This window comes from Pezoporus wallicus, unplaced genomic scaffold, assembly GCF_028554395.1.
Source record: "Pezoporus wallicus isolate ANWC-B61680 ecotype Strahan unplaced genomic scaffold, APGP_CSIRO_Pwel_v1 contig_13614, whole genome shotgun sequence".
Classification (NCBI taxonomy): Eukaryota; Metazoa; Chordata; class Aves; order Psittaciformes; family Psittacidae; genus Pezoporus; species Pezoporus wallicus.
In genome coordinates this window covers 11,817-68,296 of record NW_026642178.1, presented here as the reverse complement: position 1 = coordinate 68,296, position 56,480 = coordinate 11,817, and the positions used below count along the sequence as shown (strand labels likewise).

General features: G+C 45.1%; 2 protein-coding genes across 4 annotated transcripts; one reads left to right on the top strand and one right to left on the bottom strand.

Annotated features, from left to right (window-relative positions):
• Window positions 1–5,966: 5,966 nt before the first annotated feature.
• LARS1 (leucyl-tRNA synthetase 1) lies at window positions 5,967–25,923 on the bottom strand. 3 transcript variants are annotated; one of them, XM_057427826.1, is made up of 31 exons: window positions 25,765–25,923; window positions 25,113–25,200; window positions 24,414–24,494; window positions 23,849–23,986; window positions 23,239–23,400; window positions 22,427–22,539; window positions 21,974–22,037; window positions 21,378–21,445; window positions 20,827–21,052; window positions 20,343–20,430; window positions 20,166–20,242; window positions 19,670–19,723; window positions 19,066–19,206; window positions 18,334–18,411; window positions 17,670–17,755; window positions 17,520–17,585; window positions 17,341–17,423; window positions 16,573–16,711; window positions 15,056–15,268; window positions 14,809–14,866; window positions 13,906–13,969; window positions 13,104–13,287; window positions 12,799–12,889; window positions 11,815–11,955; window positions 11,122–11,262; window positions 10,918–11,028; window positions 10,677–10,787; window positions 8,192–8,296; window positions 7,885–7,980; window positions 7,127–7,259; window positions 5,967–6,314 (listed from the first exon to the last, which is right to left on the bottom strand). In XM_057427826.1, the coding sequence occupies exons 2-31, from the start codon at window positions 25,161–25,163 to the stop codon at window positions 6,109–6,111; spliced, it is 3,369 nt and encodes a 1,122-aa protein (XP_057283809.1). In that variant the 5' UTR covers window positions 25,164–25,200; window positions 25,765–25,923; the 3' UTR covers window positions 5,967–6,108. The 3 variants fall into 3 exon arrangements, with proteins under 3 accessions (XP_057283809.1, XP_057283810.1, XP_057283811.1); XM_057427827.1 differs by lacking the exon at window positions 25,765–25,923 and adding an exon at window positions 25,577–25,713; XM_057427828.1 differs by lacking the exons at window positions 21,378–21,445; window positions 23,239–23,400; window positions 23,849–23,986; ... (1 more) ...; window positions 25,113–25,200; window positions 25,765–25,923 and having other exon boundaries at window positions 22,427–22,541.
• Window positions 25,924–28,843: 2,920 nt separating this feature from the next.
• RBM27 (RNA binding motif protein 27) lies at window positions 28,844–47,546 on the top strand. The gene is made up of 21 exons (XM_057427805.1): window positions 28,844–28,853; window positions 29,011–29,160; window positions 29,961–30,085; window positions 31,052–31,158; window positions 31,735–31,928; window positions 32,701–32,958; window positions 33,496–33,732; window positions 34,926–35,060; window positions 37,056–37,205; window positions 39,042–39,189; window positions 39,472–39,625; window positions 40,298–40,552; window positions 40,677–40,805; window positions 41,647–41,769; window positions 42,295–42,369; window positions 42,478–42,642; window positions 43,066–43,170; window positions 43,272–43,463; window positions 44,644–44,730; window positions 45,607–45,717; window positions 46,346–47,546. Exons 1-21 carry the CDS (start codon window positions 28,844–28,846, stop codon window positions 46,430–46,432), a joined length of 2,997 nt encoding a protein of 998 aa, XP_057283788.1. The 3' UTR covers window positions 46,433–47,546.
• The last annotated feature ends 8,934 nt before the right edge of the window (window positions 47,547–56,480 follow it).

Here is a 56,480-nt window from a genome sequence, read left to right as displayed (position 1 = left end):
CCAACGGCTCCATCCCCAAACCTGCAGCTGTGCTTCATCCTAACCTGCTGAGAACCACATCCGCAGAGGACAGCGCACAATTAACTCCACTGGTCAACAGGAATGCTCCAAGCCACTGGCACAGCCCTGGAACTGTCTTCTGGCACTGAGAAAAAGGAACACACAAAATCAGTTCCTGGTGTACAGCCCTTTTCTGCCTGTGGAGCAGGACACTGGCATCTGCTGGCAGGGATTTTCAGTGGCACAGAAGCCACCAGAGGCACAAATGAGCTCTTACCTTGTACTCCCGACAAACTGAGAATGCGCAGCTTGCCCAGGTACAAAAGGTGGTGCCAGCTGCAAATCAGAGCGAACAGGGCTCTCAGCAAGGCCACCTCAGGGACAGCTGAGCATCTCAGAGAAGACACCAGTTCTTTGCTGAAGACACTTCCCATCTCTTTAAAACTAACCCAGAGCACCTCATCAGCTGCTTCTGTAACCAAGATCATCCGCTTCCCCCAAGCACATTCAGAAACAAAGAGGATTGCATTGGGTATGTCCAGGACCAGCTCAGGAGGTAATTTCTGGTTTGAAGGGGGCAGAGTGGCTGCCTGCTCACGCCTGCTCCAGATGTGATCACTGGATGTGAACACAGTGTGCTAACGAGAGGGTGAACAGCTCCATGGCCCTGGAGAGCCGGGAACGAGGCGAGCAGCCAGGGACTGGCTCCGACCAGAGAGCTCCCCATGTTGATGTCCGTTAACCCTGCCCTGCAGGACCCCAGTGTCCGACCCATCAGGAGTTCAGGAGGAGATTCCTCCAGACCAGGGAGCAACAAGGGACTGTTGAGCCCCAGGGGGAGCTCAGCGCAGTCTGCACACAGCGGGCAGCTGAAGACAAGGGGCAGGAAGGAAACAATGCCCCATCACTCACCTGGGTCAGAGGGATGTGACTGAAGGAAGTCCCCTTGGGAAGGTACCCACCAGTGTGGCAGGGTTTCCCATGGGAAGCAGGCTCGCGGGGCCAGCAGGGAGGAAGGATTTGAAGCTCAGCTTGGATCTGCAAAAGGAAAGTCTCAGAGTAGCAGAGGTGGCTGCAGCTCTGTTTCTCACACCTCGGTCCTGCCAAAGCCCAAATACAAGGAGAAACAGCAGCTTCTTCAGCTCCATTTACCAAATGGATGCAGTAAGCACCAGGGGACACCAGGAGCACCAGGAAAAGCTAAAGGTGCTCAGCATGCCTTAAGGCTTAGCAAGCCTTAGCGTCTTTCTGCACATCTCTCTGGGTTCCAGCAGCCAGATTTTGCTCACATGATGGGTCAGAACATTGCTTCCATGGAACAAAGCCACTCTCTATCATCTCATAGCAAGATAAACAGCAATAATGCTTCACAGTGCCCATGCAGAACCTCTCAGCCCACCACACGATACTGAAGTCTTAAGGCAAATGCATCACAAAGCATCACAAATCTCTCCTGGAGTTGGCCCCTGACCCACTGCTATGACAAGTGACAGCGCTGGGCTGATGGAGACAGGGAAAGCTCCAGCACTCATGTGCACACACAGCCATGGGCAATGGCAGGGAAAGGGAGCACTGAGAGTGAAACCAGTGCTTTGGTAAAAGAGCAGGCAGCTATTTTGGGACAGATGTCTCAGTTCCTTGCACAGGATATTTCAGTGCTTTGATGCTATGGTGATAAGTGCCCTAAATATATTCAAAATATGTAGGGAGAGAGAACTGAAAACAAGGCATATTTTAAAGCAACAGCTCTAATAAGCATCTGGTTCCCATAGTCATACCTGCCCACGGGTTTCATACTGCAGCCCCCTGAGCAAAACTGCCAAGTCCTCCTCACCTCCTCCCCTGGAAACACTTAGGAGGAAGCATCTGGACCCTGTTACTTCACCAGGAACATCCCAAGGAAGAGGGACGAGAACTCAGACCTTCTGCTTCCAAAAGCACAGGCTAAAGCAGGACCTCCTGGAACTACCCCGGAGCTTCGGCACAGAGCAAGGCAGTGGCCCTTGTCCTCATTGGAGAAACCAACATCAGCTGGGTCTGTCAGGAGCAGCTCTCCAAGTGCACCAGGCTAAACCCCTCTGCTCCAGAACAGTCAGCTCCAAGCACCTTGATTCTGCAAGCATCATCAGCCCACCGGCTCCCTGGAGCATGAGCAAATGTCGCATGCTTGGTTCAGCTCTGGGCTGCATCTTCGCTGGGGATCTGCTCCAAACCCCTCATCCTGTTTTCATTTTTGTTAGCTGGGCAGCAGTGGAACGGGAGGTATTACATGTTGGCAGGAGGTGGCAGCTTCACATGGAGGCGGGCGAGCGCTTCAAGGGTTTCTGTTCTTTTTATATACACATCTATTTAACTTCCCTCCTGCCTTCCCACCCTCCAGACTCTCTTCAGCCCATTTCCCCAGTGAAGAGAAGTTAGGCATTGGCATAGGGACCCTGTTTATCATTCCCAGTTGGCCAGGAGGGAACACAGGAAAGGACGTCCCGTTCCCCTCGGGACGTCTCCCCTCCGCACTCTCAGTGGTGGGGAGAGGCTGTTCCAAGCCCTGGCCCTGTGGATCCACCAAGTCTGCAGACTCGTGTGGTCCACAGACCATCACCTGGAGCACAGAGTGCGAAGAAACAGCGTTAGGAAAGGCAAAACACAACAAGAGTGCACTGTGTATGAGACACATCGTCCAGCTGGAGGCACAGGCCAGTGGGGATCTCTCACCCGGAGCAGTGGGCTCACCAGCAGCATGCAGGAGAAAAACACTGGAAAAGCTCTGGAAAAGCACATAAAGCAGCACCCAGAACAGAGGGACCAGTAATGAACCTCTACAGGCTCTTCAATGGGCTTCTTTTTAATCTGCTCGTTTCTTATGATCAGTAATGAATTGGAGCCTGGACCAGACCATCCCTCACAGCTCAGCTCCAACCGCCTGCCCAGCCTGGCAGAACCCTTGGAGTGCTTCAGTAACCAAGCACCCCTGTGCATGAGCAGCTGCCGTGCTTCCTGATGAACGACGAGCAGAGATAGGAACAGAACCTTGACCGATGCCTCCACATCCCCCCTGCCCCAGCCAGAAGCCACTCGCCCCAGGCAGAGAAGAATGAAGAGGAGCTCCCAGACCAGCCCCTTCAGGAGCACAGGGCCCCAGGGGATGATGGTCACTGTTAAAGAAACACCCTTAAGGCTGTTATGCATCCTGATTTCCAATTCACACCACGTTCTTGGTCACCAGGTGTGTTCATGAACGCTGATGTTTTATTTCCTGGCTTCATCCTGGTGAATTTTCCATAAGCCAAAGCAAAACAGGAACTGCTGAAGCACTGAGCACCTCCTCCAGATCCAGCACACCCAAGAAATGAGCTTGAAGAGAAAAATCTGGGAGAATAAAGCATGAAACAACCCCAAGCCTGAAGAGCTGGTCCCGCCTCCACCAGCTCCAGGAAAGGGGAATGCATACAGTGCTGGAGCAGCTCAGGAACGTGGAAGCTCAGGTGTACATTGACCACTGGTTTAGGACGTTTTCTCACTGCCACACAGTTACTGCAGCTCATTTGTGCAGCTCCGTGTTTTAAGTGCAATAACAGCTCTGACTTCATGTTTTTCAGGGGTTTTGCCTTAAGTCTCAGTATCTCCCCCATTTGAAAAGTCACACTTCAAAATACCCAGTCAGTGTCAGAACCCAAACCTGCACAGGTGAAGCGATGGGGACGTACCCATGCAAGCCCATGGCTTTGTACCTGCTCCAAAGGGGAGGCTGTGGAGGGATCAGAGAGCTCCGTGGCACGCACAGCTCCGTGCAGTGGTGGGGCTGGTGAGCACTGTCCATGGACAAAAGTGGAGGAAGGGCCCTGTTATACCAAAGTCCCAACTGAAATAAGCCCTGGAGGCAGCAGGGATCAGCAGGCGGTGCTCACCTGGAGACCCTGCGGAGCAGAGCAGGGAATTCTGTTGTCTTCTTTCGGCACTGAGCCAGGGAATCGTTATCAGAAATGTTACAGCCGTGTGACTACAGGAGAAAACAGGAACGCCTATTTTCACATGTATATGCTTAGGAACAGTAGGGTATATAATCATCTATTTGGTGATGGGTAGGAGGAATCAATAAGATACGTACATTTAGTTGCTGGTTCAGAGACACTTGTACAAACTCTGTGATGCTTAAGACTTTTTCCATGATGCGAAGTTCATTTTTTAACGAGGCTTTTTCAATTTCATGCGCCCTGGGGAGAAGAGAGAAGCCGATGAGCAAAGGATTCCCTTTGTTTTGTATTAATCTTCAAGATATTTATTTTGTATTTCTGCACCTGAGGAACAACCGGTTAAAACCATTTTAAGCTTTCGGACATTTCTTGCTGTCAGTTTCGAGCAGCACTGCTCAGAGCTGGAGCCTGCAGATGGAGCGAAGGGATCGCAGCCCCTCCTGCAGCGGCAGCGCAGACACTCAGGATGGAGGGGGGGAACGGGGGACCTGGCCCTGGCACTGCTCCTGCTGCAGCCTCCCATCCCCTGGAAGCTCCGTGTTACCATTAAAACCTTTTGCATGAAAAACCAGGCTAGTTTCATCTCTTTCCTGTTTTGGGTGGCTCCTTCACCAACAGCCAGCAGCAAATGGCAAGGAAGAGGAGGGTTGGCCCCCCCAACCTGGGGCTGGGACAAGGGCTCGGTTCCCGATTCCTATTTCTGACACACCAAACCCCTCATGAACGCAGACACACACGGGAACTGGCACTGGGCCCATGCTGGAGGTTATTCGTCCAGTTTGGAAGGGATTTGCTCAGAGTACACAGAGGCAAACCTTTCGCAAAGGAACAATCCCTGCTGCCGCGGGGAAGGGATGGGACCAGCGCCCCCCCTGCAGCCTGCTCCCCACAGCTCTGCACTCCCCATGGCTGTGCTGAGAAGGCCCCACGAGCTGCCCACAAGCTCCCCTGAACCTCTGCCATTCCTCCTGCCCACTGGTATCCAGCAGCCTGACAGACCCATCAGGGCTTGGGCTGGCAGAGGTTTTCCCCCAGCAGTGCTCAGCCTCAACCCTTCCCCTGCTGACCCAGGCACCCAGGGACCTCCCACGGCCACTGCATCACCTTTTTCTCTTGACGAGCAAACGTGTTCAGAACCATCGAGTAGTTGCTTAGTGGGACTGGAGAGAAGCAGCAGGAAAGGGAAGCCCTGGTTGTGTCTGCATAACTACAGACAAAACCTGCCTTTTCAAAGGGATGGCAAAGGGAAGGCAGGGCACACTCCACAGCTCTGGGTACAGCAGCCTTGGGCTCTGGCACGTTCCTTCCTCCCACACCACTACGTACTTAGAGGATGTTGAACTGTTGAGCCTTATGGAGCATTGAGAGCTGTGAAGCTGCTGAGGAGCAATGGTACAGAACAAAGGATGCTGTTTGGCACCAGGCACCTTCCTGACTCTGCAGACACAAACCCTGGAGCTGGGCGTGATGATTCATAATCCAAAAAAAGGGGAAAGCAGCCTGATAGTCCCGAGATTACCAAGATCCATCACAATGCAAAATCTATGACAAGAACACTTCACCTTTCTACTTAAAATAGATTCATGCACAGTTTTATGAAAGAATAAGAAAGGAAAAGTCAATCTGTAACAGCGTGTGCTACAGGCACTCCTGTTTTAAGAGCTAGGAAGCAGGGAAGCTTTCCTATTTAACTCTTGCTTAAGAGTTCTTCAGCATCAAATTACTTCTGAACTGCTGGTCTGTGTAAAAGTGCCCTGATGCTGTTCAGTCACCTGGGTTGTTGCAAAGCAAAATACACACGTGCAAGCAACTTGTTCCCTTCTATTACATGAGATTTACAACCAACTTTTCTACCCAGGTCTTTGCCTATTTGGAGGGAGAGGAATTCCGAGTGTGGTACTCTAGTTTGCTCCTGAAACCACTGGCCACAGCTGAAAAGGAAGATTGGCCACATTAACATTGAGGATAACTGCTCCTTTCAAGAAAAGCCAAAGGGCCAGAGGAAAAGAGTTTTATTTTATCCATGTTTAAAAGAGATGGGGTGAGCCTGCATGCAGAGGGAGGCTTTGTTTTCTACAGAACAAATTCCCATCTCTGCTCATTAAAGATGCTCAGAGTCACCCCAGGACATGCCAGTTCAGTGGACGAGGTAAACGATGGTGTCCCCAATGTCCTTCATGAGGCCGTTCTCGGAGAGGTGAACACGGTGCTCGCCCAGGTCGATGTGGAAGATTGCCTGCTCCAGAATAGGTGTTTTGTCTGCTTCCTCCTTGCCAAGGACTGGAACACGCCGGGGGCCAAGCACAGGATCATCAAACCTCATCAGCTTCACTTTAGAGAGATCTGCAGTGAAGAGAGAGGCTGGTTAGGCTCCAGGATATGCACACAGGCTGCAGTGTCAACTGAACTGATCAAAACAATACCCAGTACGTCTACATCTGCTCCAAGGAAATACACTCTTGGGAATAACATTCATGCATAGATTTACACCCACCACAAAGATGCCACTCAGCGGTTACACCATGTTACCAGCAGAAATAGGGATAAACCACACAGCTCCCAATACCACACTCTAAGCACTAGATTTGCTTTATCTGCTGCTTGGACAGCCATGAGTAACTGAGCAATTATGGTATCATTTTCTGAGCAATGAATTTCACAGACCGGGAGAAAGAGGCAGGTAAGTGTTGTTTTAAGTACAATTCCCTATTCACACACGAACTAAGCAGACCTAGAACAAAGCTCAGAAAGCCTGTTGTCTTGCAGCCAAGCCAAGTACAACCTTCTGCCCTGGTCACCAACAGAACAGTGACACCTTCTGGAAAAGAAGGAGTGAGAAAGTCGCTGCTTAACCTCACCTGTTTTCCAGCATCAAAAAGTACCCACCTAGCATACCACCAGTAGATACACACACACACACATCTACCGTGTACACAGTGCCCTTCCCCTGCTCCTCTGGGCACCGTCACCGGTAGGTAGCTGTCTTTGTTCTACAGATAAACATTAATATAAACACAAGCTGTTTAAAGATTTGGAAAGAAAAGATTACTCTGCTGTCACCAGATCTTGGATGAGGTCCAGTTTTCCTTTCATACCCATCTCAGTGCTTCAGATGTATTTGATTCTTAAGCCACAGAGCTGTGCTAGCACCTTACCTTTGATCCCTCTGTCCATCTTCATCAGGCGCCTGATCACTGTCTCCCTGTTGTCCCCTTGCCTGATTTCAATTTTTGTAGAGAAGTGGCCGTTTGATGGCTGAGGGTTCACCAGGAACACAGACACACTGGGCTGTAAGGAAGTTAATACAAACATTAAAGGAGATCTGCGCAAGTGATCCAAGCCTCAAAGGAAACACAAAAACAAACCAAACATCTGCTGTCAGCAAGCATTCTGGGTGGAAAAACTTCATTTAGAAGCACACTTGCCAGTGGCATAATGTGAGCACTGCCCCAACTCTTTAAAACACACAGCAGAGTAAGCACAAATCTTGAGGATGTATTTAGGGAATGCCACTGTTGTGAAGGGTCACTGATCTTACATATGACTTGCCTAGGATCCACAACAGAGCTGTAGGAATCCTTTTGAAAGGTTTTCTGCCACTGAAGGGAATCTCTTAGCCACTATAAATGGACGAACTAAGAGTTTTCATATCAGATAACTAAGTGGTGCTGACTGGAAGAACCTCAGTCTAAGGTACAGCCACAGACATTTAGGGCTCTATACAGAGGAAGGAAAACAAAAAACAATACAATTGCTTCGGGAAATGTTTCTTGTTTTGAAGGAGTGCTGGGTGAAAGGCAAAATGAATCCAGTGTCCATGTCTGATCCAAGTTTTGACATGGCATGTTTGCTTTTGTCTGGCTTTTTTTAAATGAGGTTCTCAGGCTTCCAATATGTGAATTTCTGATCTTACCTCAGTTCTGAATACGGAAAATGGTTTTCCAGGACAGCAGTCTTCTTTTATTTTATCTTCTGCTTCAGAAGCAAACTTCACTTCAATGTGATCGAGCTGTGACAAAGAAGGGAGAAAGGGGAATAAACAGTTTAATCCAGTTGGAGGGAACAGGAGATACCAGACCTATTTAGTTGATAATAAAAACCACTGCTTGAGCAGCATACACCCAGAAGTTAATGCAACCATGCTTAGAGCCTTAGGAAAGGCTGGTCCTCCACCTCTGCCAGTAAAACCCAAGCAATAAATATGCCAGGTCTGTACCAACCTCCAGGGAATTTGTCAGATAGACAATATTCTCCATGAGCACTGCCTGCTCATCGAACTCTAGCTCCAGATCAAGAACCCGGGAGCCGTTCTTCTCCAGGTTTTCCTGTCAGAGGGGAAAAAAGGAAAAGAATCAAAGGATTAAAACTGTAAATGCTGCAGTAAAATGATGCTTCAAAACAGCAAACTATCTCCATTAGTCATGAACAGAATGGGACTTTAACCATGAGAGCTCTCTGCTGGCACAACATGCTAACGTAGGAGCAATATTTTTCTTGTAACAGGGCTTCTTCTATAGCAAGTTAGCGACACTGATGGGAGGAGCAAGAGCAATTAGAACACATTTTTAATATAGAATTGAAAAGGTGTTTGACATTCAGTTAGGTATGATCCCTACTTAATGTGCAGATTGAGAATTCACAAAGTAAGTCAGCATTTCGGTGGTATTTCACAGCAGGAAATGCAGTCTTATGACCTAGTTTGAAATAAAGGCCAAGCTTACAACAACTGGACATGTTCACAGCAGTCGTAAAACAAGTTCTCTGCAGGGAAATAACAACTACTTTATATGTTAACATAAAAGTAACTTAATTAGTTGAGAAAGCCAACAGCAACACTCACAAGAGACAAAGTATTAAAGGCAATAGAAAAACCACATGATTTTTTTTTTAAACACTAAAACAGAACTTCCTCTTTGGAATTCAATCTGCCCTTTTCTTGCTTTTACATGCTGAGCCAGCTGTCTCCTTTGAAGCTCTGCTTTGTCAGACTCAGCATGGCTGTGGTTTCCTGGTTTCCTTGTCAGTTTAATGTGAAAGATTCCCTGCATTCACACTGAATTGCTCCCCTTTGTAAATTACAAAGTTTCTCATCCATTTAAGCCCTCCTTTGACAAATAGGAAGCACAAGAAGTAATGTTCCTTGTGCACTGGAATTGCTGAATAATTGGTTTTCCGAGAAAAACACACTGATGTAGGGAGCCTGAGCTCAGATGTTTCTATGTCTTCATGTGAAATTGCTCCCTGCTCTTCAGAAGAGGATCGATGCTGGGGTAGCTCAGTATGCCAGCCCCTTCCCAGCTGCACCAGGATCACTGACTTCTGCCAGAATAAGGACATCAAGCCCAGGACATTTCAGACCTAATACACTTGTAGGACTGAAAGTTTCTCTGACCTTTTCCAACTACAGCAGCTGATCTAATACATCACTACATCTCTTTACACACTTCTACAGGAAGCTTTGTAGCTGTTTTGTGCTCTCTGTTCCTCTGAAGGCGTCTCAGCTACCATGAGGAGTCACTAGAATAACCCTAGAGAGAGGGCAAAAGAGCACCTCCATTTATAAATTATAAGACCAACAGAACATATTATTGCAGGAATTTTAAAAATTAAGCTAAAACTTAAGGTAAAGAAGTATTTCACACTCATTAGGATTTTTCCTGTTACCAATCCCTCTCAGTTTCTCCAGACCACAAGAAGTCTAAAAGATTTTAAATCCTATTCTGGCCACCCCCTCCCCTGTTTATTTTTAAAGTTTTTGCTTATTCTTTGCATGGTACACAAATAATACACAAAATTCATAATCCCACTCAGGGCTCAGAACAGACCCTTTTAGAGAATCATAGAATAGTTAGGGTTGGAAAGGACCTTAAGATCATCTAGTTCCAACCTCCCTGCCATGGGCAGGGACACCTCACGCTAAACCATATCACCCAAGGCCTCGTCCAACCTGGCCTTGAACACTGCCAGGGATGGAGCATTCACAACCTCCCTGGGCAACCCATTCCAGTGCCTCAGCACCCTAACAGGAAAGAATTTCCTCCTTATATCCAATCTAAACTTCCCCTGTTTAAGTTTTAACCCGTTACCCCTTGTCCTATCACTACAGTCCCTAATGAAGAGTCCCTCCCCAGCATCCCTATAGCCCCCCTTCAGATACTGGAAGGCTGCTATGAGGTCTCCACGCAGCCTTCTCTTCTCCAGGCTGAGCAGCCCCAACTTTCTCCCTTAAGTGTGATGCAATCACTTATCTCTAACCTTGTTCATAGCTTTCAAGTGTTAAGCACTTTTATGTCCCCAGAGCAACACCTTATTCTCATTTCAGCATAAAAAACTCAAGAGTGAAATCTGATGCATTTCAAACACAGAGGAATTCACATGTATTTGAAGCACAGATTATAACCTGCAAAATACAGAAACTACTGAGCCCCAGCCAGACCATTCATTCACATGGGCTAATTCATGTACAGACATTTTTACCGTATCTTTCTTCCACAGATGTCAAAACAGTTTATAAACAAACCATGAAGATGCCAAACAAGCAAGGGGAGGAAAGCGACTGAAGTCAAATGTTAGTAGGAGATCCAGGAACGAAATAAAGGAAACAACAATACCCATGCACCAAGTTACAGATTATCATTGCCTTTGTCCAACAAGTTTCCTTCACAAAAGCTTTTTCCATACAAGAACTGTCCCTGTGGCACTTACCTTAATCATGGCAACAAAAGGCATAACCTTCTTCATGTACTTCTTCAGCTCTGGCAAGGTGTTCAACTCACTGGCAATTACTTTATTATCTGGCAGTTGACCTCCACTGACCTAAACATCGATGAACACCCATTATAAAGGATAAGTAACAAATTACAGCTTAGAAACTTTCTACAGATAGAGAAAAAGAGTCGCCAGAGCAGCAGGTAAGCAGCCCAAAGAAACATGGAACGACGATGACCTGGTAGTGCTTGCGCAGAACTGACAAGGTGGTGTGCTGCCAGGGCGGGTAGTTCTTTGCCACGTAGATGGTGCAGTGAGAAGGCTTCTGGGAAGGTTCTTTAGCACTTTTCTAAGGAAACAAGCAAAAAAGTTAGGAAGGACTCCCGAAGCAATACAGAATTATCAGGCAGCACACTTAAAAAGATGACCTAACACACTTCACCTTTCCTTTCACAGGTGCCATATAGTTCTTGAGGCGAAGTCGCAGGTCATGAGCTGCTTCCATCAGGTACTGGGATGAGCGAATCAATACCTCATCAACAGGACCTGCTGTCGGCCACAGGGCTCTCATGATGGAATCAGGCTTTGAAGAAAGGGAGAAGTAACATGTACAGAGATGAAAACACATTAGTATCTGGTGGGGTTTCAACCCCAGCTTGACTGGAAACAGTTTAGACAGTTGGAACCTCAGTGAACACCCACCTGTAATCAGGCTGTAAAGGAGTAAGGGTACAGCCAACAAACATTTATTTGCAAGAATGTTAAGGACTACACATACAATTACACCTGCCATACACCTACATAACATCACCTACAAGAATAAGGCAGTAAAGAATCCCCAAAGTTTCATGTTTAAGTGTAGGAATATTACATTATCTGGGTCAATTTTAGATCACCTCTTTGTGAGTAGATAATCAAAGTGACTTGTATTAGAGTTGCATATGTCATCCCAGTAACAGGCTAACCCAATATGTTCACTGTCCTATGGACAATGAGCTATTATGGCTCTTTACATCTTAAGACATTTCTTCTATTTGCATGCAAAAGACATCCATAAGCCTGACAGGAGCCTCACTAAAAGTCAGGAAAAGCTGAGATCTGAATCACGTGACAAAACCCAAACGTCAGTGAGTACCTTTCCCAGCAGCAACCAGATGTGCTCACACAAGTGGGGACAAATAGGAGCCAACAGCAGCGTCTGAACCTCAATAAACTGAAACACCAACTCTCTGTGCATCCCTTCTATCGCCAGCTCACGGTATTTATCCTTTGCTGCCTGAAACACAGCCAATGCAACCAGCATTAGCACACCCCACCTGCCATGGAAAAACATCAAGAAGAAAACACACAACTCCTTGCTCTAATATGCCTTTTGAATGCAAACAGCTTAGAACTCAATCATGGATTATTACAAGAACTACATTTTCCTGAAGCACCTGCGTGAGAATCTGTCAGGCAGCCACTGGATTTCTGCTGCAATATGGTACTTAAAGTGTTTATTGGCACAGACATAAGAGACAAAAATATCCACAACTGTGTATCAGGTACTGTCATTCAAATAGCTTGCATAGAGATACTATTAAGTATTAAGAAAAAGACAATGAATATGATCTATCATTATACATATAATTCAACCTACTTATCATATTCAAGGGTATCATAAAGGAGCCACATAAAGGAGTCTCCATAACTCATTAAAGAGCAGTGTGTGGTTCAGCAGACACTCTGGAGACATGGCTTATGGAGTGTATCAAAAAGCACTCTGCTTCCAAACAACTTTGTTGATGCATTATCTGGATTTCTCATGAAGAGGTCCTTATTAAAAAGGAGCTGAAGAAAGGAAACGCTCTTTTTAATAGTGTCTTTGTTTTGAGCAGCTTTTTGCTCATATTCGTTAATCAGGACTATTTGCAGATACACAGTTGTCTACCCCTGGTCCTTGGTAAAATCACACAAGCAGACCTTTATAACTTCAGATTTATTCAAGTAGTCTTGTTTCTTGGCACGATTCTGATTCCAATTCAGCTAATTAAGGATCAGAGACATCAGGATCAAAAGAAATCCACAAAGTAACAAATACCAAGTGTTAGTTTCTTACACCTAACGAAAGACCTCCTACCTGGAATTCAAAGAAGCCAGTTTTCAGAGCTTCCTTAAACATCATCTTCTCATAATTTTGGTCTGTCTTCATTATGCCAGCACTCATTTCACTAGGGAGGGAAGGAAAGTGAGAACACCAACGTTACAGAGTCTACCCCACGTAATGGCAGACTGTGTAAAACACCACTATCACCCGTGCAGACCAATCCCACACCCTACTCTGTGAAGTGTTTTGTTCTATGTCATTCATTAATTTGTAGAATAGAGATGCACATTGCATGAAAAACAAAGAAGCAAAGTGTATTATTAGCTTTTGTACAGTACCTGGCAAAGACTCTGTCATTGAAGGTGTTGGCAGGACCGCTTCTCAGACTGTCTCTGTTTGCAATCATCTCCTTTACCCACTCCACCCATGTGTAGAGACGAAGAATACCAGCATCTGCCATGGCTTCCACAAAGTTGGCATCTTCAACAGTGTCACCAGCATCAGCCAAGGCTAAACGCATGCCTGAAAGAAACTGCATCAGCTAATGTGGCCAGCATGCAATTAGCTGGTAGCTACAGATGCAGGAGGGACTCAAAATTAATTCCAGCTGCCTTTTCATTATGAGTTAATAAAATGCAGAGTGCATTTTCAATCTGCCTGGCCAGCTAGAGAGAGCTGTCTGAAAGGATGGACTTTACCCAGTAGAGGTACACTGCCCTCCTGAGGGAGGAAACCAGACACACACCAAGGACCAGGAGCGTAGTACAATCACTGCCCAAAAACCAACAGTGTGCAAGAAGAACATGGAACATGGGCATTCATGTAGACACTCTCTGTGCACCATCAGTATCTGTATGTGTTTTGATCTCTTAGGTGAATGTGGAAGCATGAAGCAGGCACCTTTTGAGGGGTCTCAACATCAGGAGCAGCTCTTGGCTGAACAGGCTGTGTGCCTGAATAGAGGAGTTCAGCTTGTCAAAAATCCCAGTAGAGTTCAGCTTGTCAAAAAGCACAGGTGGTAAGCAGTGGATTTACTGCAATTCAATCCTCCAATAAATCCATTGCTCCTCTGAGAGCAGAACACTCATTTTAGTCATTTTGGCATAACTGAAAACCAGATGGAGGTCAGAACACACTTACCATCTGCAGAAAACTTGTCAATAGCTTGAGTTAGGGTAAGAAAGTTGCCTGTAGATTTAGACATCTGCAAGAAACAGAAGAGTCTGTTTGCTCACACATCCAATTTCTTGTTGGATAAGGAAGACACAACAGGGGCTTGGCCAAACCCCTGAGAAGGTGTTTGCTCATGAGCCCCAGCAGAAGCAATTGGGTAAATCTGAACACAGAAAAGGAGACTGAACTTTGCTCATCTACCTCCTGAACCTTGAACAGGTCCACACACACCACAGCTACAGGGTAAGTGGTGGCATCATTTGGGTTCCAGCCCAGCCTTTGTCAGGTTCTGAGGCAGGACAACCAGTGTTAAAAGTTCATTCCAGAAACTACCTAAATTAAACTTAAATACTACTTCAAATTTGGTATTTCCAGTTCATCCTGCATTGGTTTTTCCAAGGACTCTGGTGGGGCTTTTTCCTTCATGTTAGACAGTCTCCAAGGCCTAATTCCCAGGTTCAGGTACTTTAATTTCATTTCAGAACTTTCACACATTAGCGAGTTACCAGCACAAATGTTTTCCTCTCACTGCACCTACTCCAGTGCTTAACAAAGCTAAAATTTATAGTCAAGAAATCCCAAAACCAAAACATTCTACATTCTGTATTACCCTAAAACTTCACAGAAATGCACTGAAATCTTTACTAAATTGGTGAAGCTATACAAGAGCTAACTTAAGAAAAGCATCCCATAGAACTGGAAGAAAGGCAGGTCTTTACCTCTGATGAATGCAAAACTGGAGGGCACCAATGAGGAAACTGGAATTTTCACTATTTCCTCCTCTTAAATAGCAAGAAGCATTTTTCCAGCCTGGCTAACTGCCTATTTGAAAGCCACAAAAGCCATCTCTCACATGAAACCCCACTCTACCTTTTCAGAATTGAGCAGGAGATGTCCATTTGCTCTCACAGCTACTGGCCATTTTTCTCTGTTCAAAGACAAGATAGAAAGCATTTGGTGAAGTAAATACATAGCAAAGCTGCAATATGAAAACACACATTTTCAACCTAATTCTGAATGCTGCATGGTCCAAAAAAGCCATTAGCAGATGTACCAGAACTCCAAACTCTCCAGCTTTTTCTCCTGCACGCCTGGTTCACATTATCTCCAAACTCACCTTTGATCTGACCACATGGCCACGTGATTATAGAGGAAGTAAGAAAGATGATTTGGAACAAGATCTTTGCCAGAAACTCTGAGATCCACAGGATACCAAAATTCAAACTCCTCCTTTAGCTTGTCCAACTTCTCTTTGGGAATCTCTGTTTTAGGAAACGGAGCTGCCTTGAAGAAGATGTAATCCCAGACTTCTTTGCTCATTTGATGTGCTCTGCACAGAATTAGTCCCATATTGAGATATCAGTAAAAGTTCCTCTTCTGCCCCACAGCAGTTTGTGTAACACAGATTAAAACCACAATCAGTTCTCACAACACCTTCCATTTGATAAGCAGAGCAAACACAAAGAATGTGCATGTGCTTTGGCTTGTATTATGCAGACAGGAAAAACATTCTGGATCCAGAGCACCTCCAGTACACATTAAACAATCAGCTGAATTGATACCACCAGTCTAAAACAACATCTTACACGTACCTCTTTAGTGACCTAGTTCTGGCAATTACTGTTCTATACTTTCTATTACTGTGGTGTGCAGTCCCTTTCTACTGTCCCCCACAGAGGAAGTCTTGGTAAAAAGCATTTGCTAATACCACAAGGAAGATGTTATCTGTTTGTGTTCGAGTACACTCTAATTGTGTATACTTAATTCCAACAGATCTGCAATTCTGTGCTCAGGATGCTCACTTCAAAGTTCATTTCCAGACATGACTAGGATGCAGGGAGCTTCTCTGTAATTAGAGAGGTTTGAGCGAAAATGAAAGCTTTGCCCAGCCTTTCAGAACTATTTCTGTCTGTAAGAATCTTTACTTGAGAAATGTTTTTCAGATTCATTATAGCATCAAATGAGGTAAGTTCCAGTTCCAGCATGTTCAGTGCTCCAGAAAACACACAGAACTAGAGCATAAGATTCAAGGCAAGACTAGAAGTTGTTTTTTTCAATTCTAGAGGAGTTGTACTACCTCATCTCTCTGATCTCTACCACTGAAAGTTCACAACCATTCCAACCAAGAGGTCACAGAGCAGTCTTAGGAAGTATATGGTACAAATGCCTCCTCCTCTTACTTTGAAGGCTTCCACATATGAGTTGTGGATTTAAGATGGTTCCAAGCTAAGAGAGTTACCAACTTTTGATACAGTGACAAAAAGGAAGTGATAAAGTCTTGCTCACTTTGTGAGCATACAATTTTCTATAGTTGCAAAGCAGCCTCAGTGAGCAGAGACACTACAGCAGCCACTGAGACCAATCACTCAAAAATTGCTGGCAAGGACCACTTTGTGTTAAAAAGGCAATTAACACTGCGCACAGTTCTGCTTTCAGGGATATTCCTCCTCTCTTTCCTTATTTCCCCTTCCACAGGTTTGTGGTAAGATCACTAACAGCACATTAAGTTTGAAAATGATGCCTTTTAAACACCAAAACAAAGCATCAGCCTCCTTGGCAAGTCTTTGTGGAGAACAATTCAGGAGATAAACACATCCACTTAAACAAGAGCACTTCAGGATTTACTCTCCTTACCTGATGCCTAGAGGAGATTCTCCCTGGCCCCTCAGGTTACCTCCTTGTAACAGATGAGCCACTGTGTAATAGGCCATGTAGATAGTTGAGTCAGAGAGAGACTCTATCAGCCACTGCTCATCCCAAGGTAACCGGGTACCTAGAGACACAGAAACCAGTATCAGGTACAGCCAGTACCAGCCCTGCTGACAGGCACACAAAGCAGTTCATGACTTTCAGTGGAACACATACATTCACACACACAGAGATGCAAGTGCTCATGCTTTCAAAAATCCTTTTTAAAAAAAATTAAACTTAGGCATTTGAAAATTCTATTTAAGAGAAAATACAACCTTTAAACAGATTTCAGCTCCTGATCATTTGCTGTGTGTTACGATGCAGTTAGAACAGCTTCCTCGTGTCACAGGCTACATAAGAGGAAGGCTAGTCAGAATTTAAGGAGAATACCCAAGAAATGGAATTAGCTCCTTCTTCTGAGGTCCCTTCCAAGTCAATGGCCCAGGCAAAAAGCTACAGAGATGCTGCACAGAACCGCTGTAATAATGCAAAAATTAAATAACCCCCATCCACATGGATTTTCAGGAAAGTGCCTTCTCTGGGATGCTGGGTCAGGATACAAGTTGGATATAGCTACTCTACACCTACCCACTCCATGCTGGATTCTAGATAGCACTTAAGCCTTCCAAATGAACCAGTGAATACCATCCTCATGAGGAGAGCTCTCAAGAGGACATTCTCATGAAGTGAGGAAAGGAGCAGTTTGCCTACCTAAGCCATATGTCCTGGAGCATGCATGCTCTTGTAGCCAGCCTAAAGTAGCTTCAAAGTTTCTCCTCGTCTCTTCACAAAACCTGTCAGAAATAAGCCATTACTACTCCCAGCCCTCTTAGACCACCACCAGCCACAGCCAACAAGCACTCCCCTTTCCATCTGCTTTTGTAACTTACGTCTCCAGATGTTTCAAGCACTTTGATGTCTCTTTCTTCCAGTTCACTTCACCATAATCTAAATACCTACAGCCAAGAAAAGTTTGTTTTAACAAAGCAATCCACAGCTATGATATAATTTGGCACTAACTTTGTAACTACTTCACTTACCACTGATCACAAAGGGCCACAACACATTCATCAGCAGACCTTGACATAACTTGTCTCTCAGGTTCCATATAAATCATGGCTTCATCCTAAGAGTGGAAAAGGCAGTAAAAGCTAAGAGTGAAATGCTTGGTGAAGTCTTGAAAGTCTTCACATCTTACCAAAAAGCATCCTCCCCGTTCTAATCTGCTTTGCAGCATTTATTGCATGGCTTTTGCCACTGCACAGACGCTCTGCCTCAGGATTCTCTTCAGTAAAACAAGAGCAACACTGACTATGTGCTCCTCTGAGGTATCAGTTCATATCATTTGTACAGGTCTCCATGCATAACCAAAAGGAGGACAGCAGCACAAAGATCACTGTCTTTAGTAAAGTGATCCTACACTTTCAGTGTCTTAACAACTATATGAAAGACTAAATCAGACTACCAAAATACCTCCTAGACAAGGTGACAGGATGAAGCAGGGAGTAAGCGGTCTCTAAGCTATTCATCCCACTTAGTGCAAGAACACAAGGTCCTTCTTTCAGCAGTATTTCCTAACTCTGCAGTGATTACTGCACCAGTAATGACAGCAGAACCAGAGCAGAGGTTTCTTTAGTGACTCAGCTACAGTGAAAAGGACAAAATGGGTAATTTGGAAGGAGCTGTGTGCACTCTATCACATACATTATCCACCATTGTCTTCTGAATAAGCTTCTTGACATCTTGAACTTTCTGTCCTTTGAATCCATCCACCAACATTACCTGTAAAAGATAGGTCACAGGAGCTGATGTTTTTAAAAATGAACAGCAAATAGGTGAAATACCTCTTTGGATCAGCATTAAGAAGTAGCAGCTACTGCAATCTTTGACATGCAAAAAATAGGAATAAAGTTGTTTGGGTTTTTTTTTCATTAAATACAGTCATCTACTCAAAATGGGTCTGTCTCCATGTCAGCATGCACACAGGCAACCACACACAGACAGCCAGAAATAAAGCTGTTACCAGCTTACAATAAAACAGCTGAGGAACAAATACATCACAGTGAGCCAGCACACAAGGGAAGGCAGGAGGGGAGGAAACAACCAAACAAATCACCTCAAGACATTGCCCTTTCCACCAGTTTCCCAATCAATACTTGTAGCAAGATAGATCGACCCCCCAGAAGATGGGCACTTGCAAGGAAATCAGATCACAGACCTCAGTCTGCAGTCATAGATTTCTCCATCCTGTCTCCAGTTCTACAAAACTACAACTGCAGCACATGGCTGAAGACTCTGAATGAAAAGTGGTCAGGGGAAAACTGAAAACATCTCCGTCTTTCTTGCAGTCTTTTTTGAAGTACTATCATCTTCACCCACTTTGTTTTACCCCAGTCAAACTCAGCAAGAAAATACCCAAAATCTTTTATTACTTACTCCCTCATAAAATCCTTTCAGGTACACTCTCTCCTTGGCCTCAGCAAGCTTCTCTCTGTCATTCTGGCTCTGGATCTTGAGCTCATCACAGACTAACGGAGCACAAAGGTTGCCATAGCCCGGGATCTCAATGATGGGCACCTGAGAATTAACACACCAGTATCACATAGTCAGCTCAGGCTATCGCAATGCCATAAAATCTACACCAATTCAGCACAACCCTGCTGTCACAGTAAAGGACTTTAGCTCTTTGTACAGAACAGATACTGTAACAATCTGGCCATTACAGCGGAAAGTTTTAATCACCCAACAGGTTATCAGTATAATGATGCAAACCAATCTCCAAAATAGTAATTCCTACAAAAATTAACACTTTTCTTTACGTCTGAAGGATAGCAACAGATGACAAATCTTTGTTGCAGCCCCCTATGAAGCAAACATTACAACAACAGCAAAACATGAGGACTTTAAACGCTTCATTGTTTCAGCTGAGGAGGACTTTTGAGTAGAAATTCTGGAAAAGACAGGCACAGCTCCTGGTCTGTTTCTCACCAGTGAGTGCCCAGACACATGCACTGCAGCTGGACACACTGGGTAGACTCACCGGTTCAAATGGCAGCACCATTTCATCTCTGATGTTGTACTTCACCCTCAGAGCCTTTGGAAGGTAAAAGAAAATTAAAAAGATAAATAAATTTTTAAAAACTTAACTAACATGGATAGAAGAAAAATGTTCAAGATTGAAAGGCTTTTATCCATTCATAAGGTCTTTTCATAATATTTTATACAAAGCAGACAAAACTCATCTCTGAAAGTCATTTCCACAACAGACATTTGTTTTTATTTCTCCGATACTCTTCTCTACCTTAACATGCAGCAGAAGTTACTTGATTCTCATTCAAAACTCTACTTGAAGTCTGAGAACAAACATCTGTCCCAGCTCTGCTCGTTTTAACTTCATTTATTTTTAACTACTTTGATTTCAAGTTAGAGATAGCAAAACTCCAACCAAAGGGAGTTCCTTTTTACCCACTGGATATCTAACCTTGACCCTCCACACTATGGCAAGGAAACAGAAGCAACTCGGTTAACAGACTGACCTGCTTCTTTTTCAAATCTCTCAGGGCTGCAATGTCATCTGGAGAATCAGAGGGAACACTTGTGACCACTCCAGTGCCTTAACAAAGAAACAGATATCACAGATAAAAAGATTAATCAACACGTATTGAATGCATAGAGTGCAGGCAGGCTTTGGCGTGATGCTGCTGTACAGTTACCTTTATCTTCCTTGATTGTGAGCATGGGCAGAGCATATATGACTTTGTAGGTGGTGAGAGGGGCCGAAAGTGCAGCTCCAAGTATCTCCTGTGCAGGACAAGGGAACAGCATTACAATAAATAGCAGTTTTTCAGCCTGAGTAAGCTCTTCTGGCTGGTGTCTTCAAATCTGCTGGCATTCCTTACGTATTACAAACAAATAAATACGTACATATTTAGTTAGACAAGGAGGCAGATTGCTGAGAGACTGCCAAGGCAACAGTAACGTGTTATTCCACAGGGAAGTGCATCAGGTTAATCTTCCATCAGCTGAGCATAGCTGCCAGGGAAGCTGACTGCTGCTCGCTTTTTTAGTCACTGAACACCCCAAAAGTTTTGTAATGGATCCTGTATTTTCTTTGTAAGTAGGATTCTACCGTCACCTTTGCAGGTATAAGCTTCACAAGAACTGATAAGCCTGCACAGCAAGCTGCAAGATGCTTACTTCTCCCATCAGCTCCTTGACCACAGGTACGACTCCGTTATCCTTTGTGAAGCCCTGGTAGGACATGTTCCTGGCAGCTCTTTGGGTACAGATAAAAATATCCCCAGTCACAGTTTCAAAGCCAATGTACTTCATATCTGGGCGAACCCAGCAGTTGGTCTGTCCAAACATGGTCTCTGGTCTGAGCGTAGCAGCCACCAAAAAGATATTTTTTCCTCTTAGGCCACTGCAGAGGGAAAAAGCATTTTATAAGTCACCAAAACAAAACCAGTCAGGGTAATACACAACACGCTTTTAAGCTAATGTGAACTTTCAGTAACATTTACTAAGGGATGAAAGTGGGTCAGTAAGTTCTTTGTGGGTTTTTCATTTTCTTTGAGTTCCACACAGACTAATGAATAAAGAGCTCAAAACTGCTTCATTTACCAGGTTTTTAAAGTGACACAAACAGGGTGAAACTGAAGTTTGCATTAGGCAAACAGACCGTCCAATGGAACAGTCACTTCTGGCCACAAGATAGTATTATTTATCATTACAAATTCCAGACCTACCTTAGTTTTGTGGGATAAGGATCTAATACCTTCATTTTTATTAGTGTGTACTCTTGAGGCCCGACACCCTACAGTTCACATAAACAATGCGGCAATCAATATATGACATTGACTCAAGCAGTAAAGAAAATAAACCATATTTTGCAGTAACTGAATCCAACTACTGTTTAAGGTACTGATGTTCTCATCACAGTAAATCAGATTTTCATCGATACAAATGGCTGTTTCAAAAGTGCAGACTGGAGACAGAGGTGGTACTTTATTCTAAAGTCAAAAAATTTACTCAGCAGAGCCACTATCTCAGCTACACAAGTTAATAACAGCCAGTTTGTTTTGTTTCAACAGACAATGATACGATGTAGTGGTGGTTTCTGGCACCAGTTGTCAAATAATCACAGAAAATGGCTTCGATGGAAAACACCATCCACAGGTCAAGATAAATGTCCTCGATAGAGGAGTTCACTCCATTTTCACATGTACTGACAATCAATAACTCTGTATGTGTAAAATACAGTTTGCTCCAAGATACAATTAATTTTTCCACTCAGTATTTAAGATCATAAGCAATGCATAAGAATATCAATTTAAAACATTACCTCTCCTGTTTGCCTGTCATGATCCATGCAAGGCTGTCCATCTTTTGGAGAATAAATTGTGTATCTGGAAAAAGGGATATTTTCATTTAGTAGCAAATACAATAATGTGTAGGCCAAGGGGGGGGGAACCCAAATCTTTAAGAAAAAGAGACCACTTAATGGTATTTTCAAACTTGCACATTCAGTTTTGACAAGAGCTTTTGGTATTGGCCCTATTTTGCTTTGAGGTGGCACCCATGGGAAAACTACACCAGGAACCCAACCTCACACACTTCACCAGCACAATAAACACACTCCACTCTGTCCAGGAAAGCATTTGAAATGAAAGGATTCTGGTTTAATGGGAGCTGGAAGCACGCTCCAGAGACGTGTTGGGGGGTTCTGCCTTTGGAGAAGCTGAGCTGTTCCACATTCACAATAAGCTTCCAGCTGAGTGGTAGTTTCCATGCTTACCGTTTCCCAAACTTAATCTTATTTCTTTCCTTCAGTGTAAGAAACTGCCACCGTACAAAGGCATCATAATACGGGTTAACATCTGTGGTGATGAAAGAACGCCTCCAATCCACCTGAAATGTGCAAGAGGCCCCATAAGCAAATACAATACAGAACTTCGAGGAACCTCACAATAGCAAAACTGTTGTTTTAAGAATAAAAAAAGTTTCTCTCCAAAAAAAAAGATAATACAAGTACATATCACACAAGGCGTGTGCTTAAAACCCTCGCCCCGCAGTCTGTGTGTGCATGCTCCTTCACAGCTGAGATGCCAAAGGCTCACAGTCTGTCTGCTGACCATGAACTTGAGAGATTTTGTGGTAGTTTTAACCAACCACTCAAGCTAAATCCCAGAACTACCCTGGTTTGTAATCTCTGCCTGTCTTTATTTTTAAAAATCCAATGTCAGTAGGACAAGTATCTTTATTTCATATCACATCTTTATTCTTCCTAAACTACTGTCAATAATGTCAATTAGAAACTACGGAGCAGTTTCTAATATGAAAACAAGAAGGGAAAGTCACAATTCCTTTATTCAATTCTTGCTTCCAGTTGCAATCACTGCACAGAGTACAAGCGCCATATGAGAAAGAGCTTGTCACCAAAGACTACTAAAAGTTTAAATGAATAATTCCATAAACAGCAGAAACACTTCCAGAACCATGCTGGTATCACACTGCAAACATCCCCAAAGCAAAAGCCACACATCCATAAACGTAACACCACCAGAAGCATGGCTGCTCCCATAGCTGAGTTTTAGATTTCGTAGTTACCTTCAATCCCATGCTTTTCAGGTCCTGGATAGCAAGGGGAGGGAAATAATCCAGCCAATGCTCAGCTTCAGAAAAACTGACTACTTCTTCATCAGAAAGCCCCAAAGACTTCATGATTCCCCACTGGTATTTGGAAGAGCCAGCCTTGGCAGCAGCCTTACTCTGAAATGACAACTGCGATGAGGGGAAAAAGGCCCATTCTGTACTCACATTAGCTTTACATGCTCAGAGCATTCTTCCCTCTTACTGTTAGGGTTTCTATGCCCAGATATACACATTAATACAAACATTTGAGCATCCTTTTCTAGCAGTGAAGACTGATGATTAGAGTTTCTAACCTACACTTTTTCCCAGCTTGTATCAACTGTACATGCATTAACCCCCTTATGCTCTTTTCAGCTGTTACATGCTCAGGTCAATCTGCAGACAGGCTGCAGCATGACAAACTGGCAGGAAATGACCAGTTCACTGGGGTCCTGGGCAATCAGGTGATGACTGTGGGTACAAACCCACAATGTACCACAGGGTTCTCCAAGTGTGAACCCCCTGATGCACACCTGGAGTTCAAGAGCACAGCCACCAACCCAGGAAGCCTTTGTTTAAAGTTTACCTTTTTGCCTTTTGCTTTGTCTTTGATGACAATTTCCTCTTTTTTAGCAGAATTTTCTTCCTCTTCCTCCTCCTCATCAGGAAATTCAGGTGGACAGCCATACAATTCCATTTCTCTCTTTAGCTTATCTGCACAGGCCTAAGCGAAGACATTGGCAAGCAGCACTTTCCTGGGACAACTGCCTCAATCACAGCTAGGGAGTGCTTTTAGTGATAAGCATTTTGCATTTCACTACAATGCTTCAAACTTCTTCAGGACATTGCATTAGCTTCTAGGGGATTCTGCAACTTCAAGATTCCTACCACAGCAGGAAGGGCTTTACAGGGAGCATTTTCTTCCAAATAAAAAGTACAATAGGTAAACCTAGTTTGAAAGCATTTTACTTTCTAGAAAGCGGTAAGAGTTCCAGCACAACACTGATATCATACTACAAATTCAGGTTCAAAATCTCACTGTCTTGATGAATTTCTGAATAAATTAAACATGATGTTCAGGTCAGACAGCTCTAAGTAGTCTTCACTGGGGAAAAGTATTAGAAAAATCCCTCTAACTCCAAACATCTTACCTTTATAGGCATCCCAGTGCAGTGCAGCCCAAATGGAAACAGACAACTCTTTCCCTTTAGCCTCTGGTACCCAACTGCAAACTATTTAAAATGGAAAAATGAAAGTTTACACAGGAACAGCACAAGGCTTCATTAGCACCCTGCTCAAGTAGTAAGTGCAACTCCTGCTTTAACATGAAAGTACTGAAAGACAGGTGAATGACATCAACACCATCTAGGAAGCTAATCAATGGAAAAGAAGGTGCAACCCAGTTTTATACCAGCTCTGCCACTGCCTAGCTGTGTAAGTCCAAGCCTTCCTGATGTGGAGGGGGCTGGTTTTGACTGCAAAATGGGTGCAAAGAAGAGATGGATTTTGCAGAACTCTATCCAGAGGACCTAAAACCTGTCCACACACAGGGAACAGCGCAGTGGTCACAAACAAAAGAGACAAGGAGATTTCTTGCGAAGTTTCCACTATTCTGAGAGAATGACAAGAGGAAACACCTGTGTCTGCTCTCCTAGAATGAAAGAAGTGATGAGCGGCATTTCTCTTCAAGAATTTCACTGAAAATATGGGCAAAAATGAAAGCCTGAATTAGTCATTACTGACCCTATAAAGTCATTCACAAGGCTTCTGACAGCTCAAAGCTTAACTACAAAAATCATCATTTATTCTAGAGTAGCACTCAAAGGGATTAGCAAAGGAAAAATCTTTACCTCACATTTAGATAAAGAAAAGGTGTGTCCCAGGTGAAGGCGGCCGTTCATGTAGGGATAAGGAAAGGTAACAAAGTACTTCCCTTTGCTGAGAAGAAATCCAGAGCATTAAAACGTAATTAGCTTTCAAAATGACCATCAGATGATGTGTGGGTCAAACAGTTAACTGCTATGTCAGCCCACACTACATTAAAATAATGTCTTCCTGCCAGCAACACCAGTATCTGATTTTACAGAACTGATACCCCAACAGGCTTTGTCATCTTACAGAAAATAAGCACGCACAAGAAAAACCCGCATAGGACTGAGATCACAAAGAAACTGCAACAGACACAGCATCTTCCCAAAGGGAAGTAATTCTAGTGCTGCTTCTGTAAATTAATTACTGCAAAGACTTAAAGTCATTTATTTAACCTCCTACCACCCCAGCTCAGATTGTTTAGTGGCACACTGAAAGTACTTACTCATTTCACGACACTTCACATTAATTAGAAATAGCAAATGCGAAAAAGGAATGGAAAAACCCAGCCAACAATCAGCACAGACCAAGGGGCCACTTTTTCTCTGATGGATTTTGAAGGAAGTAAGTTCCCCTGAAGAGACATTTCACGCAGTTAAAGATAAAACCCTGTGAAATCAGAAGTAACGATACCACTTCTGGTTCTGCCTGTCCGAGGCATCGATCTCAAAGATTCGCTCTTCATCCCACTTCTGCTGAATCTCTTTTTCAATTTTCTTCAGGAAATCAACTTTTGCTGTTCCTTTACGTTCCTGTGAAACACAATGGAGAAGCCCAGGTTAACGGTTAACGCACACAGACTTGCAATACATTAAAGAACCCTCCTGAACCCCTTTTGCTGCAGGCAAGCCTTCCTCTGGGCTCCCTAACCTACAGCACAAGCTCACAGCAGAGCATCACTACTGAGAGTCAGCCTTTGGAAACAGGATCCAAGATCTGTAAGGAAAGGGTTAACAACCTTTCTCCCAGGCAGAGCTCCACAGTAGCCAACAAAAGGAACGCTCTAACAAACTGGCCCCATTACCCATAATTAACAAACTTAATTATTGCCGTTTGAACTGAGGAGACAGGAGCTGATAGAACTGCACAGCAAAAAAAAAAGAAACCCAACAAAATCCTCAAGAGCTCTGGTTTTGGTCCAGACTCTTCACAACTCCCACTAATGTCTCTTTATCTTGCTACACATTGAGCGGGAATGGTACTTCCTTTGCTAGGAGAAGAGGCTGGTGCACAGGTCCACTCTAACTGTAGTTCAGGGTTCTTCAGGTGAATTATGCTGCGTTTAAACCCCGCCGGTAAGCGTTAAATACTCCTTCTCCTCACTCATTTAGCACACATCCTCACTCATTTAGCACACAACGCACCGCAGGTCCCGCTCACAAACCTGGGCGCACAGAGTTTGAGTTCGGATTTTCTTCCCCAAAACAGCGAGTTGGGGCAGCGGCTGTGCCCCCCTCGGTCGTGTCAGCAAACACAGTCCTGGTTAACAACAAAAGCACTACAGCGAACCCCAAACACCTCTGAAAGCAAAGCTACCACGACAGCTTAATGAGAGGCTCTACCCCGTGCCAAGGAGCTTAATCATTAGAACCTGGTTCCCACAGCACTGAGTCACACACCGCAGCGTGACTCCACCGCTACCGTAACTACCGCGTCTCGCAACGCCCCAGCCGCGCGCTGCGGGAGCCACCAGGGCTCTCCCAAGCGTCCGCAAACCCCAACGACCGCCTCACACCGGCGGCGGCGACGGGCTGCCGGGCTGCCCCCGCTCCGCGCACCGCACACGGCGTGTGACAAGGGGCGGCTGCACCGGCAGGAGCGCAGGGAGAGCGGCCCCCGGCGGACACCCCGACCAAGCCCCCCGCGGGACGGGGCTGCGTGCGGCACCGGGCCCTGCCCCAGCTCGGGCTGCCCCGGGCCCGGCCGGCGCCGCCGAGCCCATGCTGGGTCTACCGGGGTGCCTGGTTCAAAGGGCCCGGCCGGGAGTTAGGCTTTACTGGGGCGGCGCGCTGAGCACGGCCTTGCGTCCCGCGCCTCGGCCTCCGGGTGCCGCCGCGGGCCCGGGCCGCGAGGGCCGGTACTGTCCGCGGGACAGCCCTGGAACCGGTTGTGGGGCCGGGACAAGCAGCGCGTTCAGCGCTGACCCGCGCGGTGCGGCAGCGCTGGCTCCCCTGCCCCGCAGGAAGGTCCCCGCAGTGCCAGCTCCGCGGGTGACACCGGGCCCGGCTGGGGAGGCAGGACGCACGTTTGTAGTGTGCGGTTCATTGGTGTTTCCACGGGCACTTCTCTATTTGTATTTAAATAGGCCCCAGAACTGCTCAGCTGCAGTCGTCAAGCAGAAGGTCTTTGGAATCCCGCACGATTGTCTTGCTTTCTTTATTCCGATAGTAGTTTTCTTTGGTACTTGCTCCGATCCCTCTGAAACCCGTCGGACCGGGGTGTAACTCTTGCTCCTTCCCCCTACATTCAGCCCCGTGCCCCGGTGGTGTCAGCACTAGAGATGGAAACAGAGGCTCCTGGGTCCTGACAGCCGGGGACTGGGGAGGGAAAACAGAGAAGTGCATGAGCCTGAAGTGGCAGAGACCTTATGATAACATCTGCAGACCTTGCAGTGCCTCCGTAAGGGAAGTTAATATGGATGGATCATTTCCTTTATTTTAAATAAGTTTATAGTCGGCTGCATGCGGGCACTAATACACAACATGTTCCAGAGTTCCACCCAGTTTATTTCTCTTTGGGAGAGTGTGTGTAAGAATTGTAAATTCTGTAAAGTTGTGGTTTCTTTGTTGTTAATTGCTGCATTTAACCCAGCTCTCATCAGGTGCTGGAACCAGCAGCAAGGTAGTTTGGAGTGGAGCTGCTTGCCTGTCTGCTGGGGGAAGGCTTCGTTTTCTCTAAGCAGTTGTCATCTGCATGTTCCTGTGCTTTGATGGGTGTCTGGGTGTTTATATTTTCCCTTGAGGTCATTTTTGAGGTCTATAGACTTTATACTATTTCCTTTGATTTCCATAGTTAATGTTCTTAGAAAGTCCATAATCCCCTCTCAAAGTTAATCCTAAAGAATAAATATAAATCTTTAAATCATCAGTTTAGGTTCTTCCCTACCCGCTGAGAGCTTGCCTCTTCTGAGAGAGGCAAAATGAGGAGCTACTGCTGAGCCATTTGTTAGTCTAGTTTGTACTTTGAGGGGGTTTCTGGTCGTGGATGAGCCGTATCCAGTTTAAGGATCAGTGGCAGAGCATCGCTGCTCAGAGCTGGGTCTCTTTGACCTTCATGAAGCTAGAGAAGGGCTTAGGTCCTGCATCTGTGTTAATAATTGAACCCTCGCAGACACTTTACCAGCATTAAAGGATTATTGCAAAAGTTTTAGGTTGGAAATAGTCCTTAGAGAAGGAAAACCCCAGGCCCAGTAACTGCAGCCATACAGAACATATCTGTGCATATTTGAATTGTGCTTTTGCATCTGTCTTTCTGAACTACTTTTCATGGTTATTTAATGCTTTATAACCACTTTAACACTTCACAGTGGCTGTGCAGTTGGCTTTCCCAATGCTTGCTCTGCTGTTCCCATAATGCTGTACTGGTTGGTAGTTATGCTCAGGGAAAGCTGAGAAGCAGTAGCATCTGCTCAGCTGCCCCAGAACTGGATCTCTGTGAAAAAGGGAGGTTGTTTGTCCTAAGCAAAGCTCAAGCAGGAACAATGCAGTGGGACATGGTGAGAGGTGGGAGGGAGCGGGGTGGTCATAGGGCAGCAAAAGTACTGTGCTGTAAGTAATAACAGCTCTGCTGGCAAGTCGGGGCAGTTTTGGGGTCAGAAAACAGGTCTTTGTTGCCAGGTCTTTGGTGGCTCTTGTCCAATGCAGGGGTTGGCACACTGAGCTGAGCCCAGAACCCTTCTTTATCTCCATAGATGTGATGCAGACCCCTCTGCCTTAGCCAACTATGTCGTGGCATTAGTGAAGAAGGACAAGCCAGAGAAAGAGCTGAAAGCCTTCTGTGCTGATCAGCTGGATGTCTTTCTGCAAAAAGGTACCATGCTCTCTGCTTTGGCTGCTCAGTGGGTTTCATTCCACTGGTGGGATGAGGGAGGATGATGATGCACCATTGTTGCCTTCAAAATACTTCTTATCTGTGAATCTGATGTTTCTTGCAATGTGTGAAGGGATAAAGATCTTGTGATTTAAAACAAATAATAATAATCATCTCAAGATGCAGTTGTGCAGCTTGGACTGCCTCACGGTGGCTGGGAGGAAATCCTCAAGTCATTCAAGTCATGCTGCCAGAGGTTTGGTAACTTGTGAGACCTGGTCCATATTAATCTTTCAGGCTTCTGCTGAACATCTAGTAGTAATCTGGTTCAGATTCAAGATTTTAAACACTTGAAATTCTGACACTCAATGGGGAAGTTCTTGTGCTTTTGTTTGTGATCTGATGCTGAACTGATGTTTAGTCCTCTGGGAATGATTTATTCTGATAAAAATTGTTGGAAGCAGCAGCTGACTGTAGTTAATGGAGTAACCGTGGACTTACTCCTTGATCATAAGTTTTAAGTCACACTTGCCCCTTAGAAAGTTTCCAAGTTGTAAATGGGATTTAAGGAAAAGTCTGTTTCTGTCTTTGCTATACCTGATTAATTTCTTTGTCCAAGTAAACAACAGAGTTCCATAAATGTAATTCCAGCTCCTTGAATTGAACTAATCTTCATCAGTGTAAGGTTCTGCACTGAGCAGTCCACCTGGATGACTGTTGTTTCAGGGACTCCTCTGGTAAATCTAACAGTGCCCCTAAATCAATATTTAACAGTCTTGTCTTGTATTCTGTGTCCTCAGAAACCTCAGGGTTTGTAGATAAACTGTTTGAAAGCCTGTACACAAAGAGTTACCTTCCTTCACTCGAACCCCCGAAGGCGGATGCAAAGCCTGCGAGTCAGGACAAAGAAGAAGTCAAGGAGGAGGTAACTTCTTTTTTGTTGTCTCCTTGCCTCCAATTTTCAAATTAGCCATTTGTGAGGCAAAATGTGAAAGAAAAATCCACTTTATTGTGATTAAGGACCTTTGCAGTCTGTGCATCTGAAGGGAAATGGAGATGACCATTCAGAGAACACTCGGGATCCCTCTGTAGAGCCTACTTTTGATATAGGTTAATAGCAATCCTGTCCGGAGCTCCTTGGCAATAGGAGCTAATAAGGGTTTGGAAGGCTTTAAGAGAGGGGGAAGAAACAAAACCATTCCAGAATGTTTCCTTGTTCAATTTTGTATATTCTGAGAGGAATAGAAATTGATCAAAATGTTTTCCTTAGTCCTTAAAATCAGTGAAATACGGTGGCCTCTGTAATGAGGGATAATTCCTTTTAAAAGTGAGGCAGTATTTGTTTGCCAGCAGTTCTTTCTTTTATCTTGCTTTCAAGTTTTATTGGCAAAATTGAGATCAGTTAAGTTTTCAGAAAACCAGAGTGCTGTTTCCACAGTTGTCTTGAGCTCTTTGTATATTATGTATCCTCTGATATCACCTGTCGAAGATGGTTTTTTCTTCTAAGTTGGTGATTTTCCAAGGGAAGAGACCTGTTCTCTGTGTTTGTAGCATCCTTATGTACCAGCTTTGAGAGAGAGTTGTAGAAAAAATTGCCATGGAAGTAAACTTTCTCTCTCTGTATTCTGATCACAGTCTGCAGAGATACTTTAGGCTGAATCTGTGTTTCAGTTACTGCTGGAAAGATGCAAATGAAGTTAGTGTATATGAAATTCAGGTCCTTTCCCCTCGTAAGAGATGCTTGTGTCAGGAGCAAAACCTGTTGCTCTCTATAAATGGACCACAGGGAGTGTGTTTTTCTGACAAGTGCTCTAAATGGGTATTTGGGGTGCAGACTGTAACTTGAACTAAATCTTGAGGTAATTTTCTTTGTTTCTTCCTTTATTGGTAGTTGTCTCATAAACAGAATCACCAAGAGTCAGTTGAAGAAGAACGGGAAGGCAGGAAAAAGAAGTATTCCAGCCCGCAGAGAAGCCGTGCAGATTCCAGTGAGCACAGGTTAGTTTTTTGAACTAGAATATGAATATATTCTTCTGTATTTGCTGGGAATCTTGAACTGAGGGGTTTTACCACATAGGTAGTGATTTTTTTCATTAAAACAGTGATTTCCTCCTTGCTGTTCTGTCTCTGCAATGGATGCTGATAATGTGCATGAGAGCCTTTCACTAGGAGCTGGTCTCCTCTGAAGAAATGACAGTATTTTTCAAGTATGAATACCTTGGAATGTCACCAATTCCATTAATTCCATTTTTATGTACATGAAAAGCAGCAGAAGGGGGTTGTTAACACGGTGCCAGCATCGCTTAAAACATGTTCTGTTTTGGTCATCTAACTTTCTCACCTTTCTGATTCTTCTTAGTCCTCCCTTTGCTTGTTTCTGAGACTTAGTAGAGCCTCCTCTACTCTGAGATTCTGTGCTTTTCTATGTAATTCTCTGTAAAGCCTGACTCAGATGTTTCTCTGCCCAGATTGGGTGGGAGGGATGAACAGTGGCTTGACTGATTGCAATTGAGAACTGCAATTGAGAATTTGGTTTCTGTTTTTGTAAATGTGCTCTACCTCTGTCTCTTCTAGAAGCAGAGAAAAAAAGAGAGATGATGGGAAATGGAGGGACTATGACAGATACTATGACAGGAGTGATTTGTACAGAGACAAGTCGAGCTGGCGACGCGGCAGGAGTAAAAGTCGCAGTAAAAGCAGAGGGCTGAGCCGAAGTCGTAGCCGCAGTAGGGGCAGAAGCAAAGACCATGATGGAAGCAGAAGTGCTGGTGAGTACCCAAGGTGCTGCTTTAGGAGAGCATCTCCTGCCGGTGACGTAGGTGACTCCTACATGCTGTATGGTCTATGAGGCTGTAGATGGAGCAAATTTCCAGAGCTTTGTGTTCCTGAAATTATTAATGAAGATGGTGTTCTTTGGAGCACAACAAGTAACAGGGTTGTTTTCTTCTTTGCTACCCTTTAATTTATCCACAGGTGTATACCAGGGCGGATGATCTTTGTGTGCCTTGGATGTTGACAAGTCTGCTGAGTTCTTACGTATTTCCCCTCCGCTCTCCCCAAGGTTGATCCTCTTGAAAAAACAATGTCGCCCTTTTCGTGTTACTGTGTAGTTTTGGAGAAGGTTTCTTTGTAACTGAAAGTAGTTACTGTGTGACCCGTTCTTCTTCTAGGGCTAGTTCAGGTCTGTTGGAAAAAACAGGGGCACAGACTGCAACAGATTTCCACGCATGTTGAGACACTGTTAAGGAGAGGGAGTAGATTTGTTTTGGGTTTTCCCCCCCTCTATTTCTGCTTTAGAGGAGAAAGCTGTCATCCAGGATGGAGTAAGGACTAGGAGTATGCATTTTGCAAAGAAAAAACATAGATTTCAAAGTTAAAACCCTGGTTGCCTTGTGTTTAATTCTTATTCCATGGGTAAAACTGACTGTTTGTGGAAGTGCTTGCCCTGTTGTGTAGTGTCATCCTCTCAAGGCTCTGATGCAGAAACAAAGGATGAAGACTTTTACTTTTGGGTTTTGTTTGTTTGTTTGTTTTTAACAGAGCACCGAGAGAGATCAAAATTCAAGACTGAAAAAAGTGATGCCGAAGGCTCCTATAATCCAGTGTCTGTGTCTCCCAGTATATCTAGTGAACAGTATTCCTCTGCACAGTCTATTCCCAGTGCTGTTACTGTAATTGCACCTGCGCACCATCTGGAAAACACAACAGAGAGCTGGTCAAATTACTATAACAATCACAGCAATCCCAGCCCCTTTGGCAGAAACCCTCCTCCTAAAAGAAGATGCCAAGATTATGATGGTAACTCTTAGTTTTCTGTTTCATACCTTATTTCAATTATTCTGTGATTATCTTTTTAGGTATTTACTAAATGCAGGCAGCAGGTGAGAATGCTGTAGCATGTTGCATGTACCTTGTGTGTAAAAGATGCTGTATACAGCTTGTATTGTACTGAGGAAATAACTAGTCTTACTGGAAGCAGTTTACTTACAACTGACAGTTGCTAGATAAGAACATACGGAGTTTGTTCACAATTCTGTACATGATTGGCAAATAGTTCAGCCCCTGCAGTTCTGGTAAAGATTGCAGGAAATGTGTTTAATGAAAAACAGGCAGAACTTCTGACTTGTTTTCTCCACAGCTTTTATGACGGATGCATGTGTGTCTGTCTGCTTTATGGGAGATTATTTGGATTTGAGTTCTTTTGAAACGTCCTCTGCTGATGTGATGCTGGAAGACTGCATGTTTTCTTCAGTAAGAAATTCCAGCAAAACCTGAGATGCTGCAAATTGCTTACAACTAATTTTATTTTCTTCTCTCGAACGTCCTGTTCTGCAGAGCGAGGATTTTGTGTACTTGGTGATCTTTGCCAGTTTGATCATGGAAATGATCCTTTAGTAGTAGATGAAGTTTCCTTGCCAAGTATGATTCCTTTTCCTCCACCACCTCCTGGGCTTCCTCCTCCTCCTCCTGGGATGCTTCTGCCTCCTTTGCCAGGTCTACCTCGTAATATGAGGTTGCCAATTCCACAAACTCATCCACAGGCACCTCCTCCTGTTGTACTTCCTGTTCCAAGTAAGTCACAACGTTGCTCTGTGTTTCTTTGTCACTGAGTTAGAATGATGGCTTTTCCTAGAAGATCTGTGTGTATTTGAAGTAATGAGTTCAGGTTTCTTTGCTGGCCATGTGCTATTCAAATTACTTCCAAGTAATCCTGAAAAACCAGCTTGTAAAACACTATATTCCCAGCACTCCAATTGAATTAGATGCATGAGGCAGGAAGTGGAGGGGATATCTTTACCATTATTCCATAAGCTTGGTGGTGTTTGGATTGCTCACTGACAGTTGGATTACTAGCTTTTATTTCCTAATGCAAAGATGTTGAGATTTAATCTCCTAAAAGTTCTTATAAATCTGTTTGTGCCATATTTTCTGCTGCTGAAAAGCAGTATGTAATTGATACATCCAAGATCTTTTTATCTCAACAGTGACATCTAAATTGTTCAGCCTTTTTTTTTATTACCTTACTGCATCTTATAATGTAAATTCTATGAAGAAATAGAATATCAGATATGTGGTTACCCTGTTTCAGTACTCTCTACTCCAGCAACTCAGTGCAGACTGTGATAGTTGCGTCAAATAGCAGCAGCAGCTATGGGATGTGACATAATTTTGTATAGGATTGATCCTAAACTTTGAGGAATCTTTCAGTGGGTGGAGTTGGCTCGCTGTGGAGCGAACTGACAGTGCTCTCTGGTTGTAGTTGTCTCTTGGTGGGTTCTATAATGTAGGTCACTATCCTTTTGGAGTCATATAATAAGGAATGTGTAGACAGTGGAGGCAAAGCAAAACCAGCCAGATAAATTCTGTGTCTGTGAATGCCTTTTGCCCATAGTTCTTGGTTTAGAACTCTACTCTGAATGTTGCTGTTGTGATCTCCTGCTCTGAGCAAGCCCTGATTCTCCAAGGCAGAGCTGAGGGAGAAGCTGCTTTAGTTAACACAAGCTCTAACGGAAGTAAACCTCTGGGGAAGAAAAGACACTTCCCCTTGCTTAAAGCTTTGTGCTTTCTGGGAAACAGAAAGGATGTTGGAATCAGGGTAACTTACCTGAACAGGGCTTCTCAATTTACCTTTACTGTAGTGGGGTTGTAAATATTGACAACCTTGACCTTGCTCAAAGCAAGGCACCAGCAAATTGTGTTGAATTGTTTGCACACTTTGTGTGGAGTTCCAAGTCTCAGTGATGTGTTCTGTGGTGTCATTGTAGGACCACCTTTAACACAGTCAAGTTTGATAAATAACCGTGACCAGCCTGGGACAAGTGCAGTGCCCAGCCTTGCGCCCGTAGGACCAAGGCTACCTCCTCCCTTACCCCAGAACCTGCTGTACACAGTATCGGAACGTAAGCATGTACCTTTCTTTACCTTCTGCCTGAGATACACAGTTTGAAATTCCTCTGTTGGTGTGTGATTGGAAATTATTATCTCTGTCTTTCTCCAGTACATACAAATCAAAAAGGAAGTCTGATGGCTTTCCTCGTGGGCAGCCCATCATCTGCTGTTACCCTTGAAGTAGCAGCAGTGTCCTCCTGCTGTGTGGGGAGCTCCCTTTGGGTGTCATACGCTCAAAGCAGTAAGGCCATTGAATAAGGGATCCCTTCATCTTCAAGCTGTTTAGCAGACCATCAGTAGGCAAACACGGATCTGCAAACCTGTAGTTACCATTTAATTTGGTTTTTATTCCTATCCAGTTTGGGCTACTACAGATGAGAGGGGTAGGTTGGTTTCTTCCATCTGTGTATCACGATAGTCTACAGTTATCATATACACTAGTAGTGTCTTCCTGTCTTTTTTTCCAGAATCGACTCAGTTCTAGCTTTCTAACTTTAAAAGAAAATAAAGACGGCTCTCGGTGGACATGTCCATAATGTCCATCTTCCTTAACAGAGCTCAGGTTTTCAAAAGTGGAGGTTTATGAGGAGAAATAGAAAAACATCTGGAGAGTCCCAGATTGCTCCATTTAAATCCGACAATCTTGCATTTCTTGATAATGAAAGAAGTAATGGCATTTACATGAGCAAAATAATATAATTAAATCTCAGTGGTTTATAATATTCCCATCTATGGGTTTTCTTTAAGTATATATATATATAAACATTCTGTATTCAAAGGAGGGTTCTAGTTCATGATCCATGTCATTCCCTTCATGACTTCCATGCTCTCACTCACTCAGGTATCTCATTAGATAATCTGGCCAATGGCCTCCAAATGCTGGCAGGCATTTAGATCTGCCAGCTGATTCTTTCAGCTTCAGAACTTCCGATGTGTGATTCTGTCTGTCTGAGCTGGCAGAGCACCACTGACTTTGGTTGTGTTATTCATTTCTGTTCTCCAGAACATCTGTGGAGACTCTCATGTCCTGTTCTTGGACTGCTATGGTAACAGCTGCTGGTTGCCTCTTACAATCGGTCTGGCAAGCCATGGAGGAGGAACTTGCAGTTCAGATTCTGCAAGGTTAATCAAAGTTCTTGGCAGAGTCTGAAACTAAAGTGTAAAACATGCATATTGCAGTTCTGGGCAGCTATTTTGCATTATAGAATCTTCATTGCTGCTGTGGAGTAAGGAGCTGAAACTCTGAATGCCCCAAGTCTGCCAGACCCCATTGTGCAGGCATTAATTTCTGTTCCAGGAGGTATACTGTGTTTCTATGGAAGCTTTTCACAGACTTCATTCATTCTAGTTGTTGTATGGCTTTTCCTTTTTATGGTTGGAAAAATGCATCATCCTTGAAGTGGACCTTGGGCTGGAGGAATGATATGGGTCAGTTCTGTCATCTTGTCTTCTCCTGGTTATCCCTTTTAATCAAAATAATTATTAGTACCTTACTAGAGGTAGGCACCTGATGTCACTCTAATAAACTAAGAGAATTGATAGGTAAGTATTGGTCAAATCACCCGATTTCTCAGCTTTCTTTGATTAAGTACATTCTTCCCCAGAAATCCTTTTCAGAAGCAAACTAGACTGTTGGGCAGCAAAGGCAGAAAATCTCTGTGCATCTTGGGTCCTACAGAGTAAATGCTCAGACTGAATCTTCTGTTGTTCCCCTCGTAGCACGGTCCAGATGTTTTGAATGTTGACGTACGTTTCTCATTCCATTTTCAGGCAGCTCATCAGCAATACTCAGGTTAAAAACCAGAAGTGAATGTGCCCGAATAGACTTTGGTGTAAAGTTCAGTTGAGGGTTTTAAATGGCTAAACACTGGCTGCACATCCTCTTTCTCCCACCTCTTTAACCAAAACCAACTTGCACATCCATGCATTTCCTTAATGGAAAATTAACCCTGAGTCTTAAACTCGCGTAAAAAAAAATCCTTTCATTTCTCTCCTTTTTTTTATAGATACATATGAGCCAGATGGCTATAACCCCGAAGCTCCTAGTATTACCAGTGCTGGTAGATCTCAGTACCGACAGTTCTTTACAAGAGCACAAACGCAACGTCCAAATCTAATTGGCCTAACATCTGGGGAGATGGATACAAATCCAAGAGGTAGGAAGGGTTTCTAGTCATTGCTGTTGCTATTTTTGTCCAAGACTGTCAACACCTATTTTGTCCTTTTTCAGGCTAAAGCAGTAGTTTTTCTTACTGATGTAGTATTTCAGAGCGATTTTCGTACATCTCTACCTTTTTTTTAAATGCTAATACAACTACATTATAGTCAAAGCAGCCTTTTTGATTAAAAAATAACCACTTGCTTGGGAATGTTATGAGGGGCTTGCTGGTTGGGTTTTATTCCTCTTTAGCCTGTGAAGGCGCTTTTCAGATGCTGGGTGCTTCTAGAAATAAAAGTGGTGCAGAAAGGTAGCTTTAAGCAGTATGGTCTTAAAACTGCTTTGGTTTGCCAAGGGTGTGTTTAGCACCTGGGGCACAGCGGTGAGGATCTGCAGTACTTGCCCAGCTGTTGGGGTGTTAGTGCCAAGGGGAGCTGTCACGGCATGGGTTTGCGCTTGATGGGTTGGCCCTGCCAGGCAGGCACTCTCTCCAGCAGGCATTGCAGGTGCCATTCCTCCTAGCACAAGGGAATCCCAGTCTGCATTTAAGTGATTCTGAATCCTTAACCAGATGGATGTGGATGTTGTCTCTCAGTGGTGACATGCTCACAGTATCTTCCCAGGGGAGAGAACAAGTCAAGGCTCTTTGAGGAAATGTTTGCTTTGTTAAACTTTCTCTTTCCCTCCTGCTTTCCCTGCCCTGATCCTCTAAAGAAAAGATGTTAAATTTCGGTGTTTACTATTACATTTCCGTGTTTCTTGCTCCTTAGATAAGATAGACACTTGTTTTCAGTATTTCCTTCCAGTGACTCATCCTGGAAAGGATATGGTTAAATATTGTTGCAGAAATGGCTCTTGCTGTCTGCATCTTAGTGAACATCATAAGGGCAGGGTTGGGTTTTATTGCTGGCCCCAGATTCTCTCTCAGAACCCACTGCAGCTGTGAGGCATGGGTGAGTGCTCAGCAGTGATGCTTGCAAAGGCCTGTTTCACTGCCTCTGTCACATGTGCGGGAAGGGTTTACTCTAAAATCATCTCTGAAGAAAGATTGATGCTCTACCCTGAAACACACAGTCTTTGTTTTCACTAGCGTAAGCAGCCGAGGTCTGGCATGTATAAAAGCCACAGAAAATTGACTTATAACTCAGTCTTCTTTTTAGGAGCTCAGTATTTGGTGTAGACAGGACACTAACAGCAATAGGATAATCTTAAGAAGGTTGTAAATGAATACTTGGCAAACTGTGATCCAGTGCTTTAGCTTTGGGCTTGCAGAAGTTGGTTCAAACTTTAATGTCTCAGAGAGCAAATTTCATGCCATAGTTGTGCTTGATTAGTAGCTTGTTCCTGAAAACTGGATGGAGGATAACAGCGGAGGTAGATAGCCGTTAGAGGAAGGGGTTCTTGGTTGCTTTTTCACTGTCAAGGGTATAGAGTGAAAGTTGGCTCCAGCATGTGCCACATTGCAAAGCTCTGACCTGAAGTCTGGGAACCCAGCCTTGATGTTCTGCCTTTTTATTTTCCCCTTTTTCTGCAGAATGTGAACTTTTAAGTACCTCAAAGATGGAGGTTTAGCTTTGTTTCTTCAAGCTCTAATACTGAGCTTAAATATCAGTAAAGATCAGATCTCATCTCTACTGGCTGGACTAAATGTTTTCCTCAAGTTGTTAAACTAGCAAGGGGTTTCTGAAGTAACTTCATAAACAAACCTGACCAACTTGATAAAGTTATCTTAATTTTCATGGATTTAAACTCAACCCTGTTCTGCTGTTTAAGTGAAAGCTTATCTGTGTCCATTGATGTCTGGTAAGTAACACAGGCCTTTCCTTTCCTCCAGCTGCCAATATCATCATCCAGACTGAACCTCCCATCCCCATTACAAATAACAGCAGCAACGTAACTAGAGTTGTCCTTGAACCAGACAGCAGGAAGAGATCTCCAAGTAGCCTGGAATGTCCACCATTGAAGAAACCATGGCTGGGAAAGTAAGAAATAACAACTGCACTTGGCTAACTGGAATGCACTTCATTGCTGTCAGTGCTGTGAACCACCAGGATTCACTGGTCCTTGTAACTTGAGCTGGTTGGGCAGAAAATACGTGTCCCCATCACATGGAGCCCAAGTATTTGGTGGTGGGAGGAGCTCTCTTTCGTTAATGTCCAGAGCATATACTTTCAATGAGAGAAGTAAGAGTTAAATGTACATTAACAGTGGCTGCCCTGCCTCAGTGCCTGTCTGAGTGGCTGTCTTGTTCTTGTTTTCTCCAGGCAAGCAAATAACAACCAGACCAAGCCAGGGTTTTTGAAGAAGAATCAGTATACGAACACAAAACTGGAAGTTCGGAAGATTCCCCCGGAGCTGAACAACATCACACAGCTCAATGAGCACTTCAGCAAGTTTGGAACAATTGTAAACATCCAGGTAAAAAGTTTGGGTTTATGCCTGTGTGTAGGTGTGGGATTTGTTCTGAAGCATTCTTGAGTATTGCAGCTGAACTATCTTCCTTGAGAAGTCCTGATGGAGGCTGGCTGGGAGAGTATTTCATCAGTTCAGAGAAACCTTTTTGTGGTCTCTCTATTATCGTCTCGGTTCTGTAACAGTATGTTTGCTTCTGCCTTCAGGAGGCCTTACAAAATTTTAAAGGCTTGCAGGTTTAATAGAATCTGAATCAGGCTTCTGAGCAACTTGTATACAGTTTTTGAGAGATCTTCTAACAATTTCTATCTGTTTGATAGCCCTGTGGTAAGTCATAGTCATGATTTTGACAAAGATGCTATAGGGGAGTCTTTACGTGCTTCGGTTTATTTCCATTTGGCATCCTAGAACTGACTCCAGTTCAGTGCTGTGCCCTGCACTGAAAAAAGGGCAGTGGCACTATATAAGCTCTTATTTTACCGCATATAGGTTGTGCCTCAAGTACATGGAGCATTTGACTTAAGGTGCTTGGCTTTAGTTACGTAGAATGTTTTACCTGTATTTTGAGCTGTTAATATCATTGGGTATCCTACTCATTATTGCAAATTATCTGTAGATTGGTTTGCTACCTGTTTTATTCCTTGAGAAGTAACACATTCTAATGAATTTCTGATTTAGGTTGCTTTCCAGAATGATCCCGAAGCTGCTCTGATTCAGTACTTGACTAACGACGAGGCTAGGAAGGCAATCTCCAGCACAGAGGCAGTTCTGAACAATCGCTTTATAAGGGTCCTGTGGCACAGAGAAAGTGAGCAGCAGCCCCCGCAGCAGCAGCAGCAGACACCCCCACAGCCTCTTCATCAGCAGCTTCACCTTCAGCAGCAACCCCTGACCCCATCTCCGGCTGTAACAATGCACAGCAACCTGTCAAAGGTACCATGCTGCCCCACACCACGAGCTGAGCAGTGAAGGCTGTCAGTGCTCCTAAATAGCTGATGTGTCAAACAAGCAGGGTATATAATCTTCAATGTTTTAATATCTGTTGATACACCCACAGGTGATGAATAAGCCACTGGCATCCGGTGCCTATGTCCTTAATAAAGTCCCAGTGAAACGTCGCCTTGGAGCAGGAGGTGGAAACCAGTCTGAGTTGAGCCAGGCCGGGGCTGTGGTGGAGGATTCTCAGGTATGTTTGTGGAGGTTGACCATCTTCATATGTTCAGTTAAAGCTTTGGCCCCTTAGCTAAGAAGGAATTGACAGATAGAACTTTCAAATTGTTCCCTGTTGGTTTTGTTTCTTCTCACTAATGTTCCATCCAGCCATGATCAGTCACTTCTTCCTGGTTTCCTTAGCTCTTTATATAAAACGGGGACAATGACTTCAACAGAATCAGCATTTTAAGTATCGCCAAATATTTTTGGCAGTGCTTCATAGTAAACAAATTTGACAGCCTGTACATGATGCCAGCGTTGTGTTGGTGAATCTGATTGCTTTTCCAGTGAGTTTTGAGCTTAGGCTGTGCTTGAACAGTAGTGCTGGAAGCTTATAGAATACTTCTGCATAGAGTTCAAGCTGATACATTTCAATTCACACTGATGCCACAGTGCAGCATCCCTTTCTTTTAAGAAAGGCAGTATGCAGGTGACTCCTGCTGTCTTATTTGATCAGAAAGCATGATGTTAGACTATGACAGCCAAGCTGAATATAATGCAGAAGCAGATAAGCTTTGGTGGTCTTCCTAGTGGTATCAGAATACAGAGGGAGCTCTGGATGAAGAAGGAAATAAATTATCTTATGCAGAAATACCTTTTAACACAAGCATTTAAGCTGATTTGCTTACAAGCAAGCTGACTGTTAGATTCGTATGTTTGTGTGTGTTTCAGTTGCCTTGGTTTTCCTGTCTCATGGCACAAATCTGGACGTTTGTGTTTCTGTTTCACTGAGCACGTTCCTCCAGAATCCATTGATGGTGCATCACGTTTTTTTAAGCTATTACATATTTCTCTGTGTGATTTTGCTATTTCAGGCATTTCCTACTTCAACAAGTCACTCAAAAATGGTTTACAGTACTTCAAACTTAAAGACGTCTCTGAAGCCTGGTGCAGGGTCTAAACCTCATGATGTGCAAGAAGCCCTTAAAAAAAAGCAGGTACTTTACTGTTCACTGCCTGACAGACAGTATTGTGATCAAAGTCCATTACAAAGAAAGGTTTGATAGGCAACTTACACCTCAAATATCACTGTGTAGCTTCATAATCTAGTGTAGGCTTTGTCACTGTTATTGGGCTATCTCACAAGTGTACTGTGGTTAATCACGGGTAAGGGAGTGTTCCTTCTGGGGTGTCTTACTTGAGGCACTTGGTCATGTGGGGATTTTTTGGGCTTTCTTTGGCATTTCTCTTCAGGTATGAGACACTTAAATGACAACATAGGATATGTATCTGAAGAGGACAAGAATTTAGTAGGGCACTTCACAGCAGGGAGTTAGCAACTTTGATCTGGAAAAAAAAAACCAATACACATGCTTGTGTATTTTATACTTGTGTGTTTTGCAGACAAGTAGTTTTCATTATGGCCTTCACTTCTATAGCTTGAAGAAGAAAATATTATGTCTATAAGTGCATATAATGCTAGACTGCTTTTTAGTGATTGAAATAATTTCCTTCTCATTTAGGAGGCAATGAAACTCCAACAAGACATGAGGAAAAAGAAGCAGGAGATGTTAGAAAAACAAATTGAATGCCAGAAGGTAAGTCTGGAATGTCTTCTAGTAAATATCCTGCTTCTGTAGATACCTGTCTGTTCAGTGTTGTTTTTCCTGGAATTTTATATTCATGCTCTTTTTAATAATACATAGATGTTGATATCCAAGCTGGAGAAAAATAAGGCCATGAAACCAGAGGAGAGAGCAGAAATAATGAAGACCTTAAAAGAACTAGGAGGAAAAATATCTCAGTTAAAGGATGAACTAAAAACTTCATCTACACCTTCTACACAATCAAAACTGAAGTCCAAGACAGAGGTATTTATTGCACAAGACATTTGCCTGCCTGTCTCTTGCAACCGTTTCTAATACGGTGTCCTAAAAATGCAGCAACATTAGATCAAAACACTTGCAAGCAGTATTTTGAATTTGAGGGTGATAACCATGGATGAGCAAGCTATGTTTTTAAGGAGCTTGGGTGACCTAGTTTTTCCTGTAGCTCATTCAAGCTTGTTCCAGTTCTGAAGCAGAGGGTTCTGGCTCTTTCAGAAAATGGGCTGGGGGAGGGCCATGGGGGCAATCCAAACAACTGAATGTAGAGGAAAGCGTGGATATTGTGCACTGATGTGTCTGTATCCTTCACATAAGTGTATTGCTGAAGACATGGAATAAAACATTAAAAGCACATATTACAGTTGTGCTTTTCCCTTCTGTTTTCTCTTTCTGCACCTTTTCTTGAAGGCACAAAAGGAGCTCTTAGATGCAGAGCTGGACTTCCATAAGAGACTCTCTTCTGGAGAAGATACAACTGAACTGCGAAAAAAGCTAAACCAGTTACAAGTAGAGGTGAGTTTGTCTGGATTAATGCTTTTAATGTGTTTATGTAAATGTTTTAAATCCTTTCAAAGTGAGGATGGATGTGTACATGATTTGCTTTCTGTAATCAGGCTGCCCGCTTAGGCATTTTGCCTGCTGGTCGAGGAAAGACTGTGCCAGCCCAAGGAAGAGGACGAGGACGGGGTCGTGGTGGCAGAGGAAGGGGGATGTTGAACCATATGGTGGTGGATCACCGTCCCAAAGCACTAACAGTTGGAGGCTTCATTGAAGAGGAAAAAGATGAATTGCTACAGCACTTCTCTGTAAGTATGAGGTCACATTAAACAAAGAAAAACCTGAAGAGGAGAGTTGTTGCCAAGCTGTAAATCTGAGGTTAAGTAGGTAACCAGTACCCTGAATGTGTGCTTACTTGTGAGGAGAGGCATGCTAAGAACATTGCAAATAACTGCTCCTTGTCCAAATCCTTGAAGATGCAAGTCTGTTGTTTCTGTTAGTGCAAATAGATCAAAGACTTCATGCCAAATTCACAAACAGGGTATAGCCATGCAGCTTCAAGAGTTATCAAGGGTATAAATGTAATGGTTTTTATAGCTGCTTTGCAATAGCTGCCCAATGCATTCCTTTAATGGCCAAAGCTAAATAGCTTATTTTTCATTCTGCATTTAAGTAGTTTAAAACAAGAGGTCCTAAACAGGACATCAATTTTGAAGTAGCTAAATTTGTTAGCAGACTCATGGTAGAGCATGTAGCTCACTGGTTTGTGGACCAAGTTAACAGATTTGTTAGCGTTGTAACAGAGGTAGCATCATAAAGGGAAAACTGGTTTTACATTTCCCTCAGTTACTCTTTCCAGAATGAAATGTTTACAAACCTTACACGTGGAAATGTCTTGGAGAGATACTTCATAAATAGGCACAGCGTGAAATCCAAGCTTGATCAAGTCAGTTTGGTGTTTCTGGATGCTCTCTGCAAAGCAAGTGACAGAAAACTGGTTTTGTGGAGCCCCACCCTTTCAAGCTGGGAACAGAGCAGCAGCAGGGCTCAAGAGATAGCTGGTAGCCTGGAAGCTCATTTGTTTCTGGCTTGGGCAGGAACAGGGAGCTCTGCAGTTTTCCACACAGTGGGGTAGGCTGTGTTCTTAGGGAAGCTGTTACTCTGCTTTAGCCTCACTGCTTAGTAGGGTAGAGGCCACCGCTACTGCTTTAACTGGCGAAATTCAGTGAAACTGTCTATAAATTAATACACATTTCCTTTCCTCCTGTACAATTAAGCTCTGCTTACTAGAATAAATCCAAGCTTTTGCCCACAAACACAGGTACAAATGCTGCAATGTTGCTGTAGGTGAGACTTCTTTGGCTCTCTCCTCTCTGTCCAAAACCCAGGGTTTCAGTGGTGCTTCAGTATAGTGTAGTTGTAGCACATGGTGATGGTGAGTTTGTAGGAGAATGTTACTGCTGCTCCTAATGGAGTTTTCTCTCATAGAAATTTGGAGATATTGAAGACCTCCAAGAGGAGGATTCCCCATTAAGTGTAGTTCTGACTTTTAAGTCTCGCTCAGAAGCTGAAAATGTAAGTAGAAAAATTGGTTATTTTTTATTTTCCCCCACAGTTCTAAAATAAGATTTTTTTAACTACTTCTGTCTGCCTTTGTATTGTAAAATATAGCAGGCTTAGCACATAGTGTCGCTGAAGGGGAAGGTACCTCCTATTTACCTTAATAGTAACCTGGCTGTTTTGCTGGTAATTGTTCAGAGGTCTGCTCAGCTTTCCAGCTTGCTGGTGCAGGAAATTATTTAGAGGCTGAGGCTTAAGTGACATTGCATTATAAAAAGGGCATGGAACTGCTGGAACAAGTCCAGAGGAGGCCACGAGGATGATCAGGGACTGGAGCACCTCCTGTATGAAGACAGGCTGAGAAAGTTGGGGCTGTTTGGCCTGGAGAAGAGAAGGCTGTGTGGAGACCTCAGAGCAGCTTCCAGTGTTTAAAGGGGGCCTACAAGGATGCTGGGGAGGGACTCTTCATTAGGGACTGTAATGACTGAACAAGGGGTAATGGGTTAGAAAAACTGGGGAAGTTTAGATTGGATATAAGGAGGAAGTTCTTTACTGTAAGGGTGCTGAGGCACTGGAATGGGTTGCCCAGGGAGGTTGTGAATGCTCCATCCCTGGCAGTGTTCAAGGCCAGGTTGGACAGAGCCTTGGGTGACATGGTTTAGTGTGAGGTGTCCCTGCCCATTGCAGGGGGGTTGGAACTGGATGATCTTAAGGTCCTTTCCAACCCTAACTATTCTGTGATTGCTCTCAGAAGACGAAGTGGATGATTATGGGTTATGTGTTTGAATCTTCAGCAGTGGATCCACATGATGTTAGCTCTTCGTTGAGGGTCTTAAAAATTCTGTGCTTGACCCTCTTTCTGAAAACCTGTTCATTTAAAATCCAACCTAGGCTGCTAACCAGGGATCCCGCTTCAAAGACCGAAGGCTACAGATATCATGGTACAAACCAAAGGTACCTTCTGTGTCCACAGAAATTGAGGAAGAGGAGTCTAAGGAAGAGGTATGAGAGTATGTTACTAACCCAGTCACTCTTCTGGGAATCTAACAGCCAGGAGCTCTTGTAGGATACAGTTTTCTGTTTACTGAAGAGGTTTCATAAAAGCTGTGCAGCGCAGAAGCGTGGCTGGTTTTAAGAGTCAGGTGTAACTTTCACCCTTTAGAAAAGGGAAAAGGGGGAAAAAAAAAAACACTGTCTGGGTGGGATGTTGATTTGTCAACTGCAAAAGCAAACCTCGTGGTCTCTGTATAGAGGCTGCTAGTCCCTTTACTTCATGGTATTGGTGCTCTGCTGTAGGATAAGTTATGTGTGTTCTTCCCTGTAATTATCAACACTTCAAGCTTTCAAGGGTTTTTCTGCTAAGGCATTCAACAGACAGCTGTTGTTCCAGAGGGTGTGGGGTGGTTGATTCTCACGTCTCTTGCAGTCGGGCTTCTTTTCCTTTTCTGCTATGTGAGGCTCGTGTTCTGTCCACAAAACTTGTTGCATGTGGCAGTGTGCGTTTTGTGAGACACACAGTGAACAGAACCTGATGCAAAGCAGAGCTGATGCTGTGCTACATTTGGTGACACGTTTCCTAGGTTCCAGAGTGGAACTTCTCTCTGTAAAAGTACGTTTTTCCTTTGTCTAGGAGACTGAAACCTCAGATTTATTTTTGCACGAAGATGATGATGACGATGACGAAGACGAGGATGAATCCCGTTCTTGGAGAAGATGAAACTTGATGTTGGAAATGTATCATTTTAGGAATTTAGTTCAAGCTACATCTTTTAAACATTTATTTAAGGAAGTTTGATGAGCCAAAAAAGCTTTACTTTCTTTTCAAACCACAGGATTTAAAGTGGGCAAAGTTTGCTATAGAACATTTCGGATATAGAGCTGTGATCCTGAGCTAGCCAAAGGCCCAGTAACTTTTTACATGATTATCAAGCTCACCAGGGTGGTGATTTTCTTTTTTTTTTTTTCCTATTTAAGAAGGATAAAAAGAGGGGGGAAGATATTAGTATTTTCTTGTCCTCTTCTTTGTCACCTGTACTACCTTGCTTTGGGTTTTTTATAACATGATTGATTTGCTAGTTTATAATTGAAAAGATATTACAGGTTTTATTTAGCAATATTATGGGGTTAGGGGAAAGACAAACTTTCATTAAATGTTATGAAAGAAAAAATTGCCTCATTTGCTAATTGAAAAAGGGTAGCATTTTATTTCCTACAGAATCACACTGTAGGAATTACTTGTGGCTAGATTCGTAAGTCATGTATTTCGGTATGTTTGAAAGCCACAGTTTCTATGTCCTGCTTTTAGTGAGAGGAGATGGAAGAAGTGATCTAACAGGGTATTATCACACTGACCAGTTCACTCTTTCTTCAAATTCTGCTTCAGAGAAAACATCAGCAGTGACACGTGGATGAATTTTCTCTCACTGTTGATTTTCTTCTGTAGTTTCAGTGTAAGGTTCAAGTTGAAGTTGCTGTTCTCTCCATTCAGTATTTGTGAGCATGAATGTAGTGAGTTCCATACCAACTGAACTGGCAGCCACCTCCCAGCCAATGGCAACTTTTCCTCCTCTCCCTATTACCAAATGATGTTCAAACCAAATCCAGGAAGCATTCAGAGTAACAAGAGCAGCAGAATGTCAGTGTCTGCTCAGCAGCTGGCAGCAAACCAGGCCTTTGAGGGAAGAGTCTTCAGAGGAGCTCAGAGCTGCTTTTGGAAGGTCATTAATTCATCTCCAAGTAGAGTTCTGTTCTGGCACATTCAGGATGAGCACCATTGCATTCTCAGTTGCCTCACTGTTGTAGCATTACAATCACACACCCCCCACCCAGGATGGTGTAGTAGCTGCGAGGATAAGTTCAGAGGCTCGAGCTGTGTGTCTTCACTGGTATGTGGCTCTACAGCTCATGAACGTGTCACCCAGCACCGTTTTCCTTGGCTGCCCATTTGTATTCACACTTTTCAGTACTTCATGTACATTTCTCTACAAAATAAGCAGGATGTCAGTGCAGAGGTGCTCTCCTCTTGGGTAACCAGCTTCCTTACCAGGGTAATTCCCAGCAAGTTCCTAATTGAAGAATGATACGACATTAAAACCTTTAATGGCCCTGGCTCTGACTGTGGGCAGTGAAAGGGAGCTGAGCGTGCCTTTGGGTTCGCAGCGCCCTGCCCTTGCCACCCTTGTGCCAGATTTGTAGTGTATCCAGAGTCAAACCTGTACCACTTCCTGTTGCTGTGTCACCTGAAGGGAGTTTGTCTTTCAGTATTCTGTCTCTTCGCACTGAAACTCCCTCTTCATCTATTAGGACTCTCTGCTAATGCTGAGGCTAAATTAGAGACACAAAGAAACAAGGGGAAACCAACCCTGTGTGCTTAGGAGACTGTCCGGCTGTTCTCCCCTCATATCTAATGTGATGTCTGTGGCTTGCTCAGTGTATATTTTGAAGAATCCATTGCAGCAAACGTTTGAGTCCTGACAGTTTAAAAAAGAATAGAGGGAACAAAAGGATTTATATATTTTTTTGTACAGAGTTTTTTCTTAAACTGTATAATTTTGTAAATACTTTGCTTTTTTTGTGTACTAAAACTACCAGCGGATAGATTTCAATAAGAATTGTTGTATTTTTGTATTTGGGAAATGATAATTACAGTGGATGAACGGAGCTGTAGTTAAAACTGCAGTAGCCTTTGGTGCAGGTTAGAATGGGATTCCTTTTCATATGGTTTAGGTGGGAAGTGGCACCCAGTAGGCACATGCTGTGCCTGTTAACAGGCCCCTGTGTGTGGAGGGTGAGGAAGGGAAGGGTTGGGATAGCTTCAGTTGCACGTTCTTTGAGAGCTTCATGTGGTTTGTGTATTTTCCCTAGCAGGCTGACAGCAGTCCTCAGGTGACATCCCAAATGCAATTCCTAATTGCCGAGGCACTGGAGTGAGTGGTACCAGAGCTTGGCCTGGGCACTGGAAGCAGCAGTTGTGTGAGCGGGGTCTAAGTGATGGGCAGCAGAGCGGGGCCTGGCTCCTGGTGAAGTGACCTTCAGTTTGCTGAGGCTTGGGGAGCTCCCTCTATTTTAGCCTCTATTGAACCACTGGGGGGGTGTTAGTTTTGGCTGTGGGTGAGGCGGGGGGCGCAGCACAGCTTGCTTTAGTCTTACAGCAACACTTGAAATTCAGGTGTATTTTCAGGGAGTACCTTGGGCAAATGTTATGACCAGGAAGGAACTCATGTGCGCCAGCCAGTGTTTACAGGCAATGTGGAACTAGGTGTTACGGGTCTGAGCCTGGGCTATGAGCACCAAGGGAGGGTGTTAGGAAGAGTTTTACCTCCCCTTCACTGTAGCACTACCCAAAGCAAAAAGAATAGAAGCAGCAGGGTAGCTGAGGCAGTGGCCTGCAGGGGCTGAGAACCCTGCTCTTACCAAAATCATGTGAAAAGGAATAAAGATGCTCTCGGTGTATAGTAACCTTGTACTATAGTTTTTACAAATTGTGAACTTGTGTAATAGTATCATAGGAGATATTGTTGGATTTCTAACTGTTTATACATTTAAATTCCTATATGTAATGTTTGTTTTATTGATTACAATCTGAATTTCTAAGCTGCATGTTGACTTTTTGCAATAAAGTTACGCTATGAAATGGTTCAAGGTTTAGAAAAGACAAACTTCTAACTTAAATAAACTGGGCAGCAGAACCAGTCAAAAAAGCTGACACCCATCACCAAAAGAGCGTTATCACTTTTTTGGGGGAGGTATGGGTGTGGAATGTGCGTTGTGTGAGTTTGGTTCAGTAAATAGCCTGGGCAATATGTGCAGGTGCACGGGGAAGGAACTGCAGATGTGCCAGCTCCAACCCCTCTGTGCATTGACCTGAAACCTGATTTATTCTGTTGCTAACCTTACTCTTGGGGTTTGCTTCTTTCACAAGTTTCCATCACTTCCTTCTCTTTCCTGTGGTTTCCATCACTACAGCTCTTTGTTAGTGCCTCGGTTTTTAAAAGCCTTTTCCCTCCCCTTCTCTGTCTCCTTGGGGGGCTGGGATGGGTTTGGAAAACAGACTCGAGATCTTACAAGGACAGGAACCTTTCTTTCCTCCTTCTGTCACTGCCCTCTTGCTTTGAGGAGCAGGGGCAGGAGTGGAAGGCGCTTGCTCATCTGTTTGACGGGTTAAAACTTAAAACGGGAAGTTTAGGTTGGATATAAGGAGGACATTCTTTACTGTAAGGGTGGTGAGGCACTGGAATGGCTTTCCAGGGAAGCTGTGAATGCTCCATCCCTGGCAGTGTTCCAAGGCCAGGTTGGACAGAGCCTTGGGTGGCATGGTTTAGTGTGAGGTGTCCCTGCCCTTTGCAGGGGGGTTGGAACAAGATGATCTTAAGGTCCTTTCCAACCCTAACTATGATTCTATGAATAACCATTTCTGTTGCCATCTCCCCTGTCCTTCAGTGGTCCTGCAGTGTGAATGTTCCAAAGCATGAGCGGGCTGCTCCGCCTCGATGAGAGCCTCTGCCTGATAAACGTGCAGCTCTTGGACGTTGCTCCTTGCTGGTAATTGAAGTTCAGAATCCTTCCCCCTCAGAGGGGACATTCAGAGGTGAGTGTGACAGCTCCGTGGGCAGCAGGGATGGGGCTCTCCGGGGATGCCCCTTCCTTGCCCTGCACCGGCTGCACCAGCCTCTATGTGCCTTTGTCAGGGTGGGCTGCCCAGGCACCAGGAGCATCCATTGGGAACCACCTAGAACAGGATTTATGTTACTCTCCAGGTAGATCTATTTTAAAGCAGTATCTTCTGTGACTGTCACAAGTTCTAATGCATTTTGCTGGGATTGGTCTGCTTATTTTACTGTCAATTTGATTTTAAATGTGCCTTCACAACAGGACACTTGCTTATGATGATAGAGTTTACATACCGCTCCTGAGCTTCTGTACTCTCTTCTTGCTCTCTTGCTTTTGACCCTTGAGTAAATAGGATGCTTACAGCCTCATTCAGCTCCTGTGCTCTTGCAGCTTTGGTCCGAGCCGAGAACTGTACAGACAGGCTCCTAGGCCAGCAGCAGCAGCTCCTGGCCCGGAGGTTTGGCTGCTGTGGTGCTGCTCATCCAAAGCTCTCCTCACCCTGTCTTGCTGTGCCCTGGTGGTGTCAGAGCAGCACCGCTGGGAGCTCCAAACCCAGCAATGTTCTGGAATCAGTTATAACCCGGTCCCTGCTGCTTGCGCCAGTGACCTTAAAGCACTTCTGCCCCGTGATTTATTTAAGCACTGATGAATGATGCATTTCTGGCACTTTAGTAATTCATGTGAAGGCTCTTTGGAGTCAACTCCACATAACGTACCTCTGTGTGCTCGCTGGTGACTGACGATGTCAGACGATGGTTTCATCTGCTTCCTTCTCACTTTTTAAAGTGGCCTTGGATTATCCGCGGCTCAAACAGTGAGGACAAGTTCAGTGAGGCCACCTCCAACTGTCGGTGTCTGTTGTGAAAGAGGGAGCTAAGTCTAGAGCGAGGTAACAGCACACGTGACTGTGAGCATCTCTAGGCTTTAAGGAAAGGTATTTCGGGGCTGTATTTGTGTGCAGTGGAAGCTCTAATGTCAGCCAGTGGAGATCAATGTGACAGGGAGTACAGCAATGAGCCTTGTTAATTTAACTACAACTGTATTAATGGCTGAGGTCTGCCTGTGCTGGAAGGAATAGATCCTTATGGATTTACCAAAGTGATGGTTCATCTGGGGAGAGGAGAGGCCTAATAAAGGGTGGTGAGGCTGGATGCCCTTTCTGGCGATGTAATCCTTGCCCTTTTGAAGGGAATGTGTTCTAATTCTGTGTAAGGCTCCAGGCTCTCCTTTGGCAGCCACTGTTCTGGATGGTGCTTTGCCTGTTTTACAGTATCAGTTTTCCAAACAAAGCCACCCCTTTTCAAGCGCGTTCTGTCCAGGCAAGCACCTGGAAGTGATGTTCCTGTAGGCGCGATTCCCTACATCCACCCGACAAAGGCCCAGCAGGGAAGGGCACCTGGAGCCCATCTGCATACGCCCCTGTGCAGGGCTCCCCGACCCCAGTGGCCCAAAGACCAGAAGTACCAAAAGTGAGGCTCTTCAAATACCTGCTTCCTGTTCCAGGCCGGAGCAGCTGAATCCCTGTTCTTCCCGTTTCCTCCATTTGGATTTTTGTTTTCCTCGTCTCCTTCCCCTGTTTTTTCCTACAGAACCAGCCTGGAGCTCCCAGAGGTTCCCCACCGGAGCCTGGCCCAGTCTGGAGCTGCCCTTGTGCTGCAGAGTCCCGGTTCAATGGCGTTGGAAGCAGCAGGAATCCAGGGCTCCCAATGGAGGGATGCACAAACCCAGGGCAAGGCTCTGGGGGCATGCGGGTAAAACACATCAATGTTGTTCTTCCTCCAGCCCCCCCACAGCCGCCCTGACAAAGATAGAGCTGTTTGACTTGTTGATTAGCAAAAACATTAGCAGACCTCCTGTTTCAGGCATGAATAATTAATGTTTGTTCCTCATTAATTTCTTGTGGAACAGAGTCCTGTTGGGCTGCATTTAGATGCATTTCTAGAATTGAGAGCAAATACAAGACGAAAGAGCAGCCTGACAGATCAGGGCTCGTTCCGCCCCCCAGAAGATGCTGTCTGGTTGTTTCTATTCTCCCCATCGAGACCAGGTCGGGTTCATTTTTAACAAGCACCATGGCCTTTGCTCAATTTTCATTTCAGGGAATGATACAAGAAACAAGCTCTATAATTCATGCCCATTACAAGTGAGTACAAGACCTCCCCGTTGGCATGAACTCTCCGGCATCCTGCGTTCTGGGGACTTCAAATCAAAACCTTGTCTATGGCAAGATCCAAACCTTGGATTCCAGCAGTTTTGCAGGTGCTGCTGCCGAGGATGGGCTCTTTGTTCCACCTCCATCAAAAAAAGTGCTTCAGGGCTGCCCTTTGGCACCTCTTTTTCCAACGTGGCCACAGCGCTTTTCTGAACCTAAAAGCTTTTCAGTTCGGAGGCAGGATCAGCCCTGGCAAACACCCGCTCATCCTCGCAGGGCTGCCACTGACCAGGGGCATGGCCAGGACCTGGCTCTCCAAGAGCTCCTCACGTGCAGGCAGCAACACTTCGTTGTCTTTACTTGCAGAGAATGAGAGTGAGCACTTGGGTTTAACCTGAAGCCACGCACAAACCCCAGGTACCCCCCATCCCTTCCTTGGAAGGACGGGCAGGAGCCAGCCTGGCTGCTGGTCCTTCAGTGCACTGGCGAGTGGGGACCCTGCCTGGGCGTGAGCTGGGAGGGATGGAGTCCTGGGAGGGAAATCTCACTGCTGCTTCCAGCCCATCAGCAGCAGGACCTGTGTGCAGTTATCCTGCTTCCCACACCCTCCTCGCACCCACAGGATCCCCCCCGCCTGTTGGACACAGACTTCCCAGGTCTCAGCCTCACCAACAGCACGAGGTGGGAGCAGCAAAAGATAAAGCGTGGGAGAGAGACATGGGATGAAACCCAGGGTGCAGACTGTGCTGGTGGCAGCCGGATTGGCTGCTGCACAGCTGTTACCGGCTCAGCACTGAGATCCACAGCTGGTGCGGGAACAGTACGGACACCACGATCCAGAGGGGCTCACAGGACCCCCTCCTGCAGCTCCACGGCTCATCCCACCTCCAGGTTTGTCCCGGCCCTGGACTGTGGTGACCCTGGGAAAGCAGCAGAGCCCCCCAGTGCCTGCCTGCCTGCATGGGATGAAGGCTCTTGCCTCAAGCTGCCTGCACGATCTCTACTGCAGGACCCAGTTGAGCACCTGCCAAGTGGCACCTTTGGGGCGACGCCGTTTGCAGCTTTTCTGTCTGAAACAGTTTCCATCCCACCCCGCTCTGTTAAAAACTTCCCAGAATGGGGATGGTCCCTCCCTGCCCTCGCATCAACCCTTTGAGTGCTTTGGAACCCCCTTAAGCACCTTTCACCCTCCCAAGCCTCCCCAGGCCAGGCCCCGCATGACCCGCACCAGGAGCGGTTTGCCGCAGCGTGGTCCTGCCTCCCTGTGTGACCCCGTTACTTCCCATGCTGTGGAGGAACGGGCTCCTCTAAACCCGAGTGCTCTGGTGACGTCCTATCGCCGCGGAGCCGTCCTTGTGTCAGACCCCTCCCTGTGACACGGTACTGAGCCGGGCAGCTCCTGTAACGTTGCAACTTTCTTGTTGCTTTGTTAAGTTGGGCTCTTCAATCTCCTTAATGAATAAGAGAATCAAGCCAGGTAATTGATGCTTGGCCGTTTAGCTGATGAATAATTGACTGTCTGGGTAATCCTAGATAGTTCCTGATCAGATTGTGTGGTGGAACAGCCACAGCATACGGGATGGTGCAGGGCTCATGCTTCTGGGGCTCTGCATCACCAGAGCATGGGCAGCAGTCAAGAGGGGATTCTCCTCCTCTGCTGCGTTCTGAGGAGACCCCCCCTTGCAGAGACCCCCTGATCCAGCTCTGGGACAGCAGCACAAGAGGGATATGGAGCTGCTGGAGTGAGGCCAGAGGAGGCCATGGAGCTGCTGCGAGGGCTGGAGCAGCTCTGCTCTGGAGCCAGGCTGAGAGAGCTGGGCTGGGTCAGCCTGGAGAAGAGAAGGCTCCTGAAGGGGAGACCTGAGAGCAGCTCCAGTGCCTGAAGGGGCTGCAGGAAAGCTGGAGAGGGGCTTTGGACAATGGATGTAGGGACAGGGCAAGGGGAATGGCTTTAACCTGCCCGAGGGGAGACTGAGATGAGCTCTTAGGCAGAAGCTCTTCCCTGTGAGGGTGCTGAGGCGCTGGCACAGGGTGCCCAGAGAAGCTGTGGCTGCCCTGTCCCTGGCAGTGCTCAAGGCCAGGTTGGACACAGGGGCTTGGAGCAAGCTGCTCCAGTGGAAGGGGTCCCTGCCCATGGCAGGGGTTGGAGCTGGAGGAGCCTTAAGGTCCCTTCAACCCAAACCAGTCTGGGATTCCAAGATTTTGTGATAACAAAATGCTGCATCTCAGCACCAGAACATAGCGCGTCAATCTTGAGCGAGGTCTCAAAAACCCAAATTCCTTTTCAGATGCCCAGTGAAGACAAATGTGAGAGCAGCAGGAAACCTGCCAGGACCTGGGATGGGCAGGACAGGAAGCCAAGGCTCCGCAGAGGAGACAGAAAGTGGGTACGCTTTTGCTCCCCCCTGGAGCAAAGGGAAAGTGTTAGCTGTGCTTTAGCACACTGGCAGGTCTCAGAAGGTGAGTACTGCAGTGGTCTGCTCCAGAGGAGCCAGATTTGTTGTGGTTGTTTCAAATGGTAATTTAAGAAAATGCAATGGGGCAAGTTATGCTGGCTTTGTGACTGTAATGGGTAACGCTGCTCATAGTCAGCATGAAGTCATGGAGTCAGCATGTGCTGTGTATGAAGTAACACGTGGTTGTATTTCAAACTTCCCATCAGGCCTGTGTAAGCATTTATTATCGCATTCTTAAACTGAATTAATGCCATGAAGCCAAGAGCCTATCGCCAGTGCTCTGTGATGGGCTTTGAGTTACTATTCCAAATAACAATGGTTTGGTGTATTAGAAAACAGAACTTCTGAATCGTGATCAAGTGCAAAATAGCCCATGCTTTGAATCTGATTTTCCCTTCAGCTTTTCAGCGAGTCTCCTATGATGTTTCATCAGGGTTTGGTGGGTTTTTACTTCCAGTAGTACCATTAATTATTTACCAGTAAGTGAATGATCTCTGAAATCTATTGCAGTGACACCTTTGAGCCTGCAGATAGTTTCTGATGGCAAACCACCCGATCTCTTTTAACTTATTGTTTGTCCTTTGGACTCCTCTCCCCTGTTTGTGAGGTGTAACGGCAGTCGACAGGGCCAGGAACATCAATATTTCACAGCTTTAATTACAGGGAGCACAGCAGCTCCGTTACCCAGCCCAGTTTTGTTCAAGGCAGCTGCTGTCGGGAGCGAAGGAAAACCCTGTGCTTGGAACAGGCAGTGGGGAGTGTGTTCGGGTGGGCTGTGACAGAGAAGTGCTCAGAGCTGGGACCCCAACCTGAGCTCCACACCCAAGGGGTGATGCTCAGCTGCAGCGCGGCCTCTGGACAGCACTCGGGAATGGGGAAGGAGGTGTTCCCATGTCTCTGTCTCCTCCTTCTTTGAAAGGGAAACAACAAGGGAGAGATGGAAAAAAGATGCCACCCAGTGCAAACGATCCTGGAGCCAGGGCTGGTAGATGTGCTTTGAGCAGCGGGCACTGCCTCTGGCTTTACCCCCAGCTTCCCATTCAGAACCTCTTCTTTATCTGTGTTAGCCAGACAGCAGTGGAGAGAGGGAGGGCTCAAAGCAAAACCAAACAAAGGCTTGAAATTTATCCCTCTATTAATTACTCGCACCCCAGCAGGGCTGCTGTGAATATGGTGCCACTTCAGATAAAACTTTCATGCCGCTCTTTAGGCCCTCTGAAATATAAATGATTTCCGTTAAATGTTTCATCGCAAATCAGGGCTCGCAGCCTTGCGCAGCGCGCGGGGAGGAGGCCGCTTTGCGCGCTCCCTGCTCCTGCAGCGCGGGGACCCCGCGCACCCCATGGCGCTCTCCGCGGTGCTGCCGCCGCAGGGCCGGAGCCCCGGCGCTGTCCGTGGTGCTGCCTCCCGGAGCCCTCCGCGGCGCCGCCGTCCGGTCCCCCCCGCTCCGGCGGGCCGCAGCTCCGCGGCCGGTCGCTGCCTCCGCTTCCGCGCAGGGCCCGGCTGGCGGCGGTGTCAGGGAGCCGGGAGAGCGGCCCCTGCGGCCC

Coding starts and splice junctions, on each gene's coding strand:
- LARS1 (XM_057427826.1), bottom strand. CDS start 25,163: ATGAACGGCCGCCTTCACCTGGGACACACCTTTTCTTTATCTAAATGT. Junction 11,029..11,121: donor TGGCACCTGTGAAAGGAAAG/GTGAAGTGTGTT, acceptor TTGTTTCCTTAG/AAAAGTGCTAAAGAACCTTC. Junction 8,297..10,676: donor CTTTTGTTGCCATGATTAAG/GTAAGTGCCACA, acceptor CCCCTCTGACAG/GAAAACCTGGAGAAGAACGG.
- RBM27 (XM_057427805.1), top strand. Junction 39,190..39,471: donor AAGAAACCATGGCTGGGAAA/GTAAGAAATAAC, acceptor TGTTTTCTCCAG/GCAAGCAAATAACAACCAGA. Junction 42,370..42,477: donor AACAAATTGAATGCCAGAAG/GTAAGTCTGGAA, acceptor AATAATACATAG/ATGTTGATATCCAAGCTGGA.